Here is a 72,089-nt window from a genome sequence, read left to right as displayed (position 1 = left end):
TGATATGTACTGCTTGAAATTTGAGTAGAAAAACCATGTTTTCCAGATTCCTTCAAACTAATCAGCCTATGTCCAAATATACCTACCAAAAAGAAAAATATAAACAAAAGCAACACACACAACCACACCCCTCCCTCCACAGGCTTTCTGCAACTTACATTTTAGCTTCTTTTTCCATGAACCTCCTTAGAGAGCAGACAGAGCCTTGCATATAGCAGGTACGTAGAACAGGGTCTTTTAAAAATGAAGATACAGTTTTAAAACACTACTTTTAAGTGTGTAACAATCTGTTGGCCAGAACACACTTGGTGATTCAATTCAGATTTCACACTCTCCCAAACAGAGAGGTAAAGTAGTAGGAACTTCTGAAGAGATCAACCCAAAGGATCTTATCTTCAACATGGACCAGAGGCTCACCAAAGGGATCCTAATTGTGCTGACTTCACTTTCCACTGCAAAAACTTGACATTTGAAATATACTATTTGAAACTGTAATCAAGCACAAACCTATGAGGCCTTCCCAGGAAAAATGCCTCCATCTCCTCTGCCTACCTCTTGTTTCTAAGAAAAGTTTAGCCTCCTAGGCCTTCCCCGTTCCAAAGAGCACACTTAACCAGACAAGTGAGAAAATCTAGAAACAAAGGAAAACAGTCAAACATGGCAAAATAAAAATATTTTAACCACTAAACAAAGTCAAGGATCTTCGGTTCCTCCTCAAAGGCTAAAGATAATATTCTGAGTCACGTTGTTGTTCAGCCACTAAGTTGTGCCTGACTCTTTGAAACCCCACGGACTGCAGCAGGCCAGGCTTCCCTGTCCTTCACCACCTCCCAGAGTTTGCTCAAATTCATATTCATTGAGTCAGTGATGCTATCTAACTATCTCATCTCTGCTGCCCTCTTCACCTTTTGCCTTCAAACTTTCCCAGCATTGGGATCTTTTCCAATGAGTTGGCTCTTCCCATCAGGTGGCCAAAGTATTGGAGCTTCAGCATCAGTCCTTCCAATGAATATTCAGGATTGATTTCCTTTAGGATTAACTGGTTTGATCTCCTTGCTGTTCAAGGGACTCTCAACAGTCTTCTCCAGCACCATAATTCGAAAGCATCAGTACTTCATTGCTCAGCCTTCTTTATGGTCCCTCTCACATCCATACATGACTACTGGAAAAACCAGAGCTTTGACTATATGTATCTTTGTTGGTAAAGTAATGTCTCTGCTTTTTAATATGCTATCTAGATTTGTCATGGCTTTCCTTCCAGAGAGCAAGCATCTTTTATTTTCAAGGCTGCAGTCACCGTCCGTTTCTTGGGAACCCAAGAGAATAAAATCTATCACTGCTTCCATTTTTTCCCTAAATCTATCACTGCTTCCATTTTTTCCCTATCTATTTGCCATAAAGTGATGGGACTAGACGCCATGATCTTTGTTTTTTGAATGCTGAGTTTTAAGCCACCCTTTTCACTCTCCTCTTTCACCCTCATCAAGAGGCTCTTTTGTTCCTTTTCATTTTCTGCCATTAGGGTGATATTATCTGCCTATCTGAGGTTACTGATATTTCTCCCAGAAGTCTTGATTCTGCCTGTGATTCATCCAGCCTGGCATTTCACACAACAAGCAGGGTGATGATATACAGCCTTGACGTACTCCTTTCCCAATTTTGAATCAGTCATCTGGTTCCATGTAAGGTTCTAATTGTTGCTTCTTGACCTACATACAAAACTTGTTAGGAGAGAGGTAAGGTGGCCTGGTATTCTTCTCTCTTTAAGAATTTTCCAGTTTGTTGTGATCCACATAGTCAAAGACTTTAACATGGTCAATGAAACAGATGTTTCATCTGCTTCATGCTTTCAGAGAAAGCATGAAATTGCCTTGCTTTCTCTATGATCCAATGAATGTTGGCAATTTTATCCCTGGTTCCTCCTGCCTTTTCTAAATCCAGCTTGTCCATCTGGAAGTTCTCGGTTCACATACTGCTGAAGCCTAGCTTGAAGGAATTTTGAGCATAACCTTACTAGCATCCAAAATGAGCACAACTGTACAAGTAGTGTGAGCATTCTTCGGGATTGAAATGAAAACTGACCTTTTCCAGTCCTGTGGCTACTGCTGAGTTTTCCAAATTGGCTGACATATTGAATGCAGCACTTTCACATCATATTTTAGGATTTGAAATAGCTCAGCTGGAATTCTATCACCTCCACCAGCTTTATTTGTAGTAATGCTTCCTAAGGCTCACTTGGATTCACACTCCAGGATGTCTGGCTCTAAGTGAGTGACCACACCATCGTGGTTATCCAGGTGATTAAGACCTTTTTTTGTATAATTCTTCTGTGTATTCTTGCCACTTATTAATCTTTTCCGCTTCTGTTAGGTCCTTACCATTTCAGTCCTTTACTGTCATATCCCTTAGCTATTGTGCATATACTAAAACCCCCACCAGGTGTAACTGCATGCTGACCACAAACACACAGATCCCAGACCGGTTGGAACAGAAGGTTGATACTGTTGATTCCAGTTTGCCTCACCACCAACCAATCAGAAGTATGTTCACAAGTTGGTCAGACATCTTATAACCCTCTCCCTCACCTTGTCTTTGAAAACCTTTCCCTTAAAGCCATCAGGAATTTGAGGCTTTTGAGCACAAGCTGCCCACACTCCTTGCTTGGCCTAGCTTGCAATAAAATGTTGCACTTCCCTTCACCACAATCTAGTGTCATTAGACTGGCTTTACAGCCGGTGGGTGAGCAGATCCAAGTTTAATTCAGGGACAAAATGATTAACTGCTAACCTTTTAGAGTAAATGACAGATTCCTGGGGTTTTCAGGGTGCTCTGTGATACTCTCAACTGAATCCACCATCCTTTACTTTTCTGAAAGAACAGGTCACATGGAAGACCTAAGGCACAGGTTGGCACAGAGCTGCCTTACTGCCCATGTTCTAGTCTTTTTTTTTTTTTTTCTTCTTCTTTTTTTTTTATGATGTTCTAGTCTTAATTTCCATTCTGTCATCCTAGGGAGAGCCAATATTTCTTATGTTAAAATCTTAAAAGGGGAAAAAAAGCACAAAATGATCACAAGCTTCTTTTACAGAGGCTTCTGATGTCATTCTATCTCATTTTTTCTTTGTACTTGGCTCTTACAATCAAATTAAGAAATTGTAATTTGTGGTATTTTCTAATTTTCATGATATAAATACTCCCACCACGACCAATGACAACTATTAATTATGTCATGCCACTGAAGGGAGAGTTGGGATATGCTCAGTTGACTTTTCCAGAAGTTAGTGCAAGCTGGTTGCATGCAGCATACCAAAGGATATGATCATAGTTGAGTCACACCAACAACACGTCAGTCGAGTCATCCCCACTTTGGATCCAGTCATGGTAGAATAGAGATGATCTGTTCCTGTGTGCCCTGCCCAAATTCCTGATGCCCCAAATTGTGAGGATAATAAGCTAATTGTTTATTTTTAAGCCACTAAGTTAAAAAACAGCTTTATTTGAGATCTAATTCACATACCATATAATTCACCCATTTTAAGTGTACAATTGAGTGCTTTTGGTATATTCATAGAGCTGTGTGTCCAACATCATAATCAATTTCAGAAAATTTTCATTACCTCCTCCTCAATCCTACCCTCTTTAGCTGTCACCTCCCAATCCTTCCTTAAACCCTTTCCCTAGGCGGCCAATAATCTATTTTCTACCTCTACAGATTTGCCTATTCTGGACATTTCACATGTCCAGATCATACAGTGTGACTTTTTGTGACTGGACTAATTTACTTAGCATACTGTTTTTAAGGTTCATCAGTGTTGCAACAGATATGAATATATTATTCTTTTTATTATCAAATAATATTTCATTGTATGAATATACCACATTTTATTTATTATTAGTTGGTAGGCATTTGGATTGTTAATCCTTTATCTTAGTCCATCCAGGCTGTTATAACTCACAAATTAGGAATCTTGTTTTCATTTTGTGACCTTACTATATGGTGTCCTAGTTACAAACAGAATGAATGACAAAAGGACTTTCCACACTACTCCTTAAACACTTCCTGCTTTGTGGCTATATCTGAATAATGAATACATTTACATACACAAGGACAATGAGACAATTATCTAAATTAAATTGTGGTAAAAACAAAGTACTTTAGATATAACAGCAACACCTTTTCTCTGCCTTAAGGCACAGGTTTACTAGAGTTATTTTAGCATCAATTTTCTTACATAGTTTTGCTTATATTTGTTAGGGTATTGGTAGATTAGACCTGATCTTGCCAACTTTGATGCAAAGGAGGTTTTGCTATCTACTACAGCCTCCATAGTTATGGAAAAATATAAGCAGGAACACCTTTGATTTCTTGCTATACTTAGGAAAATAAATTTTAAATGAAAATTTTCTTGTGCCACCTATAACTGAAAAGGCATGACACCATGGGGATGATCTTGTGTGGTGCTGCAGCAGCACAGACAGACAGTTAAAAGTATACATAACAGGTATGAACAGAGATAGATTTTAGATCTTATAGAAAAATGACTGACATTAAGAACTGAAACTTAGTAGAAACTGATCAAAACATCTATACTTAATATGTATCATAAAAATATTAGATATATGTGCTGGGAGAATAAGACATTATTTGAAGAATCAAAAAACTCACACATATCAGGGATGATAGTAATACCTAATTAAATGCCATATTCAAACGTCAAATTTTGTTTAGACTGCCCCACCTCCACTCTTCTTCCCACCTCCTTTCTCTTACTATTTTAGGAGAGAATAGTGCGGTGGTTCAAAGTCTAGTTGTCTGCTTTGCCAGTTTTGGGCAAGTTGGTTAAATTCTCTGTACTTCTATTTCCTGAAAAGGACAATTATAGAAACTACCATGTGGTGGCTTGAGGACAAAATGAGTTAATACACATAAAGTGCTCAGATTACTGCTTGGCACACAGTATTCAGTAAGTGTTAGACACTATCATCATCTCCAGAAACTTTTTCTTCTGAGGGCCTTCAATTATAACAAAGACTTCCAGAAACAGTGAAATATTTGTGTCCTTTAGTATTATCACTTTTTGATCTGCAATAAGACATAGATAAGCACAGTATCAACAAGAAGTCAAATGATTAGAAAAATGCTTACTAAAGTAAAGCTGCGAGCACTAATAACTCTTGGGAGAGAAATGACAGGGGAAGAGAGTCACTTGATTCTCATAACCCTCTGACGTGGGCAAACTGTCTTGGGTAAATAGACATAAAATGTTGGAAGAGCTCATGAGTGGAAATCAAGAGTTGCAAGTAGGAGTCAAAAATGTGCTTATGGGACACAATTACAGCTTTGCTGTTGCTTCACAGAAACAATGTTTAAGTTCCCTAAAAGTGCTGAAGGGATCACAAACTCAATCAAGTGACTCAGCAAATCCTGTTAGAAGGCAATGTATTCAATGAGTACTCTTCCAACTAAAGTGTTGTAATATTTATAAATATAGAAATTTAAAACTTATAATCAACCAGCTGTTGTGTATTTATTAAGATCTTTAATATCTTAAATATACCAAAAAAAAAAAAAAGGGCACGAGGCGGGGGGAAGGTGGGGTGGGGGAGACCAGGCTACAGTAAAGGAGCTAAGCTTATTAAGGATTAAGGATTTAGTTCTACTTCTGGCACAGCCTTCAGAAACATAAAAAGGTCTCAGCTGATGTAAAACACTGTCTAAATCTGCCTTCACAAGCCAAATTTGACATCACTTTATCAAGATACTCTTTCTCTGTGGAGTCAAAGCAGAAGTTATCATCATGAACCAGAGTTAATTATTATTTTGGGTACTGAGCTAAAGTCAGACCCATTTCTCTGAATTCACATATGTAAAACCTACTTCGGTTGAGAATCTGAGTCTGTTTTTAAATGTTTAAACCTCAGGGTCCCCTAATCCTAACCCTGTGCTCCTTCCCTTCTGTCACTGCTTGGGACTCTGCACATGCTAAGAAACAGCTATCTGTTGAATCTTTAAAAGGAAAAACTCAAACTCCCTATAACATAAGAATGAAACGTTCAGCGGTCTCATTTGAAATAGTTCAGGGAATGTATTTATTTCAGGCAAACCACACCCATACAGAGGGAGTGCTTTTGGCATATGGCTTTATCTTGTACATTAGGAATGCAATCTGCAGTCACTGAATAACCACTGTACAATGCCAATTTCATGAGGCAATGGTACTTTAGCTAAAATAGTTGTATTAGTGAGGTGAGTGGTAGGTATACCTAAAGACTATGATTTTACCTGATTTATATATCATTTTTAATAAAAGACAATGGCATCACAGACCCAAAGAACTGCAGTCTTGCTTTCACATATATTCATAATTAAAATATAACCTTCCCCTGAAAAGTCAAAAGTACCCATTTAGAAAGAATGTTGCTGCAACAATTCGGGAAAGAACAAGTGACAAACAGATACTCAGAATTTAACAGGCAAGCCGTTACCCAGATGACATAGGACACAAGCCCTGAGGGCACGTGCAGCCTAGCAGATTTACAGTCTAAATTAATATGAACAAGGGTGCACATGACCTACAGAAAAACCAAAGTAACAGAAAGGAAGGTGAAGAGAATCTTTATTTTTAACAAAAATTTGAAGTATATCAGCTTCTTAAAGGATAACTTTCATCAGTATCGAAAGGTATGAATGGCTAAACGAGACAATTATTAACTATAGGCACTATGTTTAGAGTAGACTTCTAGAACTTATTAATCTTATGTAACTGAAACTTTATACTCATCGAACAATTATTCTCTATTTCCCTCTCCCCTCATCCCCTGGCAACCATCATTATTTTCTGCTTCTCTAAGTTTTTTTTTTTTAATGTCTCATATAAATGGCAACATGTAGTATTTGTCTGGAAATGAGTTATCTCACTTATCACGTCTTCATGTCCAACCGTGTTGTTGCAAAAGGTAAAATTTTATTCTTTTTTAAGGCTGAGGAATATTCCACTGTATGTATACAACAAATTCATTTGTCTGTCAGTACACATGTGAGTTGTTTCCATATCTTGGCTATTGTGAATAATGTTGTACTGTGCACTTAACATTTTGAAGAGGATATTTCTTGCCACACATTCACACACACAAAATTTCCTTTCACACAATGAAATTTTTGGAGGTGATGGATGTTTATTACTTTGTGACATAATAAACATCAAATTGTGTGTATTAAATGTGCCATTTTTGTACACCCCAATAAAGCTGTAAAAAAATTAAAATAAGCTTAAAGATGATCTGGAAACAATGTAATCAAGAGTTACAGGGAGGGGAATTCCTTGGTGGTCCAGTGGTTAGGACTCCATGCTTCCACTGCTTTTACAGTCTTTGCTTTAGAAGACAGACCGTTAAAAACGCTGCTGAGATTTATGTCAGAATGCTCTGCCTGTTTTCCTACAGAAATTTTATACAATCTGGTTTTACATCGCTGTGATTTATGTGAAAGGGTGTTCTGCCAATCTTTCTTCAAGGAGTTTTACAGTATCCATTTTGAGTTTATTTTTGTACATGGTGTTAGAGAATGTTCCAGTATCAGTTTTCTACCTGTACTTGTCCAGTTTTCTCAGCACCAATTATTAAGAGACTTTCTTTTTTCCATTGCATATTCTTGCCTCTTTTTTCATAGATTAGGTGGCCACAGGTATGTTGGTTTATCTCTGGACTTTCTGTCCTGTTCTACTGATCCATATTTCTGGTTTTGTGTCAGTACCACAGTGTTTTGATTACTGTAGCTATGTACTGCAGTCTAAGGACAGAGCCTGATACCTCCTCGCCTTTCTTCCTTCTCAAGATTGTTTTGGCTATTTGGGGTCTTTTGTGTTTCCATAAAAAATTTTAAATTATTTTTTCTAGTTCTGTAAAAAAAATGCCATTGGTATTTTGATAGAGATTGCACTGAATCTATAGGTTACCTTGGAAATTATGGTCATTTTAACAATTTAAGAACATGGTACATTTTTCCATTTATTTGCATTGCCTTCAATTTCTTTCACCAGTGTTTTCTAGTTTCCTGAGTACAGGTCTTTTGCCTCCTTGGTAGATTTATTCCTAGGTATTTTATCCTTTTCAAAGAGATTGTAAATAGGTTTCCTTAATTTCTCTGATATTTCATTGTTATTGTATAGAAATGAAACAGATTTCTATATATATCCTGCAAGTTTACTGAATTCACTGATGAGCTCTAATAGTTTTCTGGGTGGCATATTCAGGATTTTCTATGTATAGTATCAAGTCATCTGCAGTGACAGTTTTATTTCTTCTCTTCTAATTTGGATACCCTTTCTTTTTCTTCTGATTGCTGTGGCTAGGACTTCCAAAACTAAGCTGAATAAAAGTGATGAGAGTCGATATCCTTGGCTTGTTCCTATCTTAGAGGAAATGCCTGCAGTTTTTTAATGATTGAGTGTGATGTCAGCTGTGGCTTTGTCAGATTTGGCCTTTACCATGTTGAGTATGTTACCACCATGCCTACTTTCTGAGAGTTTTTATCATAAATGAACATTAAATTTTATCTAAAGCCTTTTCTGCATCTATTGAGATGACCATACGGTTTTTATTTTTGTTATTTTGTATGTGATACAATCAATGTATCACATTGATTGATTTATGGATACTGACAAGTCCTTGCATCCCTGGAATAAATTCTTCCACTTGATCATGATGTATGATCCTTTCAATGTACTGTTGTAGTCAGTTTGACAGTATTTTGTTGAGGATTTTTGCATCTATGTTCATCAGTGGTCTTGCTTGTAATTTTCTTTTTTGTGATATCTTCGTCAGTTGGTATTAAGAGTGAAGCTGGCCTCATAGAATGAGTTCAGAAGTATTTCTTCCTCTGCAATTTTTTGGGATAGTTTCAAAAGGATAGGTGCTAACTCTCCTGTCTAAATGATGGTAGAATTCACTTGTGACGCCATCTGATCCTGGAATTTTGTTTGACAGAAGTTTTAAAATTACTGATTCAGTTTCAGTTATTGTGATTATTTTCTGTTTCTTCTTGGTTCAGTATTGGGATATTGTGCCTTTCTAAAAATTTGTCCATTTCTTGGAGATGGCCTATTTTATTTGTATATAGTTGCTTATGGTAATTTCTTATGATCCTTTGTATTTCTGCGGTGTTGGGTTTTAACTTCTCCTTTCTCACTTAAGATTTTGTTCATTTGGGCCCTCTCCCTTTTGTTTCTTGATGAATCTGGCTAAAAGTTTACCAATTTTATCTTTTCAAAGAACTAGTTATTAGTTTCATTGATCTTTTCTATTTTTTTTCAGTTTCATTCATTTATTTCAGTTCTGATCTTTATGATTTCTCTGCTTCTACTAACTTTGTGTTTTGTTTGTTCTTTATCTAGCTGGTTTAGATGTTAAGGTTAGGTGGTTTATTTGAGATTCTTCATATTTCCTGAGGTAAGCTTGTGCTGCATAAACTTCCATCTTAGAAATGTTTTTGCTGCATCCCATAGCTTTCAAACTGTTATGTTTTCATTTTCACTTGTCTTTAAGTATTTTTTGACTTTCTATTTGATTTCTTCAGTGATTCATTTGGTTCTTTAGTAGCATATTTAGCTACTAAATATTTGTGTGTGTGTTTTTTGCAGTTTTTCCCTTGTAGTTGATTTCTGGTTTCATAGCGTTGTGGTCAGAAAAGATGCATATGATTTCATATCATATTTTCTTAAATTTACTGAGGCTTTTTTTGTGGTCTAGCATGTAATCTATCCTAGAGAATGTTCCATGTGAACTTGAAAAGATGTGTATCCTGCTGCACTTGGATAGAATGCTCTCTATATGTCAATTATAACACTAAAGATAGCCATCAAATCACAAGCTGCTGCTGCTGCTAAGTCGCTTCAGTCATGTCTGACTCTGTGTGACCCCATGGACAGCAGCCCACCAGGCTCCTCTGTCCACAGGATTCTCCAGGCAAGAATACTGGAGTGGGTTGACATTTCCTTCTCCATCAAATCATAAGAGAACAAAAGAAGGGAAAAAAAACCACCCATGAAAACAAATCCAAAACAATTAACAAAATGGCAATAAGAACATATATAATGATAACTGCCTTAAATGTAAATGGACTAAATACTCCAACTAAAAGACATACAGAGGCTGAATGTATACAGAAACAAGACTCATACATATGTTGTCTACAAGAGACTCATTTCAGATCTAAAGACACACAGAGTAAAAGTGAGGGTGAAAAAAGTGAAAAAAGGTATTCTATGCAAATAGAAATTAAAAGAAAGCCAGAGTAGCAATACTTAGACAAAACTGACTTTAAAATAACGACCGTTAGAACTTCCCTGGTGGTCTAGTGGTAAAGAATCTGCCTGCCAATGAAGGGGACATGGGTTCAATACCTGGTCTGGGAAGATTCCACAGGCCGTGGGGCAACTAAACCTATGAGCCACAACTACTGAGCCCACGTATCCTAGAGCCTCTGCTCTGCAACAACAGAAACTGCTGTGAGGAGAAGGCCACAAACTGCAACTAGAGAAAGCCCATGCGCAGCAACAAAGACCTGACACAACCAAAAATACATAAATAAAATAAAAACTTCTTAAGAGGAAAGTTACAAGAGACAAAGGGCACTACGTAATCATCAAGGGATCAATCCAAGAAGACGTAACAACTGCAAAGTCTTACGCAATAGCATGGTTTAAGACCATGGTACATTTATCATTTTAACCCAACTCTTTGAAGACAAGTACTATACCTAACCTTTCTGTCTAACATCAACACGCATATAACAAGTAACCTGTTGATCACGGACTGCCTAACTACCTCAACCAGCCAGTATCTTATTACTACCGGATATCTGACAGCTTAATGCCTCTGATTTAGCATCTGGAAACAATGACAGATAGTATACAGAGAATTTTAGACACAGCCTCAATCACAACTGTTAGCATTCATTAGGACATACATCCACCTTTTTAATTTTCCCATAAAGTTTCAGGAAAGTGGGGGCTCCCCTGGCAGTCCAGTGGTGGAGACTGTTTTCACTGCAGGGGGCACAGGTTTGACCCTCAGCTGGGAAACTAGGATACTGCATGTTGTGCAGTGTGGTCAAAAAAAAAAAAGTTTTAGGAAATTTACTTGAAATATGATATATAGGGAGCTGTATAATCAGAATGACTAACAGCAAAAAGGAAATTTCGATTAGTCTTACTTGAGGAGAAAAAAAGTTCCACAGATTGAAGTTTAATTTTGAAGCTCTGTTCTTTATAAAAATTTAAATACTTGTTAACTTTTCATTGCTGAATGTTTCAAATAGGTTTCTTTGGTATTTGTAAATGTTTGGCTTATAGTGGTTGTATATATATTTCTAAACTAGCAGTGTTACAATTTACTTACATCGGTACTAGTAAATATTACTAGTATGTATTTGAGGAAGCTTTTCTTTCCATATATTCAGCTGTTGCTTTTTACTTAAAATAAGAGATGGAAAAGATTGATCAAGAGATAAAAGTAGCAGACATGAAACTCATACCACATGTGATTTGACAAATGGGGGTGAGCCAGCTGCTATAAGCAGCTCATGGAAGCTGTGTATATTTTATAAATATCTTAATTAAAGTATTTGATTTCAAAGATACAATGCAGTTCCTCAAATATCATACTAGTCAACAGCTGAATTAACATTTTAAAAAGTACTAAGCTGTGTCATTTAAACGCAAATCTTATAACTGAGTCCTCCCATATCAACTTATATTTGCAAAGAATTACTAGGTCCCACTACCTAATAAAAACAGAAAAACAAAGTCACACTATCTTCATTTAGTTCAAATTACAAAAGTATATCATTTGTTCAAGAAAATCTTAGAATGGTTTAGTACTTCTCTAAAACATCAGCTACTCTCTTGATGACTACATCAAACATGTCAATTATTATAATAACCATAGTTTTCACTATTTAATTCCAAATTTACATCAATATTTAGGTAATGGAATTTACAGAAAATTACTTTAAATAATTTCACCAATATAATTTCTAGTTCTGAAAAAGTTTAAAGCAAACTTTTGCTATATCATATTTTGAAGATTTACAGAATGAAGTCATTACACGTATTAATCTAACTACATTCTGACTGAGCAGAAATTATTGAATTATTACACTAAGGCAACAATACCATGGCCCGGAATCAATACTATCAGACATTCTTAAAAACCTAACATGTTAAGATGTTTCCACTACTATCCAGTCACCTTTAAAAACTAATTTTATCTTTATTTTAAAATGCTCATAAATAACAAAATAAGTCATGTAGTACTTGAATGTTTAAAACTTAATTAGAAGGGTACTAAATAATTTTCTATTGATCTGTTTTGCTGTTAATTGGCTTTGAAAGTGAAAATCAAAGAAAGTAAAACTATACTAGGTTAAATCACCAAAAACTTTAAAACATGGGGAAAAAATTTTATTGCTTTTTCTTTAAAACACTTAAATGGTTGTGAAAGCAAGCCAATATAAATTATGATCTCAGAATTGATGAAGACTAAGGAATTTTACGTAGTTAGTAGTGTAAACACACTAATCCATTACAGGAGAATGTTCATTCAATGAAAGTCATTTGTGTGTCTCCCTGTAAGAAAATCCCACTCCCTTTATTATCCATAAAGATATAGTAATTTTATGACTGACTATAGCATAATAGGTTGATCTTAGGCACAGGATAATATACACATTATATATGTATTTGAGCATGTGTTCATCAGTATGTATAATTGCTAGCTTTATCTACCTGTTTCTATTCACCATTAAGTAATGTTTTTCTCCATTTCCAGCATTAAGTGACTTTCCTCCATGATAATGCAATGATTACTTTTTAATTAAGAATACAGAATCTGGGGTTTCCCTAGTGGCTCAGTGGTATAGAAACCGCCTGTCAATGCAGGAGACACAGGTTCGGTCCCTGATTCAGGAAAATCCCACATGCTGCAGAGCAACTAGGCCATGAGCCACAGTTACTGAGCCTGTGCTCCTGAGTCCAGAAGCTGCAGCTAACGAGAACCCCGGCTCTGCAACAAGACAGGCCTCTGCAGTGAGAAGCCTGTGCGCTGCAGCTAGAGAGAGGCCCCTGCCAGCCGCAACTAGGAAAGACCTAGGCAGCAACAAAGACCCAGCACAGCCAAAAGCTAAAATAAAGTAAGTCGTATATATTAAAAAATATAGACTCTGAAGAGCAATTATTTAGGTAGAAGAGAAAACTATTCAGTTAGAAGCAACTTATTAGATGGACTATGTAGAAAATATTTTAATTAAGAGTCAGGTTATTCGGAATTGATTTGGATGGGGCTGAATCTTAAAAATAAAATCTTGGTTCTATACAGACTTAATATTCATAATATTGCTCAATGTTATGTCAGTTTCATAAATAACGGCTGAATTATTATTTATTCTGAAAATTAAGAATTGATGGTTAGAGGAAATATGCTATAGCAGAAGTTGAAATTTTGTTTTGGAAAACAATCATTTAAATGAACCTATGTTTCTTTTCAAAATACAGAAGTTATACTCTTTTTCCTTATAAGTTTTCTTCCTAAAATAAAAATTTTTATAAAGTATGTAATGATTAGGAATGGTCAAAGAAAACAGAATCCTATATTAAGAATGCTTCAAAAGTAATTCTCAAACATTCCTTTTTTTTCCAATTTCCTCAAAGAAATTAATAGTAATTATTTTTAATGTATACCTTTAATACACAGGAAAGTTTTTCAGTTATCTTCAAGCTTTCCCAGTATATAGAAAGTAGGAAACAATATACTAAGATCAGTATGTACAGTATGAATCCATTTGCATTAAAAATATGCATACATATAGAAGAAAATCTGAGGACAGACGAAGTGTCCTCATTCTCCCTAGGTGGATGAGATTATGGGTGTTTAATTTTCTTACTTTTCTTACTCCATTTTCAAAAATAAGGATGAACTACTCTTAATTTAAAAAAAAGAATTCATTAAAAAAAACCCACTATCTCGCATGACTCTCAATTGTTTTAAGATAAAAGCAGAGGAGAAACACAAAACTTCAATATCAAGAAAATTTATGTATTATACACAATACATGAAAATACCTTAAGTTTGAACTTCATAGATGGTCCTCACTTGCACAGATCTTGTGTGGAATGTAGAAACCATACAATAGGGAAACATGCAATATCTTATAAGAATCAAACATTTTAGCTAAGGTTTTTGTTACAGCATGAACATTTACAAGCCAATTTCATAAAACAAAAGTGATAGAAGCAAACTGGATACTTTGATTCTAGATCTATTCATTTTTAGTTGCTTTACCATCTGAGCCACCAGGGAAGTCTCTTTTAGTTGCTATGCTATCTCAAAATAGCTCTGGATTACTAAATTACTTTCTCACCCAGCGTATGTCCAAATATGCTACACCCTTGCATTTTTATTCCTAAGAATTAAATGGCTACTACTGTAAAGGCTGGGTAAATGCTAAGTCCTGAGAATGGACAGAGAACACGGACCCTGGTCTCAAACAGCTATTAATCTATTTGGGATGACAGATAATAAGCAATTGCAAAGCACTACATGCTCTTAAAAACAGAGTTGAGATGAAAATGTGGGCAGAGCCTCTAACAGAAGAGGCTTCAGAGAATGCTTCCCAGATGTACTGTGTTTTACACTGAGGCCTGAAGGCTAAGAAAGTGATAAATGGGGGAACTTCAGGAGAAGAGTGTTCTGACAAACATTTGCAGAGGAAGAGTAATGCTTTCCAGAAACTGAAACAAGTTCTTTCTAGCTGGAGCATTGGGAGGGGCAGAGAGGAGGTGGTACTATTGAGAGAATCCAGTCTGGAGGTTGCTGGAATAATGTAGACTAACGTGAAAGTCGCTCAGCTGTGTCTGACTCTGTGACCCCATGGACTATACAATCCATGGAATCCTCCAGGCTAGAATACTGGAGTGGGTAGCCTTTCCCTTCTCCAGGGGATCTTCCCAACCCAGGGATCAAACCCAGGTCTCCTGCATTGCAGGCGGTAATGGCAGAAGTGAAGAGATGCAGCAAGATGAGAGAAATTTAGGGGGTTGCACCAACATGATTTGATGAATGATCTGGAGATGATTCAAAGATGACTCATAAGTTTGTGGCTTGGTAACTACTGATATCAGGAATATTCAATGAGAATGGAAATCCAAGACCCTAGGTGGTAGTGGTGGGGCGGGGACGGGTGACAGTTTGGTAGAAGGGGGTGGAGGTGGGAGAATGAGGTCAATTATGGGTAGTATTTTATGTAGGACGTCTAAACGACATCCCGATGAGTGTTTCCAGTAGGCAACTGGATATATATAATGGATGAGCTAAGATTTGGGTTTAGAGCAAGATACTGACTTGAGAATGATAAACATACAGTTCAATGTTTTCTCAACCTTTTAAAATATCCATGCCTATTTGATCAGTCAGAAAATAACCTCCCTCCTACCCCCAAATGAGAACAGTTAATGTTTACAGTAAGGATGCCACGGGAATAAACGATGCTTTTCAGGGAAATGGTAGAGTGAGAAGGGTTTAACACGGAACCTTGAAGGATACCAATGTCTAAGAGAGAGGCAGGGAGGTCTCCAAAAGAGGAAACTGAGAGGTGAACTGGTTTCTTCCTTCACTGGTTTCTTGTCCTCTAAGGGAAAAGGAATCTGGATGGCTAAGGGGAAAAAATAAGCATCTTTAAAAACCTCTTGTAAGCTTTAGAATCTGCCTGAAAGAGAGGTATTAACTTGCATTTCTCTTGCTGTTGTTGAGGCTAGACTACAGTTGTACAGAGAGGAAACGGTGAATGCTGCAGGGCAAGAGGGAGCTGAGGTGGGTCCTCTTTCACCTGTTCAAATGACTTACACAGAGGTCTCATCAAGTTTTTTGCAATTTTTCTTTCTTCTCTTCTCCCTTTACTTTCTTTCTCAAATGAAAGTAGAAAAGTAAATGGACGCAAACTCTGCTTCTGATTTTTGGAAAGTGAAGACTAATTCCCATCCAGGCCCCAAGTTGCAAGTTTGCTTGATAAGTGCAATACAATAATTCTAGAAGCAAGTTAACTCTAGAAATTTGGTATTTTTTATGACTCCCACAACAACTTTCTTACCCTAGAAAATATCTGGATCAACTCTTCTTAGCTTTTGTGTAAATCCAGAGTGTCACAATGGTCTTGACCAGGTCTAGGATATTGAAAAAAAGAAATCCTGGTTTAAATCTGAATGAAAATACAGAATACTGTAAAGCACAGAACTTGAACAGTAGTTCAAGCATGTTCAGAGGCTGACTGCTTATCTAGACTCAGCATCTCCCAAGAGAAAACGTCACAGTTCAGAGAATAGTAACTCTTCATATCAAAGAATATATAATAAGCATTGCTATAAAAAATACTGGCAGCTGTGGGGCTGCCCTTTCACAGAACTACTTACTGATACTTAGTAACAATGTCTTTTCCTGTTTTATGAGTACAGTCTATAAAAGTAAATACTGTGCTATATACTGTTTCATTTGTAACTGTACTTAATTTTTAGTAAAGTTTGATTTTAGCATTTACTGTCAATTCAATGATCTGACTCAGAGAAAATTACGATGACTACCATAATTTTAAATATTAAGTATATTTTTGGAAAATGCACTCGTATACTGGATATATGATATGCAGTATTTATTCTTATCGTTATCCTTGGTGCTGTTACTGAATCAATCAAGTCATATTACACATTAGAACCATACAGTGTTTCAGGATGAATTTTTATTCTATATGCCTGTTACAGAATAAAAAAGGAGGGGGAATAGTGTGCCACAAAGTTCTATGACAATTTCCACAGCTAGAAGAATTAAAAATTAAGGGCGAAAGAATAACATAGAAGTCAATACCTACCAAAATGTCCAGCAATACTATTTTCATCTGAAATAATTTAGAAAATAAAAGTCTGTGTTGAAAGATAAGTAGTGCATCCAAATAGATCATTCCAGTTGAGTCAACTGTTTGTGATTCTAGTTTTTTTTCTTTAAATCAAAAAAGGCAACTGACATTACCATTTTGTTCTTAAATAGGAAGAAAAAATAACTGGGAATGACTACCAAAATGTTAGCTTAAATTTTGTTTCATCAAACTCCTTAAGTAACTAAATAAACATTTAAATATAATTTCTATTATCAGCATTTAACAGCTAATAATCATTACTCAAATTAGATTCCATTGATATTAATTATATCAACAACTTGTCAAATATAGAAATAGTCTAAGTTTGAGGAAATTATTTCAAAGTCCAAATATATAGCTTTGAAGCCACACAACCATTTTTAAGGTTAGGACAAGACACATACCACATATATTTAGGGGCATTAGGATTTAATTCCTCAGTGGCCCTTCAAGTTCAGTGCTGATATTAATGATTCAAAGTGGGTAGAGATATTTATATCCAAATTCTCGCACCTCAGGATACATGTAAATAATGTATGTCAATTACCTTTGAAATCACCGCCAAAAGATGTTTTTAAAACCATTGGAAAATGCTTGCTTCCTAACTTTTAACTTTTCTCTGAACACTCATTATCAAATCATTTACTTTACCTCTAGGAGAAGCAAATTACTTGATTATAACCCTCTATCATCTCAAAAAAACTGAATAAGGTAGAAGAGAAAGGCATAGAGACGCTGGGTAGTCCTTCAGTTATATTGCTTAGCAGCACAGCAACGAGAGTGATGATAGACAGCGATTGTTCTAATCTAGGTCAATACAACAGCCAAAATACTTTGTAAACACTTTCTTTGGCTCTTTCTGGAGATCAACACTGTTCTGATTAAACAGCATGAGAAGGACTTGATAGCAATGTAAGGGTTCAACAATATGTACTTATCTTTTATCCGAGAGTCTTAAAATCACCTAATACTAATCATAACCCAATAACAGAGAGAGGTAGGTACTAAGGTAAACTGCAAAGGCCAAGAACAGAAATTGGGAGTGTGGGCCACTGAATAGTATTTATGAGCTAAAGACTACTGCCTCATATAGCTCTGAATATGTAAAAATGAAGTATTATCTACTATCCTTTAAGAAACTCAAATTCAACATAACAGGGAAATACTTTTTCTTACTATATTTCATTTGTATTTGTACCAACGCATTAACAAGATAATACCTTTTCTTACTGTTTTATTTGTTGTTTGTACCTAATTTTTACTGAAGTTTGATTAATTCAAGTTTGGTTTTCAGAAGACACTGTTTAGCCATTGATCTTAACCAGAGAAAACTATAGTGACATAAATTTTAGACATTACATTATTTTAAATATTAGATTAAAATTCTATAGTTTCCCATGTGCCAATTATTTGAATTATCTTTCCACTGAAGGGTCTGTGTTATTTTGTACACACCATCTTCCTTGTGAACAAGAGGTGAATTTGTTAGATGTATGCTTAAAGTGCAATCTGTAGCCATGAATAGTTCTGTGTATGTGTGTAAAGTTAACAAACACTTAAAAGGAGTGAAGTCCTGTCTTTAGCCTCATTAGCACCATGTACCAACTGTATTAACTGGTTGAAACTGTAAGATAAGAGAGTGAAAACTAAACGAACAGGAACAAAGAAAGGTTATATTTCATCATCTTAAGGTTTCACAGAGATGATGCAGGTTTACAATTCAAATTTCCACCCCCTGAAAAATGACTTCTTAAATAACTCAACTTTCAAAACCCAGAAATGCAGTAACCTGAAATTATTCTAATCTAAAATCTTTAGAGAATAATTAATTACTACAACTGATGTTCACTATGAGGAATACATAGCTATATAAAATATAGCTACACAAAAAAGAACTCGGTGAAAAAACATTTTTAAAGCAAGAAGATGTGTGTTTCAGATTCACATTAGTAGTGGCTAATTGGGTAAATGCTAAAGATTTACATTCAAGTGCTTAAAAGGATTACTGCACAGAAATTCAATTCCTAAAAGCTTTTGTTCAGATGCCTCTCAGGCTTATTAAAGATGAGACGATATGCGAACCACCAACAGTGGTATTTAAACCCCAATTACTTTCAAGGTAATGTATGCAGCTGTTTAGACATTCCAGAAGTGGGTTCTCCGATACTAAAACTGGTATTAAAATAAAAGAGAGACCTCATACAGTCTGCTGGCATTTCATACCAACCTTTGGAGGAGGTAGTAAAGTACTGGAATTTAAAATACAAGGTCAGCACTAAGTGTAAACATTTCTAAAGCATTGTATGTAATTCTTTAAACATATGTAGTGAAAAAAAAAGTAGAATTCATATAAAATCAGAACTTAAAAAAGCAAAAAATAGAAATATTTAGTGAATTTACTCAAATGAAGAAAACTTAAATGATACAGAACTGAAAATATCAGATATCTATATACAATAAAAAGTGAATATAAATTAGTCAATTCCATAGACATTTCCAGTTAAGCATTCATACAAATACAGATTCACCTTTTTCTTATATATAGGAGTAACACATACATACATATATGACATGATTCTGGCAAAAAAAAAAATCAGAGATACTAAAAATATTCTCAAGTTTTAAGAGTAGTGTGGAATAAGTTTTAACAACATTCTACATGAATGGAAACCCCTGATTTAATTCCATGATTTTATCATGCCAGAAGCATGGTTGCTTTTAATTTTCTTAAACAGATATTGGTATCATACACATTGGCTTATTAATAATTAAGGCATTTTGCATACACAGTATCTCAGTGTGAACAAAAAACTTTTAGTACTGATTATTTGCTATAATGGTTTAAACTTTCAAAGTCTTTTCAACATAAGAAAATAGTAGCTGCACACATTTAAGTGTTTTCTTATAAAACACAATCTTAAAAAAAAGTAACGATGATTGGTCTCTGCGATTCCTAGTAGTAAGTCCTGTCTTATTTTCCACATAGTATAAATTATATTCTTATGCAGGATTGCATGAAGACCCAGTAGCTCTTAAACATGTTACCAAATAACCACATAAACCTGAACACAGCAAAGGTGAACGACCTTCCTAGTGCACTTCCACCACACCAAAGCTGAAGCTGCTCCTCTTGGATCTTTTTTCCACTTCAATGTGAAGGAGATCGGTAGCATTTCATTAGTGGTTTCATCATACGTTTCTTTAAAGGAAAAAATGGTTTTGATTTCTTCCACAGTTCACAGTTCTCAGATGAGATATTTTTGGGGAAATCATGTAGTCCAAGGATGTTTTGAATAGCCAAATGCTATAGATGAAGTCTCTCAATGCAACTGTAATAAATAAGCATCGACATCCTTGGAGAATAAAACAGAAACATTTCATTAGCCAGTACTGTAAATACACATATACACACCCCATTTTCTTCTCCCTCTTTGTCACTTGTTTTGCCTTAGTGACCCTCTGAGTGCAAAAGATCTGCCCTACTCAACATTTTATCCGCACTTTGGTAGCACATAGCATGTGCTCAGGAAGTGTTTGCAAAGTGCTTCGGGAATGTTCTAGCTTCTGTTATCAAACAACTCTGCTTTTATAGCTAAGCAAGATCATTACATCATTCACAGCAGTTCCTTCAGGGCTACATAAATGCCAGGCCAGCTTGATGATGGCCGTTCTGATTTCTACCCTCAAAAAAATTACAGTGAGGGTATAATATTGTTAAGGAGGTTTTATCATGGCTTAAGGAACTTCACAGAACTTTTAATTACTCAATATTGTTTATAATAACAAACACAGTACCTTGCAAATTTCTAAAGAAATAATCTTTCAGTTCTACTACTAAGAATACAAGGTACTTTCAGAATAATGTGATATATCATGTATTCTATTTTCTATCAACTTTTACTTCATTTTCCCTCCTGTTAACAAAATAACAACAAATAAAATAATAATTTAAAAACATTAGGAAATTGGTTCTGTTCATAAAATTTTCATCATTAAGAATTCTACAGAGTAAAACTATACACATTGGTATAACATATTTGCTTGATACAAGATTATCCTTCCTTTCATGAAGGTATTTTAAGAAAAATTTTATATGTCAGTCTGAGACATAAATCCTTTTTTAAAGAATATGATATTTTTTAAACCAGAGGAAGTTGTTTTATTTCTGGCTTAATGCCCATTTATATGATAGCAGTATGCCCAATATAAGGGTGGAAATATTTTTTAATAATGATTTACTTTTGCAATTATATTTTAACTACCAATGTTTTCTGGAGTCTAAATATTAAAATCCAAAATAGTAATGTACTTTTTCCTTTAAGATCGAGCAAATCAATAAAGAATGATGTCAAATTCATATTGTGATTTGAACAATTTAACTTTCCCCTAAAAGTATGGCATTAGCAAAAGCCAAGTTAAAAATACTCCCAAACTATTTGACTATGTTCCTCACCCCTTGCTTCCTGAGTATCACTGCCGTTTCAGATGCCTTCCTAACCTGGGTTCTTAACTTTTTTCCAAATATTTTTCTGTAATTGGAGCAAGGTCATTAAATACCTACTAGCACATACTGCTGTATATGAAACACATTCAATGACTAATTCTTATGTTCCTTGCCAAAGTCATATTCATATCCAGAGCACCTTAAGTGTTTATAAATATGAAACTGACTTTAGACCTTATTAGAGTAGTACTTAACTGGACATTCAAATGAGTTCATTTATGACTGCATAATACTATTACATTATCCCAAAATTTTAGTTAAGCTTAAATATAGATTACCTTGGCTATATTACCAGTATATCCTGGAACCAAAGTAAGATGGTTTTCCTGTTCCCACAACCCACTTAATTGCTGTTTTAAAATCTGAATATTTCTAGGAGAAAAAAAGAAGAAAAAATACAAATATAGTGAGTTATGGAATTTGGTAGCTAATATACTTAATGAAAACAGCTTTAAAATTTTCAAGTCTTCTTCAGGATAAAATTATACTGTTTGAAGTCAAGCAACTCTTTAAACTAGTACATGTCAATCATGGAAATTAAAAGTTACTCAGTTGTTAAAGCAAGCAAGGAAACAATGAGGCATTTGGGACATTTGGACATCCAGTTTTTGGGTATGAAGTGGGGAAATTCTGAGAGCCTAGAAAGCAAATTATGGACTGAAAGGAAACTGTTGGGATATATATATATATATATATATATATATATGGTAGTTTCATGATAATCTGGCTCATTTGGGAGAACACCCACACACTTTCACATCAAGACAATACTCAAACTATGATTATAATTCAGTTTTTAGAACTGTAATCATCCACACTGGATTCTTATGTTAATGTCCTTTGGCTATCTGATCCAGGATGACTCCATTCCTGGGTCTCAATTTTACTCCATCAAAGGTCATCTCTTTTTCTCTCTCTCACTCCTTTATAACGGATATAAAGGTTTTGTCTCTCACTACTTTATAATGGATATGTCTGTGCTTTTGCCTCCCAAAATATATATAATGGATGTAAGTCTGTGCTTTTGCCTTCCAAAAGGGTATGGTTCTGCCAGAACAATAGACACAGGGGATTACTGGGCTCTGGAATTCAACTTTCACATGTAACATTCGAAATATGAATGGTATCCCAATTTATTATTTCTCTGAAAATGAAGAGAATAAGTACTATATACTGACAATCTGCTTCACTGACCATGCTAAAGCCTTTGACTGTGTGGATTACAACAAACTGTGGACAATTCTTTGAGATGAGAATACCAGACCACCTTACCTGCCTTCTTAGAAAGCTGTATGAAGGTCAAGAAGCAGCATTTTTAACCAGACATGGAAAACAGACTCATTCAAAACTGGAAAAGGAGTATGTCAAGGCTGTATACTGTCACCCTGCTTATTTAACTTCTATGCAGAGCACATCATGCAAAATGCCAGGCTGCATGAATCACAAACTGGAATCAAAATTGCCAGAAGAAACAACCTTAGGTACGCAGATGATACCATTCTAATGGCAGAAAGCAAAGAGGAACTAAAAAGCCTCTTGATGAAAGTGAAAGAGGAGAGTAAAAAAGCTGGCTTAAAACTCAACATTCAAAAAACTAAGATCATGGCATCTGGTCCCAACACTTCATGGCAAATAGATGGGGAAAAACTGGAAAGAGTGGTAGAGTTTATTTTCTTGGGCTCCAGAATCATTGAGGATGGCAACTGCAGCCCAAGAAATTAAGACACTCGCTCCTTGGAAGACAAGCTATGACAAACCTAGAAAGTATATTAAAAAACAGAGATATCACTTTGCTAACAAAGGTCCATACAGTCAAAACTATGGTTTTTCCAGTAGTTGTGTATGAGTGTCTACCATAAAAAAGGCTAAGTGCTGAAGAATTGATGCTTTCGAAATGTGGGGCTGGATAAGACTCTTGAGAGTCCCTTGGACAGCAAGGAGATCAAACCAGTCAATCCCATAGGAAATCAACCCTAAATATTCACTGGAAGGACTGATACTAAAGCTGAAGCTCCAATACATTGGCCACCTAATGTGAAAGACCAACTCACTGGAAAAGACCCTGATGCTGGGAAAGACTGAAGGCAGGAGAAGGGGGTGACAGAGGATGAGATGGTTGGATGGCATCACTGACATGAATTTGAGCAAATTCTGGGATATAGTGAAGACCAGGGAAGCCTGGAGTGCTGCAGTCCATGGGGTTGCAAAGAGTTGAACACAACTTAGCAAATGAACAACTGATAATCATAAAATAAAATTATCACCTAAGTTAACCAAGCTACTTTCCTGAAAAAAAAAGTCTTTAGTAACACGAGTTTATCTCTAAAGGTATACTCACCCATCATTCACAATTTCTGTTTTGGATGATAGTTCTGACCACCATCTTTTTATGACTGCTTGAAGCCAGTTTAAACCAACTATTATATACCTGAAATGACATTTTGTTACAAAATTCAAGTGTTTTCATCCAAGAAGCCTTTTAGAAAAGATGATACTCTACCTGCCTCAAAAAATGCATACACACATATACACACAAATATGCTTACACACTGATTAAAAAATACAGACACACCTTTATAAATTAATTTTTCACTACTTTCACCAAACTGCATTTTATGTAACATGTTTATAGATAATTTTCTAAGTGTTCTTTAGTCAGTCTATATTCTTAAAACAGAAACCACGTATGTCTCAGGGAGCTCAATCTACCATTATGTACTTGTAAGGCACAAAATCAAGGATGATGAAAGAGAAAAATGAATTGAGATTCAGATTAGCACTTACTCTTCAAATCTGCTTTTAAGTAGTGACTTTACTAGAGGCAACAAATCTACACAGCAGCCAAGTGAGATGTACTGTTTTTCTTCCTGTAAACTAAAATAAATAAATACTAATTTATAAAAATATGAACAGGTTGTAATCTGTTCTTCTTTAAACTTCCTTTTATTTCTGAAAACTAGTCTTCTTACCTATTGGTGAGCACGGGAAGGCAATCCACCACAACTCCAAGGTCCTCTATCCTGTGAGAACAAAACTGCTTAGAGAGCCGATTTCCTTATTTCCTTTTATATTATAACCATCACACTGCTTTTGAGAAATTTACTCACTGAACAAATGATCTGAGTGTCTATGATGAGTCAAGTGTTAGGGATACACCAGTGAACAGAGAGACAGGGCTTGTGTTTCAATGCGTGTGTGAGTATGGGAGGAGGGTGGAGAGGGCAGCAACAGACAATAAACAAATCAAGTACATAAAGCATGCTGATGGTGAGAAGTACTGTGGAAAAAATAAAACGGAAAAGAGGGATAGAGAGTGAAAAAATATATATATTTAAATAAGGTGGTCAAGGAAGGCCTCACCAAGGTAACATTTGTGGAGACAAATACAGTGAGAAGGTAATGGTTAAAATTTTTACTGAAAGGTTGGTTTTTGCATAATGGTATCTCTTAGTTTTATAGATAACAATCTTAGTCAGAGAAGGTAAAATGTTTGTTCAATATGATAAAAGAAACAGTTTTCTGTATTTTGGTTAATTAGACTGTAGATAAATATAATTTAAAACATATTGTCACTATGAAGCTAAATATAGGAAATGTAAAACTTTAACCAATATAGCATAAAAAAGAAGAGATAATACATTGGAAATTACTTTTACTGAACAAAATCATTAAGGGTCACACTTACCTTACCAAATATGCTACAAGTTCACTAATACTTCTCTTTCTCCAGAAAGTTAAAGCTACATTCAATCTCAAATTCCTGCTGAACAAAACCTGTGCCATTGTTTCATGGTCCTGAGAAACCTGAAAGGCAATAATCTAATTTGTTAAAAAGCACATAAAGGTATGATATTTGGAGCAGGGAGTTGGAATAGGAGCTTGCTCCGTCCACTCCACGCATCGACCTGGTATTGCAGTACTTCCAGGAACGGTGCACCAAAAAAAAAAAATGACAAAAAAAAAGAAAGAAAAAAAAAATTATTCTGGTAAACATATTTTAAAATTAAGCAAAGGTAATTCCTTTTACTGGTCCACAAAAAGAAATATTGCAGTGAACATAGTAAACAAATGATTTGAAACAATTTAGGACCTGTTAATTTTTTATCAATACTTCTTCTTATTTGTTACTATTTCCTTTTAAATCTCAATAATTCATAGAATAAATTATTTTTACTCACCTACAAACCTAGGATTTAATTTATAATGTGAATTAAAGGAAAAGGTAACCATACAGGCTAGTCATTATCAACTAATTAGGATGAATAGGGAATCACAAAAATTCAGTTTTATGACAAGATTTAAATTCATTCATTTTTTTCCTATATAACTAAGGTAACACATTCCTGTTGCAAAAAGCTTAAGTAGCACAAAACTTTATAAAATAAGTATTTTCTACTTATCCACAAAAATATTTATTTAACTCCTGAGAAGTAATCACTGTTAACATACCGGTAAGTATCTTTCAAACCACTTTCTAGACAAAAACAAATTAGGCAGGTAAAAAATTAAAATATTCTAATATTTATATTTTTGAGAACTGTTTTTTCACTTAAATAATATGAAAGATTTTTTTCAATATCAAAACAGATCACTAGAGAAGGAAATGGCAACCCACTTCACTATTCTTCCTAGAAAATTGCATGGACAGAGGAGCCTAGTGGGCTACAGTCCATGGGGTTGTGAAAGAATCAGACATGACTTAGTTACTAAACAATAACATCAAAATATATTACAAAACCATAGCAACTGAAACAGTGTGACACTGACAAGAAAACAGACAAATAATAGCACGTTAAAGAAACTTCAGATACAGACAAATGTATATACAACTAACAATTTATGACAAACATCACATAAATATAATTTTAAAAATTTCTTAATAGATAAGCTGAATATCCATATGGAAAACAATGAATGTTGACACTACTTCCTAACATAAAAAAACTTAAAACTCCAGATGTAGTATGTATCAAAATGTGAAATAAAAATGCTTTTTGAAGGAAAAGAACAACAACACATAAATCAGTCTCATTTTTAAGAAACAATTACATGTTGGCCAGTCTTTATGAACCACAATTTTAGACTGATTCTGGTATTTCCCTACTAAAACTGTGCATCAATGAACACCTTATGTATGTAAATATGGACACTTGTACAAAAACTTCTGTAGGATTAATTTTAGAGCTGGAATAGCTAGATCCAATTTTTTTCAATAACAGATTAAGCTACAATTCATATAACATAAATTGACCATTTAAAATGCACAATCCAGTAATTTTTAGTACATTCACAGAGTTGTGCAAGCACCACCACAATGAATTTTAGAACCTTCTCATCACTTCCAAAAGAAACCCTGGACTCCATTCTCCCCTCTCTCCAGCTATTCACAACTATTAGTCTATTTGCTGTCTCTATGAAAGTGAAAGTCACTCAGTCATGTCTGACTCCTTGCAACCCCATGGACTATACAGTCCATGGAATTCTCTAGGCCAGAATACCAGAATGGGTAGCCTTTCCCTTCTCCAGGGGATCTTCCTAACCCAGGGATCGAACCCAGGTCTCCCACATTCCAGGTGGATTCTCTACCAGCTGAGCCAGCAGGGAAGCCCAAGAATATTGGAGTGGGTAGCCTATCCCTTCTCCAGCAGATCTTCCCGACCCAGGAATCAAACCAGGGTCTCCTGCATTGCAGGCAGATTCTTTACCAACTGAGCTGTGCCTAATTTGGATGATTCACATAAACTGAATCATATAATATATGACCTTCTTTAATGTGTGGCTTCTTTCACAGAGATGTTTTCAAGATTTATATAGAGTATAGCATATATTGGGATTTTACTCATTTTTAATGATCAAATAATATTCTATTATATGGCCTATGAGATTTTATTTATCCAAGTCAGGTGATGAACAATTGGATGGTTTCCACTTGGGGTTATTAAAAAGTGTTATGAGTATCTGATGAGTATCTGTGCGGCCTTTTCAATTCTCTTGGGTATATACCTAGGAGTGCAACTGTTGGATGAAAAGGCTGTGTATATTTGAACTTAGACAAAATAATCTAGCATCACTTTTAAATTTAGGTTTTCAGAGAAGGCACTAGCCAATCAGGAAAAAAAAGTCTGAAACAACAAAAGAACAATTAATAAACCTATTAGTTAAGCACAGGGTTAATGAAGGTTTGTGGAAAGCAGATTGAGGGCAGAGGAGAAGGGGACAAGAGAGGATGAGATGGTTGGATGGCATCACCGACTCGATGGATATGAGTTTGGGTAAACTGTGGGAGTTGGTGATGGACAGGGAGGCCTGGCGTGCTGCAGTCCACGGGGTCACAAAGAGTCAGACACAACTGAGTGACTGAACTGAACTCATAAACAAATAAACTCACAGAAAAAGATCAGATTTCTGACTACCAGAGGCATGCATGAGTGGTTGACAGGGAACTGAATGAAGACAGTCAAAAGTACAAACTTCCAGCTCTAAGTACTAGCAATGTAATGTATAATTTGGTAAATACAATGAACACTGCTGTGTGTTATATATAAAAGCTGTTAAGAGAGCAAATCCTAAGAGATCTCATCACAAGGAAAAAATTCTTTTTCCATTTCTAAAATTTTGTATCTAGACATGATGAATGTTTGCTAAACTTAATGTGGTGATCATTTAATGACATATTTAACTCAAATAATTATGTGTATACCAAATGCTGTATGTCAATTATATCTCAGTAAAACTGGAAGGGAAAAACCATACAAATGCTATCTAATTACATGGAAAAATATTAAAATTTATTAAACATAAAAAACCAAGTTATCAAACAATATGTATATGAAGAGACATCAAAAATTTAACATTGCTATCTATAGATGTTAAGCTTATGGATAACTGTTTCCTTTAGGTTTATTTTCTACAACATATACAATAAATGTAATAATTTTAATTATTTTAAACTTATGTGTTTATAAATCTTTCATCATTCTTTCAAATGACCATTTTAAAAAAATTCGTCTTCCTGAGTTATAATTTATATACCATAAAACTCTTGTATTGAAAGTAATTCAAAGATTTTAAATAAATTTATGTATGGAGTTGTGCAACCATCACCACGGTCCAGTTTTAGAATATTTCTACTACGCAAAATAATTCCGATAAGCCTGTTCAAACAAATAACTGCTGCTCCTGAGCCAGAAGAGCAGCAAAATTAAGCAGGTTTGCCTAAACAAAGTTTCCAATGGCAATTTTGACAGCCCACCAAAATGTGCCTGGATAACTGGCTCCGTGGTCCACTTTTTATGCAAGATTTCTGATCTCTTCCCTTTCTTTAAATCTCTACTGGCTAACTTGCCATTCTGGAAATTTATAGCAGCTTGTCAATCATTTCATCCCTAACTTAGAAAAACGGAATAAACAACAGATTCAAATTTCGTTAATCTAGAAAACTGTTGCAGGGAGTTAAAATCTCTCAAATAGTCTGAATTCAATAAACAGTGAATTATTTTACTAGTAGACAGATTCAAATTTCGTTAATCTAGAAAACTGTTGCAGGGAGTTAAAATCTCTCAAATAGTCTGAATTCAATAAACAGTGAATTATTTTACTAGTAGACTATAGGAAGGAAAAAGCCAGTAATTAAGAAAAAAAAAAGTTAAGTTTATCTAATGACTTACCTCAGAAAAAAAGCCACTATATTTTGATGATGGGCTTTCTGTCTGTGAAGAACCAGAATCACTGGAGTTAATCAAATATGTTCGACTATCATGCCGTAATTTTTCAGGGAGGTGGCCTGCACAAGCCAGTTCATTTTCTTTATTTGCCATGACACAGCCCCCACTTTTAGGGGACTGCTTTTTTCTGTAACAAGGATTTTGAATAGGATGATGAACTTTCTTTCTTCTATAGATCACCTTACGTAGTTTATCTGGGCTTTTCACAGCTTGTCCAACTGTTCTGTAAAAAGAATTGATTTTCTTAAATGATAGAGAACCATATGAAAAGCTTTAAAAGTTTTTAAAGAGACAGACTTAGTAGGCCACATTCTGTGATCACTATCTACTAAAATTAGAAGCAAAATAATTTAAAAAAATCTTAAGTCTTAGATTGAAGAGAAAAATAAAAGGTAAATTACAAACTATCTGGAAAGCAATGAAAAGGATGATACTTTGGACCAAAAAGAAAAGAAAACATCATAATAACTAGATGTTTTTAAAATGAAATGTTACAATGCATTCATGAAATATGAAGATTAAAACAATTTCTATTCACCTAATCTTTTCCTAACAAGGTGACACAATAATTATGCAAGTTTGAATCATGCAAGTCTGAATATATACTTTAATATAAAAGAGAACATTTATTTTGATTAAACCGAAATATATTTAATTTGTTTGAATAAGATAAAACGACAGAGAGCACATCTCATGGTTTAGTAGAGCGGCTCTCAAACGTTTTGGCCTCAGGATGCTTTGCACTCAAATCACTGACGTCTCAAAAAATTTTTTTTGTGAGCAATATCTACTGGTATTTGATGAATCAGAAACTAAAACAGAAAATTTGTTAATTAATTAAAAAATGATAAACTCATTACTTATTATATAGAATATTTTTTAAAAAATCCTTTATTTTCTAAAACAAACAAAAAATATAGTGAGAAGAATGGCACTGTTTTGTATAACTGTGCAAAATCTCTAATATCTGATTTAAGAGAAAACAGCTGGATCCTCATATCCGTTTCTGCACTCAATATCTTATATCATGTAGCCTCTGGAAAACTCTACTATACACTTGGAACAGTGTGAAAATGAAGGTTAATAATGTCTTATTATTTTTCCCCACAGGAGAAAATGGCAACCCACTCCAGTACTCTTGCCTGGAAAATCCCACGGACAGAGGAGCCTGGCAAGCGGTAGTCCATATGGTCACAAAGAGTCACAGGCACATGACTGAAGCGACTTAACACATATGCATTGTTGTGAAGATAGTTTTGATGTCATAAACTCCTTGAAAGGGCTTTAGGGACCTCCAGGGTCCCAGATCATAGTTTGAGAACCAGTGGTTTAAAGGAAAGTGCCTTTGGAGTTCAGTAGACCTGAAAGTAAATGCCGTTTTTACCACCTTCTGGGTGTATAACCCTAAAGAAAGCCAAAACCCTTTTTTTTCCCAACTCATCACCTGTCTGGGGTAACGGTACCTGTCCATCTTACACTAACATGTTTAGCACAGTGTTCGGCACAAAGGAGCTGCTTGACAATAAATTATCATACTAAAACACAGTGTTTTCTTCTCCAACTTTCAATATTTGCTGTTTCCCACAAATTTCAAAGAAGTTCTTACCTAGTTATGTAAGCAGCCAACTGTTTTGGAGATTTCTTAACCTGAAAAACACAAGTAGACAGTTGCAGCCTATTTAAGTTATTTAACCAAGCTATGTAAACTTTGTGATTGATGTCAACAAGTCTGAAATTCAAGTTAAAAACTTTTCAGATAAAGCTATTACTGTACTGATGCTGGACTTTCAATTATAAGTTACAACAACACTGCATGTATTTTTGACAATGCGACGTATCTGTTTGACTAACTTCCATGCTACTAGTCATATATTAGATATGCAGGGTGCTAAATAAATGTGTTGAATTTTAATATGGTTTTAAGAAATTACACCAGTGCTAACGAGCCTTGCAATGGTGAACAAAAAGCACTTCTGTGATTCCTCTAAAATTAAACTAAAATATTTAAATTGTATCATATCAAAACAATATAGTAGCCAAAAAGTTTTTAGATTTTGGAATATAAACAGATTTCAATTTTGTATTAATTCTACCTAATTTGGGCAGGTTAAGCAAAACTATCACTCTCCCATTTACTCAGAACTACCCATAGACTTGACCAGACGGACCTTCATTGGCAAAGTAATGTCTCTGCTTTTTAATATGCTATCTGACGCTTTTGAACTATGGTGTTGGAGAAGACTCTTGAGATCCCCTTGGACTGCAAGGAGATCCAATCAGTCCATCCTAAAGGAGATTGGTCCCGGGTGTTCATTGGAAGGACTGATGCTGAAGCTGAAACTCCAATACTTTGGCCACCTCATGCAAAGAGTTAACTCACTGGAAAAGACCCTGATGCTGGGAGGGATTGGGGCAGGAGGAGAAGGGGACGACAGAGGATGAGATGGCTGGATGGCATCACCGACTCAATGGGCATGAGTTTGAGTAAACTCCGGGAGTTGGTGATGGACAGGGAGGCCTGGTGTGCTGCGATTCATGGGTTCGCAAAGAGTCGGACACGACTGAGCGACTGAACTGAACTGAAATATTATGAGTAATCTAGAGATGATTTAACAGAGAAGGCAATGGCAACCCACTCCAGTACTCTTGCCTGGAAAATCCCATGGACTCTTGCCTGATAATCCTCCCATGGAGGAGCCTGGTAGGCTGCAGTCCATCAGGTCGTGAAGAATTGGGCACGACTGAGCAACTTCACTTCACTTTCACCCATAGACTTAACTGTTTAAACTGTATCAAACTGAATGACTTTGTTTCCCTGAAATTCCTATGTTCAAATCCTAAACCACCCCCACCCCAGAGTGATGGTATTAAGAGGGAGGGCTTTCAGGAGGTGATTAGGTCATGAGGGTAAAACCCCATGAACAGGACTAGTGTCCTTATAAAAGAGAGTAGAGAATTCTCTCTCTCTCCTTCCACCATGTGAGGAGGTAGATGACAGCTATCTATGAGTCAGGAAGTAGACACTTATTGGATACCAACTCTGCTATGGCCATGACTCAGCCCCTAACTGTGAAAAATAAATTTCTGTTGTTTATAAGCCATCCAGTCTCTGGCATAATGCTGTGGCTATCTAAATAGACTGAGATACTGTCTTAATCCTAGAAACCATGGACTTACCTCCTTCATGTTCTTATTAGTGAAATTAGAGATCCTTTTTCTAGGAAGATCAATGGAATGATCCTCAGTATTATTACAAAAGTTGCGTTTTTTAACATTGTGGGTTTCAGATGCCATAATCTCTTAAATACCTAGACAAAAAATAAAAATAATAAACAGAAAATACAAAAAGCAAAAGAGCCTAATCTTTCCTTAGCACACACAAAAATACAACAGCTGCATAAAAGAGGCTTACAAGTACAGCAGAGGACATAAAGGCATACCTCAATTTATTGCACTTCACAGTTTTGTTTTTTTTTAACAAATTCAAAGCCTGTGGCAACCTTGCATCAAGGAAGTCCACTGGCACTGTTTTTCCAACAGCATTTTGTTAACTTCGTGTCTGTGTCACATTTTGGTAATTCTCACAATATTTCATACCTCTCCATTAGTATATTTGTTACAGTGTTTTGTGATTAGGGCTCTTTGATGCTAATACTATAATTGTTTTTGAGCACCAAGATGTGTCCACATAAGGTGATGAACTTAATTGATAAATGCGTGTGTTCTGACTGCTCCACTGACTGGCAAGTCCCATCTCTCTCCCTATTCCCTAAGGCACAACAATACTGAAATTAGGTTAATGAACAACCCTACCATGGCCTCTAAGTGTTCAAGTGAAAGGAAGAGTCACAAGTCTCTCCCCTTAAATCAAAAGCTAGAAATGATAAACCATAATAAGGAAGGCATGTCAAAAGGTAACAAGACTAAAAGCCAGGCCATGTGCACCAGTCAATTAAGTTGCGAATACAAAAGAAAAGTTCTTGAAGGAAATTAAAAGTGTCATTCCAGTGAACACATGAATGAATGGTAAAGTAAAACAGCCTTATTGCTGATAAGAAAAAGTTTTAGTGATCTGGATAGAAGTTCAAACTAGCCACAATATTCCCTTAAGCCAAAATTTATTCCAGAGCAGGACCCCAACTCTTTTTACTTCTTTAAATGTTGAGAGGTAAAAAAAAAAAATCCAGAAGAAAAGTCTGAAGCTAGCAGAGGTTAATTCATGAGGTTTAAGGGAAAAAGCCATCTCTCTGACACAGAAGTGCAAGGTGAAGCAGTAAGGGCTGATGTAGAATTGCAGCAAGTTATCCAGAAGGATCCGGAGAAGGCAATGGCAACCCACTCCAGTGTTCTTGCCTGGAGAATCCCAGGGACGGCAGGGCCTGGTGGGCTGCCGTCTATGGGGTCACACAGAGTCGGACACGACTGAAGCAACTTAGCAGCAGCAGCAGCATCCAGAAGGATCTAGCTAATTAATGAAGGTGGCTATACTAAATGACAGATTTTTCAGTGGAGATGAAATAGCTTTCTGTTGGAAGAAGATGCCATCTAGGACTTTCATTGCTAGGAGAGAAGTCAAAGCTTGTCTTCAAAATTTCAAAGCACAGTTTGGCTGTCTTGTTAGGGGCTAATGTGTCTGATGACTTTAAGCTGAAGACAACGCTCATTTACCATTCCCCAAATCCTAGGGCCCTTAACAACTATGCTAAATCAATTTTACCTGTGCTCTCTAAGTGCAACAAAAAAGCCTGAATGAAAGCACATCTGTTTACAACATGGTTTACTGAAGTTTATAAGCCCACTGTTGAGTCCGACTGCTCAGAAAAAAAAAAAAAAGACTCCTTTCAAAATATTACTGCTCATCTACAATGCAACTGGTCACCCAAGAGCTCTGATGGAGATGTACAATGAGATTCGTGTTGTCTTCATGCCTGCTAACACAACATCCATTCTGCAATCATCCATGGGTCATGAAGCACTTTTGACTTTCAAGTATATAATTACTTAAAAAACATATTTTGGAAGGCTACAAAGCAGAGTAAACTGAAAACCTTCTGGAACAGATTCATCATTCTAGATGCCACTACAAAACATTTTTGATTCATGGGAAGTCAAAATATCAACAACAACAGGATTTTGGAAGAGCTGATCCCAACCCTAATGGACAACTTTGAGGGGTTCAAGACTTCAGCAGAGGAAGTAACTACAGATGTGGTGGGAACAGCAGAAGGACTGGAATCAGAAGTGGGGCTGGAAGATGTGGCCGAACTGCCACAATTTCACGATAAAACTAACAGATGAGGAGCTGCTTTTTCTGGATGAGCAAAAAGAGTAGGTCCTTGAGATGGAATCAACTCTTGGTGAAGATGCTGTGGAAACTGTTGAAATGACACAAAATAATTTATAATATTTCACAGACTTAGTTGATAAAGCAAGTGGCAGGATTTGAGAGGACTGACACCAATTTTGAAAGAAGTTCAGCTGTGGGTAAAGTGCTATGAAACAGCACTGCATGCTAGAGAAGCTGTCAGGGAAGAGTTAATCAGTGTGGCAAATTTCACTGCTGTCTTATTTAGGAAATCGCCACAGCCACTCCAACCTTCAGCATCCACCTCCCTGATCAGCTAGTAGCCATCAATGCTGAGACAAGAACTTCCACCAGCTAAGAGATTATGACTTGTCGAAGGCTCCAATGATGGTTAGCATTTTTTAGCATTAAAGTATTTTTATTTTTTTTTGACCAAATTGCACAGCTTGCAAAATCTTATGTTCCCCATCTGGGTATGGAACCCACGCCCCATGCAGTGGAAGCACAAAGTCCTAATTACTGGACCACCAGGGAATTACCAGCAATAAAGAATTTTCAAGTTAAGGCATGTACATATTTTTTTTTTTTTTGCATTTGTCAAAGAAAGATTTTATTTTATTTTCATATTTTTTGACATAATGTTATTGTACACTTAACAGACTACATGTAGTACAGTGTAAACATAACTTTCATATGCATTAGAAAACCAAAAATTTGTGTGACTTGATATATTAAGGTGGTCTGAAACCAAATCTGCAGTATCTCTGAGGTATGAATGTAGTTCTAAGTTAAACGTTTTTTAAAGTCTTAAACACAGAGGGAAGCACAAGGCAGGGCATTCCAGAAAATTAAAATTCTGTTCTCGTTCTTAAATTGCAAACAGTTACAATAATATGGCATGTACTTCTGACAACACAACATGTCAATCTTTCCATTTTCCTTATCACAAGCCATGTATTAAATTTAAAGTTTGTGAAATCAGGTCTAATAGTAGTGGTATCTTGACATTCAAACGCATTCAAGCCTACAATTTTGGAATCAAATCACTGGGTCATAAACAACCATTAGCAGTCAGGGGACCCAAAATTGGATTATATATATCTGAGTTGTTTTATATCTAATCTTTAAATTTTTATTTCATTCATGTAACAAGCTCTCCAGAGTTTTCTTCCACTTTTGAAAAAAATAACCTGCACCTTGTTACTCCTCCAATTATATCCAAAGGGCGGAAAAAAGATGCTGTGACTTCATTTATGTAGGGGCTTTCCATCTGGTGCTAGTGACGAAGAATCCATCTGCCAACGCAGGAAATACAAGAGATGCAGGTTTGACCCCTGGATGGGAAGATCCCCTGAAGTATGAAATGGCAACCCATTCCAGAATTCATGGATGGAAAATTCCATGGATGGAGGAGCCTGGTGGGCTCGGCCATGGGGCCACAGAGTTGGACACAACTGAGTTGTTTTCATTTCCATTTATGTAACAGAGGAAATTAGTAATTTTCCCATTTGCACTCAAGTTTCACACAGGTCATGGCCTGAAACCCAAGTTTCTCCCTCATCCTTCCTTTATACATTTACTGAGTATTCACTGTATGCCAGGCCAGATGGAGATCTTGTTCTACAGAATCGTTTAGGAAGCTTTTTTTTTTTTTTTTTTTAATTTTTAAAAATTTTTTAATTTTTTTTTTATTAGTTGGAGGCTAATTACTTCACAACATTGGCTGCTATCCAAAAGTCTACAAGCAATAAATGCTGGAGAGGGTGTGGAGAAAAGGGAACCCTCTTACACTGTTGGTGGGAATGCAAACTAGTACAGCCACTATGGAAAACAGTGTGGAGATTTCTTAAAAAACTGGAAGCTTTTTGAAAATACATCTTTCTCGGCCTAATTTCATGAAAACTACTATTTATTTAATGGCCACACTGCATAGCTGGTGGGATCTTAGTTCCCCAACCAGAAATAGAACTTGGACCTTCAGCAGTGAAGTCATGGAGTCGTAACCACTGGGCCACCACGGAGTTCCCCTGGACCCTAATTTCAGACTATCACTCAGCAGGTATCAGGAAGAAAGCCCAAAGCAAGGAAACATTTAGGAAGCCCTGCAGGTATTTCTAATGCACATTCTTAGTTAAACAAAAATTGACTTAGTTGAACTGAATTTTCCAAAAATATGTACAAACACATGAAATTCTGCAATCAATTTCAAGGTATTCTAAAACTTCTTGCTGCTAATTCACGGACAGCCCATCCACTTGTGCTCTTGAGTTCAGGAACCTCTAGTATGAGACTTTTATAAAAGTAAATAAAAGACTGCAGTATTACAATAAGCACACTGACAGAGGGGCACCCATGCAAGCCAGCCAAGTTCCGCTGAGGACAGTCTTCCAGGGCAAACAGCACACTCAGAAAATAGCACGTGCAGAACTGAAAGGCATGAGCAACATGGTTTGTTCGGCAATCACTTAAGTAGACGCATGTGACTAGAGCTTAGGCTGGGGGTGAGCTGCAGTGGAGTGATAAGTGAGGCTGGAGAGACAGGCAGAAACTAGATGGTAAAGGGTCTTGGCCACAGGGTTTTGTTCTTTTTTTGTAAGGGGACTTTTAAAGATGATGGACTGAAAAAAAAAAAAAAAAGATGATGGACTGAACACATGCAATTACATTTACCTTTCCCTGAAATCCTATTACAATGACAGTAAGGAAGATTTTAAAGGTATAACCGCCAACAGGACAAAGAAGAGAAGATGAGGTGATGGCAACAACATTTTGGAAAAGCAAAGCTTTAGGGATAAGAAACTCAGCAGATCTGAGAAAGCCAAACCCTAAAGCATCAGTGAGGAAAGACGAAAAGCAGAATCCCCCAAAGGTTTAGAAACTGGCAATACTGAGGGCCTTAAGAAGTGGGACAAAGGTGCACTTGAAAACAAGTACAATGAATGAATATTCATTTAAGACACAGAGTCCTAGATGTCCTTCCCAATTCCAGTAAAAGTCTGGGGCTTTACCATATGGAGAATCTAAAACAGAGTCTTTGCGATAGGAAATATCAGGCACAAATGAGGGTGACAGGAACATATTCTAAACAGGGGGATCAAGTGAAAGTTTACATGTTAAATGTTAAGACCTCTAACTTTCTACTACTTGCCTCACAGAGGCTTGCAGCCAGGCTTAAGCACTCCAGAGAAGAGTACAGATGTTTCTTTGGGAACTCTAGTTAGTCCCAGAGGAAAACACACACAAACACACTCCTAAAAATACTGACATCGGTGATGGTCAAAGTCCCCAAAGAACTGTTTTATATCTTGATTATGGTGGTAATTAGGATAAATTTCTGCTGCATGTAAAATATCTCAATAAACCCAACTTTCAAAAAAAATCCTCACGAAATAAGAACAAACTGCATCCATGAAACATAAATGAGACAAAAACAAACTGACAAAGACTCTTGGAAATTAAAAATAGGATGTAGTAATTAAGTTGGCAGAAAAACTCAACTGAAGTTGGAAAAGAAGTTGAGGGTATCTCCTAGAACTTAGGGTAAAAAGATTTACATATATATACAAAAAAAACACCCCAGATTAGCTTATAGGCAGCAACATCCAAATAAACAGAATTTCAGAAAGAATACAGAAAAAAAAAAAAAAAGAGGAAATCAAAGAAATAACTGAAAACTGTTCATGGTTGAAGAACATGAATTCTCAAATTGAAAGGGCACACGAACGGTCAGCACTGCAGATGAAAACAGACCTACAAGGCACATCCCTGTCACATTTCAGAGCACCAGAAAAGCCAGAGAAGGTGAACACATACAGTGAACAAATTAACACCCCCTACCAAACCCAAAGCAAGTCACATACAAAGGGGAAAGACATAGAACAACACCTTCATAATTCTTAGGAAACTTAAATTTTTATATCCTGACTAAACATCACCTGAGTGCAAATGCAGGGAAAAAAAAATCTTCAGAAACTCAAGGTTCCAAAAACAAATTCCTCCTGTACCAATCTGAGAAGTCATAGGAAAAAATGAGAAATACAAGAAATGGAGAGCCAGCAGGGGAAAATGACAAGAACCACTCTCATGATGGTTATGAGAAAGATCCCATGATGAAGGCTGTGCACCAGAAGTGCCCAACAACTGGATCCAGTTAGCAGACTGAAGGGAGAAGTCTTCACATAAACGAAATTGACTTATAACACCTGGGGCTCATTAGAGAAGAGGTGGAGAGAACTGAGGGAGAGTCACAAGGCAGAGGCACATGTATCAAGTACTGAAAGAAAGAACTGTCAACCCGGAACTTCCTGTGTGGGAGAAATATCCTTCAGGAGTGAAGGAGAAACCAAGACATTATCAGATAAAAGGAAATTAAAGAAGGAATCTTAGAACAACAGGGAGGTAAAATGAAAAGGATACGTTAAATTATGTTTGATGGTTGAAACAAAAATTGTAACACTACTTGATGTGGTTCAAAATACATGTAGTGGAATGTTTTAAGACAATTATGTTGTTGTAGGGAAAGACAAAGAGACATAAAGGGAGGTAAAGTTTCCGCACTTCACTCAAGCAGACTATGATAAAATACAGATGTGTAACAAAATACCTAGAGCTATTTGCTAGAAGCTACTGCTACTGCTCGAGTCCCCTGGTGGCTCAGAGGTTAAAGTGTCTGCCCGCAGTGCGGGAGACCTGGGTGTGGTCCCTGGGTCGGGAAGATCCCCTGCAGAAGGAAATGGCAACCCACTCCAGTATTCTTGCCTGGAGAATCCCATGGACGGAGGAGCCTGGTGGGCTACAGTCCACGGGGTCACAAAGAGTCGGACATGACTGAGCGACTTCACTTTACTTTCACTGCTACTGCTATATCAAGAAATACACTAAAAAATAATACAGATAAATCAAGATATAATGTTTAAAATGTGTTCAAATAATTCATAGAAAAGCAAGAAAAAGAGAAACAGAAAATATTTGAAATGGGAAATATAATTAGTACTTTTCATTTCAAGATCTCAAAACTGTTTAGCAGTCTTCCTTAATCAGGTAGAATATTCTGGTCACCAACATAGGAGGTTCTAATGTTAGACAAATCTGTCTTCCCTCTGCACTCTGAAATAAGTTTATTTCAGCTAAACTACAGAGAAAAGCATGGAGGCAGAGGATGGGGTCAGGTTTAAAGTCAGTCAGGGTTAAACACAGACGTGATAAGCTGCAGTAATAAACATACGGATAACTGAGGGGAAATGGGGAGGAGAGGGATGAGCTGGGAGACTGGGACTGACATCCATCCACCACTGACACTCTGTATAAATCAGATTAACCAATGAGGACCTGCTGTGGCGCACAGGGAACTCAACTCAGTGTTCGGGGGCGACCGGAATGGGAATACACGCATGTGTGTACATATGTCTCCAGTTGATCCACTTTGTTGTACAGAGAAAACCAATACAACATTGTAAAGCAACAATACTCCACTAAAAATTAAAACACACACACACACAAAGCCACAATGAGATACTGCATCACAACCACTTGTATGGCTGTAACAAAAACGACAACCAATAGCAAATGTTGAGAGGGATATGGAGAAACCGGCATTCCCACACATCACTGAGGGAGTGTAAAATGGTGCAGTTTGGCAGTTTCCTAAAATGTTAAATACAGATCTACCGTGTTGTCACTGTAGTTTAGTCATTAAGTTGTGTCTGCCTCTGCGACCCCATGGACTGTAGCCCTCCAGGCTCCTCTATCCATGGCATTTCCTAGGCAAGATACTGGAGTGGGCTGCCATTTCCTCCTCCAAGGGAGCTCCCTGACCCAGGGGTCAAACCTGTGTCTCCTGCGTCTTCTGCACTACAGGTGGATTCTTTACCACTGAGCCACCAGGGAAGCCCTAGATTTACTGTATGACCCAGCAGTTTCACATCTACGTATTTCTTTGTGAGAAATCAAAGTTTTTCATTGTTTGTTCTTCAGTCGCCCAGTCGGGTCTGACTCTTTGCGACCTCATGGACCCCTTCAACATGCCAGGCCTCCCTGTCCCTCATCATCTCCTTAACTTTGCCCAAGTTCATGTCCACTGCATCGATGATGCCATCCAGCCCTCTCATCCTCTGATGCCCTCTTCTCCTTCTGCCCTCAATCTTTCCCAGCATCAGGGACTTTTCCATGAGTCAGCTGTTCGCATCAGATGACCAAAATACTGGAGTTTCAGCTTCAGCATCAGTCCTTCCAGCGAGTATTCAGGGTTGATTTCCCTTAGGATGGTCTGGTTTGACCCCCCTGCTGTCTAAGGGACTCTCAGGAGTCTTCTCTAGCACCACAATTCAAAAGCATCAATTCTTCAGCCCTCCACCTTCTTTATAGTGCCTCTCTCACAACCACACGTGACCACTGGGAAGACCATAGTCTTGACTATGCAAACCTTTGTCAGCCAAGTAATGTTTCTGCTTTTCAACACTCTAAGTATGTCTTAGCTTCCCTGCCAAGAAGCAACTGTCTTCCGATTTCACGGCAGCAGTCACTATCTGCAGTGATCTTAGAGCCCAAGAAGAGGAAAGCTGTCACTATTTCCACCTTTTCCCCTCTATTTGCCATGAAGTAATGGGGCCGAATGCCATGATCTTAGTTTTTTTTAATACTTAGTTTTAAGCCGGCCCTTTCACTCTCCTCCTTCACCCTCATCAAGAGGTTCTTTATTTAGTTCCTCTCTGCTTTCTGTCCTCTGGCCATGGGAATTCCTAGGCAAGACAACTGGAGTGGGCTGCCATTTCCTCCTCCAAGGGATTTTCCTGACCCAGAATCAAACCCGTATCTCTTGCATCTCCTGCATTGCAGGTGGATTCTTTACCACTGAGCCACCAGCGAAGACCAAGATTTACTGGATGACCCAGAAATTTCACTTCTACATACATACATACTCATGAGAAATCAAAGTTTACGTCCACACAAAAACACGTGTGCAAATGTTCATAACAACATTATTCAGAACAGCCAAAAAGTGGAAATGACCCAAATGTCTATCAACTGGTGGATAAACAAAAAGTAGTATGTCTGGAACATTACTCAGTAACAAAAAAGAAATGAAATACTTATACATGTCACAAATATGTATGAACCCTGGGCTAAGTGAAAGAAAGCAAACACAAAAGACCATATATTACATGATTCCATTTATATGAAATGTCCATAAAAGTAAAATCTGTAGAGACAGAAAGTAGATTAGTGGTTGCCAGAAGAAACCTGAGCGCCGAAAAATTAACACGTTTGAACTGTGGTGTTGGAGAAGACTCTTGAGAGTCCCTTGGACTGCAAGGAGATCCAACCAGTCCATCCTAAAGGAGATCAGTCCTGGGTGTTCATTGGAAGGACTGATGCTGAAGCTGAAACTCCAATACTTTGGCCACCTCATGTGAAGAGCTGACTCACTGGAAAAGACCCTGATGCTGGGAGGGATTGAGGGCAGGAGGAGAAGGGGACGACGGAGGATGAGATGGCTGGATGGCATCACCAACTCAATGGACATGAGTTTGAGTAAACTCCAGGAGTTGGTGATGGACAGGGAGGCCTGGCATGCTGCGATTCATGGGGTCGTAAAGAGTCAGACACGACTGAGCGACTGAACTGAACAGAACTGAGGACTGGATTGGGAGTGGGAATAACTACAAATGGACACAGGGCTCTTTGGTGGGCAATGGAGTTATTCTAAAATTAGATTTCGGTTGGTAACTACATAATTCTGTATGTACTTATAGTGAAATGTACATTTAAAATAGGCAAATTTTACAGTATATAAATTATACTTAAGTAAAGTTTTAAAAAAAGAAAACAAATTATCAACACTGTAATAAAATCTCATTACAAAGAATCTTTACACTATACATTCCATTTTGCTCTGTGTCATGTGCATTTATTTGGTAGTAAATGATCAAGACCATCTCCAAGAAAAAGAAATGAAAAAAGGCAAAATGGTTGTCTGAGGAGGCCTTACAAATAGCTGAGAAAAGGAGATAAGCAAAAGGCAAAGGAGAAAAGGAAAGATACACCCATTTGAATGCAGAGTTCCAAAGAACAGCAAGGAGAGATAAAGCCTTCCTCAGTGATCAGTGCAAAGAAATAGAGGAAAACAATAGAATGGGAACGCCTAGAGAACTCTTCAAGAAAATTAGAGATACCAAGGGAACATTTCATGCAAAGATAGGCACAATGAAGGACAGAAACGGTATGGACCTAACAGAAGCAGAAGATATTAAGAAGAGGTGGCAAGAATACAAAGAACTATACAAAAAAGATCTTCATGACCCAGATAACCACGATGGTGGAATCACTCACCTAGAGCCAGACATCCTGGAGTCTGAAGTCAAGTGGGCCTTAGGAAGCGTCACTATGAACAAAGCTAGTGGAGGTGATGGAATTCCAGGTGAGCTATTTCAAATCCTAAAAGACATGCTGTGAAAGTGCTGCACTCAATATGCCAGCCAATGTGGAAAACTCAGCAGTGGCCACAGGACCGGAAAATGTCAGTTTTCAATCCAATTCCAAAGAAAGGCAATGCCAAAGAATGTTCAAACTACCGCACAATTGCACTCATCTCACATATTAGCAAAGTAAACCTCAAAATTCTCCAAGCCAGGCTTCAACAGTATGTGAACTGTGAACTTCCAGATGTTCAAGCTGGTTTCAGAAAAGGCAGAGGAACCAGAAATCAAATTGTCAACATCTCTTGGATCATCGAAAAAGCAAGAGAGTTCCAAAAAAAAATCTACTTCTGCTTTATTGACTACGCCAAAACTTTTGACTGTGTGGATCACAACACACTGTGGAAAATTCTTAAAGAGATCAGAATACCAGAACACCTGACCTGCCTCCTGAGAAAACTGTATGCAGATCAAGAAGCAACAATTAGAACTGGACATGGAACAACAGACTGGTTTCAAATTGGAAAAGGAGTATGTCAAGGTTGTATATTGTCACCCTTTCTATTTAACTTCTATGCCGAGTACATTATGCGAAATGCCAGGATGGATGAAGTGCAAGTTGGAATCAAGATTGCCAGGAGAAATATCAACAACTTCATATATGCAAATGACACCACCCTTATGGCAGAAAGCGAAGAACTAAAGAGCTTCTTAATGAAAGTGAATAAGGAGAGTGAAAAAGTTGACTTAAAACTCAACATTCAGAAAGCTAAATCATGGCATCTGGTTCCATCACTTCATGGCAAATAGGTGGGGACATAATGGAAACAGTTGAGAGACTTTATTTTGGGGGGCTCCAAAATCACTGCAGATGGTGACTACAGCCATGAAATTAAAAGATGCTTAGCCCTTGAAAGAAAAGCTATGACCAACCTAGATAGCATATTAAAAAGCAGAGACATTACTTTGCCAAAAAAAGTCCATCTAGTCAAAGCTGTCGTTTTTCCAGTAGTCATGTATGGATGTGACAGTTGGACTATAAAGAAAGCTTAGTGCCAAAGAATTGATGTCTTTTGAACTGTGGTGTTGGAGAAGACTCTTGAGAGTCCCTTGAACTGCAAGGAGATCCAACCAGTCCATCCTAAAGGAAATCAGTCCTGAATATTCATTAGAAGGACTGATGCTGATGCTAAAACTCCAATACTTTGGCCACCTGATGCGAAGAACTGACTCATTAGAAAAGACCCTGATGCTGGGAAAGATTGAAGGCAAGAGGAGAAGGGGATGGCAGAGGATGAGATGGTTGGATGGCATCACCGACTTGACGGAAGTGAGTTTGAGCAAGCTTTAGGAGTTGGTGGTGGACAGGGAAGCCTGGCATGGAGCAGTCCATGGGGTCGCAAAGAGTTAAGACATGACTGAGCAACTGAACCGAACTTTGCTGGGCCGAACCGAACACAGGATTATCCTTTTCCCCAAGAGCATTTAACAGCATTATTCAAATAGCTAAAAGCGCTTATTGAGGTTTCTAGGTGTTTCCTAACTCCATTTGATAATACAGGCAAAGAATAATCTGAAGTAGGGCTAAGAGCAGCCGAAAGCAGTGGTTAGAAACTGGAAAGGACACGCTTTTAACGAAAAAAGAATAAAAGGAAACAGGCCTTAAGAGAATAAAAGCAAAGAAGGGTAAGAGATACTGAGAAGAGACCAAAATACTGACTGATAACTATTCTGAATTTGGATATAGGGGAGCATGTTTTCTTAAATCAAGACAATAAAGTGATTGCTTATGGGTATTTTCTTGAGAAGGTAGAAAAATGAGTGGTATTGTAGAAGAAGCTGAAGGGATGAATTTCTTTTATATTATATAATACTTATCTCCTACCATAAAGATGAAAAGGGATCTATTAGGATAATCTTACAATGGCTATCAAATCAAAAGACTAAATAATTTTAAATATTACTTAGATATGTCTCATCTACTCACAATGAGAAAAGCTCATCATACTTAAATGAAACATGTCTGGACTTTTGTCTCCAAGAAGTTACAGCTCAAGATCAAATGAACTTAAGCTTTCTTTTTACATCAGTATGCTACAGCATATCAATTATTTGCACTGTGTTTAACTCTGCAACTTAACTAGGCAATTTCATTCTTCATCTTGAAAACTTTGCATCAGTGTACATAGAATTATAATAATAATTATTCCTGGTATCAGTGATTCTCCTCCAATCACCACCATGGAATCACTCTCATCACAAAGAGCATGAATTGTATTCCCTCAGAGTCTTCAGGCTTAAAACTCACCACTATTGTATACTAGTTAGATATAAAGAGGCTTTCAAATTTAAAGCTTCAGCCTAATATTTTTTTTTCACCTAGAGAGATCAAGTAACTTGCTCAAAGGCACTTAGCTAGTTAGTGGCAGAATGTAGGGCACAGAATCTATGCTATTCTACCACATCTTTGATTTCATTAACTGAATCCAATTCATTCCCAACTACAATAGTCACCATTTTCAATCCTGAATAGTCAAATAAGGTGAGAGTGCCAATTTTTATGAGGAGATGACAAGAGAGGGACAAATGAACATAAACTACAATGGAGCCTTCCCTTCCCTTATCCTATAAGGGCAACCTTTTCTTCTCTCTTCCAGGGACCATTAGGGAGTTTAAAGGGTTTAGACAAATCAGAGATTTCCCCAAGAGACAGATGCCACACACAAAATGAAAAGGAAAATGAACATGGACTTTTTCCCTCAAGAATTTCAATGCAATCACCAGCCCAGGCTGGATGCATGAGACAAGTGCTCGGGCCTGGTGCACTGGGAAGACCCAGAGGGATCGGGTGGAGAGGGAGGTGGGAGGGGGGATCGGGATGGGGAATGCATGTGAATCCATGGCTGATTCATGTCAGTGTATGGCAGAAGCCACTACAATATTGTAAAGTAGTTAGAGAATCTCAGTGCAGGAGAGAGGAACAGAAGGTAAATTGAGATTTTATGGGGCAGTCTTTAGGGCCTGGAGATGCTGATTCTTTCCTCCTAAATTCAGTTATCAGACTCTAAACAAACGCTTTGGTATCTTAAGTCAAATAATGGAATTTGGATCAGGTTAAAAAACGAGGTGATAAAAAATGAATTGAGAATGCCAAAATTGACTGAAATGGGATCAGTTGCTTACTACTGAATATTAATAACACTAGTTTCAAATAATATCTTGTGAAGTGGAAGAAGGTTAAAAAATAAGTTTATAAAAGGCAGGATAGAAAAATAAAAGTACAGTATAATTCTGGTTTTTCAAAAGCTATATGTATATAATCAATACATTCAAAAGAGCTCTATCAAAATATTAACAGAAGTTATGCTGGTAGAATTACAGGTAAGTTTTTCCCCTTCATTTACACACTTCTCTATTTTCTACTATGAATATGAACTATTTTCAATTTGAACAATATTCTAACTTAATGAGGTTATAAAAAGAAGTCATAAAAAAGCAGCTAAATTATATAACCACCTTATAGTAAAAAGTGAGAAAGGTGTACATGTCAACACAAAGAGGTAACATTTCATAGGAATTTAACTTTTCCAAAATTAGGGCAACTCCATCCAACTTTCTCAGTTCTTGCCTTCTCACTTCACTTAGGACTTAGATCCCACACACACTTTTTTATCTTCAATGTCTCCCTTTGAGCTGATTCTTCTCTTCTGCTTTCAAACTTGCTCAGGTTTCCCCTATCAACTTCTATACTCTTTCTCTACCTCTCTTTCCTGCCAAATTTCTACAATGAGTGCTTTTTAGTTTCCATTTTCTCTTTAACCCTTTATAACCTTGCTTTTATTCTGCCCTCTTATCAGAAAAAACAAAAACAACTGTTATCTTCAAGGTTACTTGAAGCTATAAGGGAGCCGTTTGGACCACTGATGATGCCCACTGAGGTCACCCAAGCCAACTCCACAGACTGCTCGTTCTTCATCACCACCATCAGCTTTTTCACCACTTCATCCTCCCCACCCTCAGTCTTCTTGCTCACAGGACACAGAACTACCCTGATTCTCCTTGTTCCCTTACTCCTTTCTGACACCTTTTCCTTTATCAACTCTCTCCTCTCTACACTAAAACTGGAAAAATATGCTTTCAGAGCTTCAGTTGTTTCCCTAGGTCCAGACTCTCCTCTAACTTCTATGTATTTGACTTCCTGATCTACCATTGCTAGCTCCAAGACAACACACCCAGAACAAACCTCTCTGATCTCTTCCAACGGTGAGCCAAATGGCTCCCCTCCTACCTACCAAATATTAAATTACTAGCATCAAATTTCTCTCAGACTGGAAACCTAGGAGTTATTTTGACTCCTCACGCCTTCCTTTGAATCAATCCCTGTCTTTTTTTTTTTTTTTGGTCACTTCTTAGTACGCAGGATCTCAGTTTCCAGAGCAGGGACTGAAGCCAAGCCCCTTACAGTAGAAGCATGGAGTCCTAACTACTGGACTGCCAGGGAGGTCTCAATCACGATGTCTTCTTTAATCTTTCTTCAAAGTATTTCACGGATCCATTTGGACCTTTCATTTCCCAATGTCAGAACACTAGCCCAATCACTTTAAGCCTACTTACTGTATGGATTATTTTATTTTCTTGCCTTCAGTCTCTTCCAGTCCCTACAAATCAGTCTTTGCAAGCTATGATGTTGATGGCAAAATCCCTAAATCTCTAAAAATTTCCTACTGTTTACTACAGAATTTCCCAAATTATGTTTCGAGTATCCACATAGATTTTAGTGGATATTTTACTCTGTTCATATAAGTTTAGATATGTTAGATGTTAAATTACTGCTTGGAAATTAATTAAATACATTAAAAAGGTTCTGAGGGGCCCTGCATAATTTTATTTAATTGATTCCCAAACTCAGCCACTATCCTACTTTTTAAAAAAATTTTTAATTTTGACCAATACATATAAAATTTGAAAGATGCTGATGTTCCAAGAAAGAGTTTGTAGAATCGATTTACTACAAGACTAAACTATTTATCTAAATACTGAAGGCCTCCATAATCATAATAGTATTATATATAACCATCATAATGATACTATTAGAGATTAATGATTTTTTTAATTATAAGGAAAGCTGAGCAAAACATTTCTCACTGTATTTTTTACATGGGGGAAAGGGAGGTTTTCTGTTGAGGGAGGGAGGTTTCATTGCAATAGTGTTAATGAAATAATGGTAATATAATTAACAATAATAGCACCCTTTATCAAAAGCTTACCACACGCTAGCCATAGGCACTGTAGTTACATCATATTACACCCTTCCTATAGTCTAGAAAACTGAAGGACAGAAAGATTATACAATTTATCAAACAGCAAAAAAGCAGTAAGAGTTAGGACTAGAACCCAGGCATTCTGTCACCACGGACTCCACTCTTAACCAATACACTCAGCTATGTCTCAACTAATAAAGAGTTATTAAGGGTAAATGCATAGAGACACAATGCACATTTTAGTCACTTCTGATCTCGTGATCTGCAGATCAGAATTTATTATATTTTCAATCAGCTTTCTCAAACACAAAATAAGACTGTTGCAAAGTTCAAAATAAGATTACATGCAAGTCACTACTGCTATTATCCCTCATATTTATGTTAAGTGTAAGTATATATGACTCTGGTATTTTGGAAGACAAATCTGACAAAACTGTAGAGCAATGAACTATGACCATATCTTGTCACTCAGTTTACAACAACATACAATTTATCATCCAAACCAGGACACATTTAAGAATAAAAGAAAATACTACTAAAAATTCCCAGAATAATGGGTCAAGAGGCATAAACCACCCCAAGCAAATTAGGATGGATGGTCACCTCCACCTTGGCCCAGTTAAAATTTTTACTTAGTTACAATTTAGTTTACTTTTCTAGATTTATTTTCTGTATCAATTACTCAGTAATAAAAAAGGAACAAATTACTGAAAAACATGATGCATGAGTAAGTTTCAAATGCATTATGCTAAATGAGAGAGACATTCAAAAGGCTACATACTATGCTTCATTTTTGACATTCTAGAAAAAGCAAAATTACAGGGAAACAAAAATATCAATTTTTTGCCAAAGTCTGGAAGAAGGGAGATGTTGCTACAAAGGGATAAGAGGGTACTTTTCCTGGTGAGGGACATGCTCTATATCCTGTGGTAGTATTCATACATCTGTGCATATGTCGAAGACCACATAAATAATATCTCAATAACCTGACTTGAAAAAACTGGGGTGCATAGCACATGTCATTAATAGCTTTTCACTAGGCTCCTTGGATACTCAGAACTCGCTTGATGGAACTGAGAAATAAGGCTCACTGGGCCCACGTCCATTCTTTTTTCGACAAAAAACTGAGGTCCACACTTCAGGCCTAGAGGTTCCAGAAACATTCTTCAAAGCATCTGGAATATATATATGTTTTGACAGGTGATTACTGAGGCATGCCCTTCTGGCTTTCTCTATATTCTACTCATCCATGTGGGCTGTATCCAGCCTTGAGGACACAAGATGCCCTCGATGTCTTCCCTGTGCAATGATGTACTGCCCTCCCTTGGAGGCCAAAGGGAGTTAAAATCTTAACCTGCAAAGGCCTCCAGGCACCTCCTGTCGCAATCAGCTGTCTAGAAATCTTTCTGCTCACCATGCAGCAGGAATTACAACTCACCATCTGGGTGAAAATTTAAAGACTCATTCAACCTTAAAGGCAGGTGTAGCTAAAAGACTAGGTCAAACAGACCCATGTTCACATTCCCAGCTTTCCCACTTACCCAGCTACTTGGAACTATCTGAGCCTCATTTTACCCTTCTATTAAAGTGAAAATGTTTGTGTATTTACCTGCTTGACTCCAAAAAAAATGAGAAAACCTGTGGACACAGGAGGATCTAAATATATAAAGCAAATATTAATAGACATAAAAGGAGAAACTGACAATGTAGTAGGGGACTTCAACACCCTCATTTACATCAATGTACAAGATCATCCAAACTCAACGGAGCAACAGGGAGCATATTAGTATCATCATGATCAAAGTATATTAGTTTTTTAAGGTTAATTTTTAAAATAATTAAAGACAAGTAAGCTATGTATTCAATCCAACATGCATTTACTGCGAACCTACTATGTGTCAAGATTGATGTGTTTGCCTGAACTTCCCTGGCAGTCCAGTGTTAAGACTCCATGCTTCCATTGCAGGGGGTGAGGGTCTGATCCTGGGTTGGAGAACTAAGATCCCACATACTGTGTGGCCAAAAAAAAAAAAAAAGTATACACCTTATTTCTCAAGAAGTTCATAGCCTGGTGGGAAAGAAAGCCAATAAATGTAAAACAATTAAGAGCTATAAAGTAAAAATAGTACAGACTGCTTAAAAGAAAAAAAAAAGCAGTAACAGCACATCTAATGTGAGGGGCAACGAAATACACAGAAATATGTCTCAGGTTACACTAGATCTGAGTCCTAAAGAAAAACAAGAAATTGTGAAAATGAAATGAAGGAAAGCTCCTAATTAATGAACCATCGTAAAAACAAAATAAACTTATGAACTCAAAAATCAGTATCAAGAGCTTTCCTTATTTCTGTATTGTCAGTTCTCGTTCAGAAATGGTTATTCAATTTGAACATGAATAGAAAGCAAAAAAAGATACAGAGGCTGATGGGAAACTTCACAATGGATAAATCAGGTTGACAATATCCAAATCACTAATCAACTTTATCATTACAAAGAAGGAGGCAACCAAACATTATATGCCTCCTGATGTCCCAATGACGTGATACATACAATAAGAAATACTACAAGACGCTACTATTAAGTATTCTTGTCAAAAAACCTAACCATACTTAACCTGAGTGCAAGCCTCAATTATCTGTTACCAACTACCAGTTTAGAGGAAATACAGAGAGGAACCCGCTAAGCACTATAAGGATGGAATTATAAAAACATCCAGAATATAGAAATTTTTTAGGGCACAGTTTCCTCAACAAATACTTTGCAAGGGAAAAAAGAGGAGGAATCTGCATATTAAGAGAGGCTGTATCAACCAAATACATCTGTCCTATTTTTTTTTTCATTTATTTTTATTAGTTAGAGGCTAATTACAATATTGTAGTGGGTTTTGTCATACATTGACATGAATCAGCCATGGATCCTATTTTTAAAAAAACTGTTAAGATGTGTAAGAATCAGGGAAATTTGAGTATCAACTGGATATGTGATGTTAAGGATAATTGTTTATAACTCTAAAGTATAACTAACATGGCTCAGATGGTAAACAATCTGCCTGCAATGCAGGAGACCCAGGTTTGATATCTGGGTCAGGAAGATCCCTCAGAGAAGGGCATGGCAACCCACTCCAGTATTCTTGCCTGGAGAATTCCACGGACAGAGCAGCCTAGCAGGCTACAGTCCATGGGGTCAGAAAGAGTCAGACACGACTGAGCAACTACACTTTCACTTTCAAATCTCACACATTTAAAGTGTATGTATGGGATTTCCCTGGTGGTTCAGTGGTAAAGACATTGTCTGCCAATGTCTGTCCCATGCTCTGCAACAAGAGAAGCCACGGCAACAAGATGCCTAAGCACCACAACCAGAGAGAATCCACACAGCTAAGAAGACCCAGTGCAGTCAAAAAATTTTTAAATAAAAAGTTATAAAAAAATAAAATGGAAAAAATTAAAGTGTACATACATATACACCCATTAAACCATTAACAATCCAATAGTGACCCTATCTTTCACCTTCAAAAATTTCCTCTGTTCCTTTTTAATCCCTCCCCAACCACTTGATCTGCTTTCTGTCACTACAGGCTATTTTACATTTTCTAGAATCTATATAAATAGACTCATACAGTATATACTCTCTTTTTTGGAAGGGGATTGTTTCTTTCACTCAACATAATTATTTTGAGAATAATCCATGCTATATATACATAGTCTATTCTTTTTTATTGCAGAGCAGTATTCTATTATATGGATATCCACAATTTGTTTATCCACTTACCTGCTAATAGTTATTTGGATTGTCTCCAGTTTTGGCTATTACTAATAAAATTACTATGAACAGTCATGTACAAGTCTTAGGATGGACAGATACTTTCACTTCTCTTGGGAAAAGACCTAAGGAATGGAACAGCTATTATGGAAGGTGTTGTTTAACTTTATAACAAAATCACTGGTCTTTTTAACACGATTTTACATTCCCAACAGTATATGAAAATAAGACATTATTAACTATTTCCAGTTGAATGATACTGTGGTTACATCTTTTTTTTAATGAGTCTTTCAGAGATATATATATCATACCATGAAAAGAGATGATGTATAGGATTTGCAGAGAGAAAGGGAAAATCAGTGAAACAAGAAATGTTAGTAACTGCTGAACCTGGGTAACAGATGTTCATACCAACATCCTCTCTATTTTTCTATGTGATTAAACTTTTACATGTTATAAGAACTAGTGATTCAATAAGCAAAGCTTATATGTGGGCTATATATATTGTAATGTTCTTAAAGATACAGTTAAAATAGTATGTTCTTGTTCTTTGGGCTAGAGGTGGTATTCCTTTAGTGACTATAGATGCAATCAGCTTTGTCTCAACAATAATACCATCCTTAATTATTTTTAATTTAATAAATAAATCCATGGCTGATTCACGTCAATGTACAGCAAAAACCACTACAATATTGTAAAGTAATTAGCCTCTAACTAATAAAAATAAATGGGAAAATAAATAAATAAATAAATAAATGAAAATAACACTGTGAAAGTCGGGTGGGGTGGGAGGAGACGGAAACAAAAACGACTGTGTAAAGGACTATGTCCTGTCCCTCCCTCTCTCACTCCACAATCCTGGATTTGGGAACAAATGAAGTCTGCTGCATAAAAGGAAAAAAAAAATTAGAAATAAACACTAATAAAAAATTATCTCTCACTTTACAATATTCCAAAAAACACTGAATGCTTCTACAGAGGTGAACTGCACAGGTGGGGGCCAGCTGAGAAAGTTTTTACCTTATATGTACTTTATACTAAATTTTGCATTTCACGCAAATGTTACTTAGTTTAAAATAAATTAAAATAAAAAATTTTATTTTAATGCCAATAATTCAACCACCAAATAATATTCTGGTGTTTTTCTTCTTATACAGTTAGTTTTATATGTTGTATTTTGTCATTAACATATATTTTCCTATATATTAAAAAGTCTTCCTGAAAATGATTTAAATTAATATATATTTTATCACATGGATGCTGCTTGTTTTTATTTTTGCTATTACAGAAAACACTTGATGAATGTCTATGCATAAGTATTTGTACACATTTGATTATTTCCTTTGAATAAGCATATTACTGGGCTGAAAAATATGGTTTTAGAGCTCTTGAAATATATAGTAAGAACACTTTCATATAATGTGACTGGGAGTGGTGGCTGACCATTCAAAATCATTTAAAAAATCATTTTGAGAATTCACGAAAAAAAAGAGTGACAGATGTATACACATACGTTAGATATTTAAATTTAAAATCTAAAAATAATGCATACTCATCATCTATGACTTCTTGGATTTCTTTAAAGTGGCTCAAGAACTCATTGATACAAAGCATCACCAGTGCAAAATTCTAAACTGTTACAGTTTTACTTTACTTATCTTTAGTTTTCTAATCTACGCTGAATTTGACAGAAAGTTTTTGAATCACTTGCCTTCATCCAGTCTATCCAAAGTACCCTCATTAGTTTTCACAGAAACAGTGTTTTTAAACTCGCATTTTAAATTTTCACATTTTCTAAGTCGGGTGACTAGGTTAGCGTAGCAAATGTGGCAGAGATGGACAGCTGTCCCCCAGATCCAGACTTTGGTCAAATGAGGTAGAGAAAGAACCCTCTCAGCACTCCCAGTAAGAGAAGACTCTGTATTATCAATTTTTCCCTTTCAAAATCTGACAGATAATAAACAATGCTTTAGTTTGCGTTTGAAATATTTAATAGGTCATATTTTTCTTATGTGATAAAACTAAAAGGACTTGGCAGTAGGTGGTAATGGGGAAGCGAGTCCTAGAGTCAGGCTTCCTGGGCTGGAGTCCTGCTTTAACTATTCACTAGTTATGTGGTATCAGGCACCTTACTTAGCCTCCTATTTTCAGAGTAGAGTTACGAGGATTAAATAAAGTAATCCACTTAACCACAATGCCTAGCACATGGTTAATCACTCAGTAGATGTTAGCTCTCATTGAGTTACACATAAATATCACTAAGAAAGCTGCCTCTGTTGTGAGAAACAAGCCTCATGGAGTCAGCAGATATTAATACCGGTTCCTAAACTTGTTAAATGTTTCTGTCCATGTGGACGTGAGCACAGGAAAACAGAACATTGAAGGGATAACAAGTTCTTCCTGAAGACTGCTATTACAACTGAATCCTTTTTTTCTTGTTTATGTCTCTACAATATTAAGACGGAATCATCTTCTTTGGCTTATTCTTCTGAATCAGTTTTCCACAGTAAAAAAATAAAAAATAATTTTCTTTTAAAAAATGAGGACAATACATTAAATAGGAAATATTAATTTCTTAAGCTTTGAAAACACACAAATTCTAAAGTTAAACAACACAAAATAACTCTAAAATTTATGACTTGAATCACTTTAGGTAGAAGAAAAATCTCAGTATTACCTACAATTACATTATAGTAACTAGTAGTTTCCTGCTTCATTCCTGCTTATAACCTTAAACTTCCCAAACTTTCCTACTGTAAAATTCTCACCATCATCATCATATTTACAGAGGGAGAAACACAAGTAAGCAATTATAATAGATTATGTTAAGCATAGTGATATCATGTATCTAAGAGGGGGGTGGGGTGGGGTGGCTCTTTGAGTTAAAAACATGAAATAGAATAGAATGGCTTACAGCAAAGGTACTTTTTTATTTTTTTTTAGTTGGAGGCTAATTACTTTACAATATTGTAGTGGTTTTTGTCATACATTGACATGAATCAGCCAGGGATTTACATGTATTCCCCATCCCAATCCCCCCTCCCACCTCCCTCTCCACCCGATTCCTCTGGGTCTTCCCAGTGCACCAGGCCGGAGCACATGTCTCATGCATCCAGCCTGGGCTGGTGATCTGTTTCACCATAGATAATATACATGTTTCAATGCTGTTCTCTTGAAACATCCCACCCTCGCCTTCTCCCACAGAGTCCAAGAGTCTGTTCTGTACATCTGTGTCTCTTTTTCTGTTTAGAGCAAAGGTACTTAAAGAGTCATTCTACAGAGAGTAACAACAGAGTCAAGGCCAGCAGGACTCATCCAGTTCAACATTCCACTCAATGAGTTACTAAATTTTAATCAACACGTAAGACACATTTTCATAACTACTTCAACAAGGGTGTTCAAGATGAAGGGTGTGCTAAACAGACCGTGTGACCCAGTGGAGAGCAGGTACAACTTACCACAAGCAGGAACTAGAAACACATGTCTTTTAATGTCAAGCCAGATTAAAAAAAAGATTACGTGATTCCCTAAATGTGACCTTCATTTCTCAGTATATTTGGGTGGGGGTGGCAGTGGTTTACAAAAGGCAGCAAACATTTGTAAGACTCAAAGTGATAAAGTGTGTTTTATAAACTATATGAGAAACTATTACGCTGGCAGAGTAATGATACATTCTGTTGGCTTGTTTCATTTCTTTTGGAGCCTTGTAATCCCTTCTAGGGCACTTCCTTGTGGCTCAGCTGGTAAAGAATCTGCTAGTCTAATCTGACTGAAGGTGAACATTTCGAAATATGTGTCAATTAGATGGGGTATAAACTGGAGCGGGGGAGAGAGGCGGTGAACAGTGATGGGAGAAGAAAGGAGAAGCACAGAAACAAGCAGAGCCGGGCCTTACTCATGCACTGTCCAGGGGAAGGTGCCCCATCAAGTTGCCAGATTTTCCTGTATATTTTTAGGTTTATTCCTACTGAGGAAATGGATTTACCAAGTTACCAGAGCCTGATATTATTAAATGTTCAAATCGTAAAACTTAAGTACTCTCATTCTGATGCCATGTTCTTAACAACTCAGAACCCCTAGTATCTGGAGTAAACCCCAAGGGCTTTTTTATTTGCTGGGTGATTCATCACATCATCTTCTCAATTCAGTTTCCCATGGAAAGCTGGTGTGAGAGATGTCAAATTCAGGAAAGAGGGGCAAGCATGAAAATACAGATTTCTGGCAATTCAGTGGGTACAACATGATGATACATGGTGTCAATCAATTAGACCAAACAGAATTCCAACTCTCTTTTGACTAACTCACCCTGAAATAAAAATTACAAAATTGATACTCAGTGGGAATTACCATTCCTATCACCAACTCCTCAGTTTTAGTAATTAAGTCCCCTCAGTATACATTAAGGATCCAAGATTAATAATGGGAAAAAACAAAGTTAGCTAAATTCTGACAACTAGGTGTTTTGTTTATCATCACCTTTATTAACAGTTTTGGACTTACAGCTTTTTCAGTGACTTTATGCCTTTCACTGGGAAGTTGGCAGGGGCCAGTGGAGGTGGGAGAATTAAGGTGCAGAACAGTATTTTATTACCTAGATAAAAGATGAAGTGTACATGAGTGATTGCTTACATATTCACTGAGTGTCTTTGGAAGGATACACAAGAAACTGGGGACCAAAGTCATTTCAAGAGAGAGGATATGTGTGGCTGACGGGGTGAGGTGAAGTGGAGACTTCCTCAGACTTTTAAAATTTTGTATCAAAAGCAAGTATGGTGTTTTATTTTCAATCATTAAAAAATTGAAGCATAGTTAATTTACAATGTTGTGTCACTTTCATGTGTATAGCAAAGTGATTAAGTTTTATATATATAGGATTTATGTATGTAATATATATATTCTTTTTCAGATTCTTTTCCATTATATTAATAAGTTATTACAAGATATTGAATACAGCTTCCCCTGCTAGACAGTAGGTCTTTGTTTATTTGTTTTATATACAGTAGTGTGTATATGTTAATCCCAAGCTCCCAATTATGTTCTAACTAAATTAAAATTTATTATATATTACTCTTCTTATGGCTATATAAACATCCAAATCTTTGGGAAGACTTACGAGTTTCTTAAACCACGTAGATAATTATCTTAGCATGTTTTGATGAATATCCCTTACTCTGTTAGAATATTCCATTATTTTTCTGGAAAAATTCACAGAGAGGAAAAACACTCTAATCCTTTCCAGTTGTCTTCTTAAACTCAGAAATGTAAATATATATATACACGTACAAAATGTCATCCTTAAGGTTAAGGGTCCTTTTAGACCCCTTGTTTAGCTACTAAAGATACTTCTGATGCTTTCAAGATAGACTCTATGTATGTGAAAGAATATGCCAATAAGACACACAACTCTCAAAAAAAGACAAGTTAATACAAATTAATTTTAACACCCTATCTTCGTGATTTGGACTAGGATTACCAGTCTGTAACACATTTCTAATTTTGAAATCAACAGAGTGAAGTATATGCTAACATCCTACATATTAGGGTAGGCTGCCCTTTGAAAATCAAATGAAGAAATCAACAGAAGAGGAGGCTAGCATCCTTTTATAGCAACGGTTTTTAATGCTCATACACTGGAATGCTTGTGAGGACTACAGTATCCAACTGTCAGTTACAAAGGTTTGTTACCACCATTGTCTCCTGGGCTGGAAGCAGAAGAACATCCACTGAAGGCTGCAAACACTCCCTGAGGCCACACCCCCTTCTCTTAGGGTACTCCCTTCTCCGGCAGAGGAATCACATACTGCTTTAAGGAGATACAATGACTTCCAGGCCTCAGACTTGGGAGTAACTAAATTTAACACATAAGACTCATTAAAAAAATAAGTAAAAATCACTTCTCAATGTTTCCCGTAACTCTGGACTCATATCTTTAACGCTTTAAAAGTCAGTTCCACGTGGATGTCTAACAGTCATCATTCTTGAGCTTAACATACTGAAAACAGAACCCTTAATATCCACCCTCTCAAATCTGCTGCTCCTCACTTCCTAACTCAGAAATGTAACAATCATCTTCTCAGTTGCTCAAGCCCAAAACAAAGGATCCATCCTTGATTGCTCTTTTCCTAAATGCCCTACTTCCAATCTACTGACTCTGCCTTTAAACTACACTCCCAAACTGTCCATCTCTCTCCTTTTTCATTATCATCCTACATCTAACTACCATCATCTCTCTCTTGGACTATGGTATCAGCATCCTCCTAAATGCTCTAGTCACACTGGTCTGTCCTTAAACTTGAAACGCTCCTTTTCATTTTGTGGCACTCCTTCTGGTTACACTATCCACCGCTGCCACTAACACACTCTCAGGGCTGCTGCTTCCCAGCTCAAACATCACCCACTCCAGAAGATTCCCCTGACCGCCCCACCAAGGAAAACCCCACCCTCACCTCCAACCAGTCTCTACAGCAGTACCACATTTCCCCGCTCCATAGCACTTATTACTATCTGAAATTAACCTGGCTATTAGGTTATTGTCCATGTCCTCCCACTAGACTGTGAGCTCCACGAGACCAGAAGCCATGCTCACTGGGCCAGGAATAGTGCCTGATATACAGTGGGCAACTAATAAACAGCTGATAAATGTAGGAACATATCTAAAGAAAGTGCCCCAACTGAGGTAAACACTAAAACTGTGTTATGACATTCCAGTTCTTCTTTCAGATACATGATAGGTTTATACCTGCCTGTCACCCTGAAGTTAGGCATGGAAAGATGACTTGCTCAGTATTCCTGAGCAAGGATTACAGAGTCGAGACCCCAGACAACTGTTCACGTGTAACATGAATTGAGAAGAAGTAAGTCTTTGTTATTTTAAACCACTGAGATTTGGTGGTTATTTGTTACCGCAAAATAGCAAAGCCCACGCTTCCCGGTGGCTGAATGGTAAAGAATCTGCCTGCCGATGCAGGAGACTTGAGTTCAATCCCTGATCTGGGAGGATCCCACATGCCATGGGGTAACTAAGCCCATGCGCCACAACTACTGAGCCTGTGTTCTAGAGTCTAGGCGCCACAACTACTGAGCCCATGTCCCCTCCAGCCCGTGCTCTGCAACAAGAAAAAGCACCACAGTGAGAAGTCCGTGGATAACAACTAGAGCAGTCCTGCTTGCAGCAACTACGGAAAACCCTGCTCAGCAACAAAGACCCAGCACAGCCCATAAATAAACAACATTATATATCTATAAAAAAGCTAGCCCATCCATACTGATAAACCATCCAAGCAATGTTGTGGGCACAGAAGAAGACTTTTGAGAGTCCCTTGGACTGCAAGGAGATCCAACCAGTCCATCCTAAAGGAGATCAGTCCTGGGTGTTCACTGTAAGGACTGATGCTAAAGCTGAAACTCCAATACTTTGGCCGCCTCATGAGAAGAGCTGAGTTATTTGAAAAGACCCTGATGCTGGGAAAGATTGGGGGCAGGAGGAGAAGGGGATGACAGAGGATGAGATGGTTGGATGTCATCACCGACTCGATGGACATGGGTTTGGGTAGACTCCGAGAGTTCGTGATGGACAGGGAGGCCTGGCGTGCTGCGGTTCACGGGGCCGCAAAGAGTCAGACACAACTGAGCGACTGAACTGAACTCACTAAGTACTCAACTAATACTACTAACTCAACACACTACACAGGTACTTAAGATTAGGCCTTAGTTTCCAAATATGTCTGCCAACAAAGAGAGAAAAAACTGTTTATGCAGACTTTTTTTTTCTTGTTTATGTAGACTTTAAAGGATTCTTGTTCCTTGATGTTATTTTTCAGTAAATTAACAAGTCAGCCAAACAATGAATGCCACCCAATACAAGGCTTCTTGAGAAACAGTCTGTCAGCCTCTCCTTATCTGAAAAGATACTTTCTAGGTAAGAATAATTTTTTTTCATTATTATCTACACCAACTAGTCAATGATGAAATAATTAGAGTCTAGGAAATTCTCTGGCAGTCCAGTGGTTAGGACTCTGGGCTTCCACTGCTGACGGCCTGTGTTCCATCCATGGGTAGGGGACAAAGATCTAACAAGCGGTGGGGTGGGGTGGAGGTGGGGGAGCAGTTAGAGTCCAGGTCACTACAGAAAAAAACCTTGGACAGATTAGAGAGGTATGCTGGCTAAAATGCAGTATCACGGAATGCTGGGTCCAGGATTTTGGAGTCTGTAGACAAAAAAGACTTACTGCAAAGTTTTATATAGGAACCATATGATTAAGATATTCCTGAAGATTATTTTATATGGTAGTTGTAGAACTAGAATGACCAGAATAGAAAAGCCAAGAGTGCTGGTCTCATCCATGCTATGCCATGAATCCTCCATAGATGAAAGGCCAAATTTTAATCAACATAAATGATTTAGTTTTGCAATAACACTAACCATACTGTTAACAATGATATTAAGTGGTACAGGGAACAGGCAAAGCACAGATTTTTGCGAAAAGGAACACTGACAGGTCAAGCTGGCACCAGAGTAGGGCCTGGTGATAGACAAAACTGCACTCTGTGAGCATGAGGAGCAGTCAGGACGGTGATTACTTAATAGTTCTGAGAGGCAGTCAAGTGAACAATGGATGCTTTACAACAACTAGGAGGTATGTTTATACTGCAGGAATGACTGGGTTGTAATCAGGTAGATTTGCATTCTGAGTTCTTTCAAAGCTTGTCTTTCCTCAAAAACAACTCATTCCTTCACTCTTTCAACAAATACTAGGTACATGAAAAAGTGAAGTGACGGTCTTGGTGGTTCAGTCATGTCCCACTCTTTGTGACCCCACGGACTAGAGCTCACCCAGGCTCCTCTGTCCATGGAATTCCCCAGGCAAGAATACTGGAGTGGGTTGCCATTTCCTTCTCCAGGGGATCTTCCCGACCCAGGGATCAAACCCGGGTCTCCTGCATTGCAGGCAGATTCTTATACCGGCTGAGTCATCTACTAATTACCATTCGAGGCACTGGGAAACAAAAGTGAACAAAACGAAGATCCCTGCCTTCCTGGAGCTTGTATTCAAGCAGCACTTAAAATTCCATTCTAAAATTCCATCCCCAATCTTATTATAGGGGAGTAGCTTTTACAAATGCCTTTGGAAGAAATCACTTATGATCTATGAGTAAATCATGCTAAGATGTGAAAGACTAATAGTCTTCCAGTGGTAACTGCAAAAGCAAATACTTCACAGATTCACACTCTTAAGAGCTAGAAAGGACCTTGGAGATAATTTCAATTTACAGATAAGATTAAGGGATTTGCCCAAGAACGCTCAGCCACTAATAGGAGAGCCAGGCTTAGAACTGTGACTTTGTGTTACAGCATTTCCTACGTAACACCAAGCTGCCTGTTTTAAGATTATACTAAAGCGAAGAAATGCCAGAACGGGCATTCATGATTCATACATAGGCAGGAGGTTCCTGAGTGACTTGTCCAAAGGCAAAAAGAGTTTCAGGCAGTGTGTACTGAAGGGGAGAGAGGTGATGACAGCGAAGACAAACTGGGGGGAGCTTTCACAAGTTTCTTTCCATCTCTACCCTCATCATGTCCCAAGAACAAAGAAAATACAAAACTTCTCCATAGTTAATGGATTTGAACTCCTAGTGAGGAGATGCCAGGGGTGGGGGGGACACAAAGTACTAAAGAGTCAATAGTAAAAAAGCCAGAACATCCTATCCAATTTGAAAAGCACATATTCCCAGGAAAAGTACCATTTGTATTAGCTTTAAGGGTTTTTTTTTTTAATTTACTTTCCTTTGTTTTCCACAAAGTACCAGATTAACTGGTATAGATCAACAAATACAATGATTGATAAAATAGGAATGTAATATTGACTGATGTGATGTACTGAGGCATCTCATCAGCGGACAAGACTTTCTAAAGATAATTCCTCCTCCTCTGGGAGAATTACATTCACCTCTTGCTTACAAATTCTGGCAATCTATGCATTTAAAAAAACCCAAACTAGTTATTTAATTTTTCAAAGTAAAGATTCATGATCAACAAACTTAAGCCTTACTTAGTATTCTAAAAGAAAACTATTTTTAAAATGGAGAAGAAAATGGCAACCCACTCCAGTATTCTTGCCTGGAGAATCCCAGGGACAGAGGAGCCTGGCGGGCTTCTGTCTATGGGGTCACACAGAGTCAGACACGACTGAAGCAACTTAGCAGCAGCAGCAGCAGAAGGGGGAAAACTTGTTAAGAAAGAACCGAAAAATAAGCTTAGTACAAAAAGAGAAAAGTTAAAAATAAAAGAGGAAGATTACTAATTATAGGAGTTATAGGAAAAATGAAAGCTGATAGGCACCAAGGATCCTCATTAAAATCTCATTATGTGTCTCTGTAAATGGCAGTTTATATACCTAAGATGCAAAGTATTATGAGAATCCCAGTTTTTTAGATTTTTTTTTTTTAAGTCTTTATTGAATTTCTTACAACACTGCCTCTGTTTCAAGGGGTTTTTTGTTTTTGTTGTTGTTGTTGTTTAGCTGCAAGGCATGTGGGATCTTAACTTCCCGACCAAGGATCAAACCTGCACCCCTTGCATTAAAAGGTGAAGTCTTAACCACTGGACTGCCAGGTAAGTCCCGAGAATCTCGGTTTATTTCAGTAGCTGCACCATTATTTTAGCTTCCCACACTTAAAATCTTGCATAAACTTTTACCTCTATTGTTTCCTATAGTTCATCAGTTATCATAATCTAATCTGTCTTCCTTCAAAATGTCCACAAGGGCTTCTCTTGTGGCTAAGCTGGTAAAGAATCCCCCTGCAATGCAGGAGACCTAAGTTCGATCCCCAGGTTGAGAAGATCCCTTGGAGAAGGGAAGGGCTATCCACTCCAGTATTCTGGCCTGGAGAATTCCATGGACTGTATACTCCACGGGGTTGCAAAGAGTTGGACGTGACTGAGCGACTTTCACTCAAAATGCTCTTTTGAATACAAAGCAAATATTTCCAACTTCAAAACAACACACACACATACACAAAAGAAGCCTGACCATTAAAAAAGAACATTTTTCAAAGAATGAGAAATATTCATGATATGCTGAGTCAAAAAAAAAAAAAAAATCCCCACAAGGAGAAAAGTGCATAATCCTAGATTTATAAAGGAAAAGAGCAATCATCATTAAAAAAAATAATTTGAAAAGAACCACTACAAGAAAATGTTAACAGTTGGTCTTTCTGCTTGGGGGATTTTATAAGTGGCTTTCCCTCATTTCACACTTTCTTTGCATTTCCTAAGTTTCCGACCATGAACATACATTATATTCAAACTCAGGAAAAATATTATTTCAGTCATAGCCTCATTTCACCACCTGTGCTTTCTTAGAGCACGCTGAGTCGTTATCTGACTCTGCAATACCATGAATGCAGCCAACCAGGCTCCTCCATCCATGGGATTTCCCAGGCAAGAATACTGGAGGGGGCTGCTATTTCTCCCTTCTCACTGCTCCTATCCTAACTCCTTACAGCCTCTCCCTCCCCCAAGACTCCAACAATAGTTGTCTTCTTGAGGTATCTGAAGCAGCTTCTCCCTAACTTTAACACTGCTTATACTCTTGCTCTGAAAATTCATCATTCATACTTATCTAAAGCCGTTGGAAGCAGAGGCTAGCCATGTAAACAAAGCTTGAAAGAGGGTTTCTCAACCTCCTCAGCACTGACATTCGGGGTAATGAGTTTTCGTGTCCTGCTGCAGGATGTTCAGCAGCATTCCTGGCCTCTATCCACGAGATGCCAGGAGCACCCCACCCCCCAAGTTGCGACACTGCCAAATGTCCATGTCCCTGATGGGCAAATCTGCCAGTAGTTGAGAATCACCGTTGAAAAGTTTGTAAACTTCTAGTATCATCTCTCTCTCTGCTTTATATTTATGTCAGACCTAAACTTCTGTGACCTATGAGTCTTATATAACACTCCTGGCGCTCTTCTGCCATACATAATCTTCTTTTCCTCAGTAGGAACTTTCCAAAGAGACCAGACTTACTGTACCCTAGAAAAATCATTTTCACTCCCAATTCTGAATCTTTGAACACACTGCTTCCCCCTAAAATTCCCCATTCATATTATTCAAGGTCCTACATCCAATCTTTAGCTTGGGTTCTCTGCAGAAGCCTTACTGATCTCAGTCCAGTTCACCACACACCCACTGTACTCATGAAGAAAATCGCATATATCTTTTTTTTTGGTGGTGGTTGTTAATTTTATATTCCAAACTAGACTAACTTCCCTCAGGGTTTGCTGCCCTGGCACATTTTTTTTGTGTAACTAATTGGGCCTAACAGTGCTTGGTAACTGATGAATGAAATTTAAATGCTCAGCTGTAAATAAGTGTAAACGGTTACTTCTTCTGAAATGATTTTGCTTTTGAATCATATTTCTTGTCATGGAGTTATTATTTAAACTAATTCAGTAAGTTTTCAGAAACAAACACTAATAAACAGTGGTATATTTTAAGCAATACATAGGTTTCAAACTCTACACTTTTAGGAAATGATACAAACGAATTAAAACTATAAGCTACAACACAAACTTTATACATTCTATTTATCTTAAAATAGCCAATTGATTTTTTTGCTTAATGCACAAAACTTAACCATGTCCACGGGAGAACTCGATTTAATAGCATGTGCCTGTACACCAACGCACCTCACAGGTATATTATCTCGCCAGTTGAGAGAAGTAAATGAAATGAAACTGCTTTGTAAACTAGAAAGAACCACATGTAAAGGAGGCAGTAGAGAAATATAGCTAAAAGAGTGGAGCCGGTTTGCCTGGGTCCCAATTATATTAGCTGTGTAATCTTGTACAAGTCACTTTTAACTTCTCTGTGCCTCAGTTTCCTCCTTGTCAAAATGGGGATAATAACTCTGCCCAAAGCAAAGTTCTCAAAACAGTGCTTGGCACACAGAAAGCACAAAATAAATATTAACCAATGTCATTGTTATAACGCTGATTATTGGCCAAGTTAAAGCCTCAATGTATAAACTTCTGATTCAAGTCTGAAGTTGTTTTAAAAAAAAATACACAACGAAATAAACTATAGAAATTGAAGCTATTAGGTAGACTAGTTTCTCAAAATTTTTGCCAAGTGCTAAACTGGTGATTGTTACAGACCTAATTTGTTACAATCCTTTTTTTTTTAAGATCTCAAAGAAACTGACATAGACACCTCTGTTTTCAAGGAATTTTACAAGCCACAAGAAAACAAATCAACTCTTTGTTTTCTCCATACTTAAGCCAATTTAAAAGCGTGGTAAAAGCCTAGGTACAGTTACAGAACAACTTTTCAGAAAATACAATGAGGTTTTTAAAGTTGTAATCAGCAATTCTTATGCAGTTATGTCAAGTTTTTGTCCTGCTGAACAAAAGGTTATGTGTCAGGGAAGCAAGGACCCGGCAGAAAATAAGGAAATGCCACTGCCGGGCCTAGGCGGCTCTCGGGAAAACCTGTCCTCAAACACACTGCCTCAGACGCCGGCGTCCTTCCCCCTCCGCGGGATGCACACGTCGGCTCCACCCGAAGATAAATAAGTGACAGCAGGTTCCGTCCACGCCTCTCTCGGCCCAGACCTCTCGCGCCCACCCGGGCGGCCTCCAGCACCTGCCGCCCCGACCCTCCTCGCCACGGAAGCGTAGGGGGCTCCACCGGACACCGCAGCCTCGCCGCCCCGACCCCCGACCCCGGCAGCGTCACGCGGGCCAGGCCGAGCAGAGGCCGCCGCAGGGCCTGCAGGTGGGCCCAGGGCGCGGTCAGGCCCGGCCCCGGCAGGGCAGCCGCTGGCGCAGGCCCGCTCGTCACTTACCGGCGCCTCATGGTACCGCGGCGCCTCCGCCCAAACCAGGCGCTGACCGACTGCGCCCGGCAGCCCAGACTATCCCTCGGCTCCCCGGCCGAGATCCAGGAACGGCCATTCAAACGCCGCCGCGCGCGCGGCCCGCCGGGATAGCTCCCCCTAGGGCTTCTCGGAGGCTCCGCCCAATGCTGGCTCCGCCTCTTTCAGGTGGCTCGGGGTTGGAGGGCGGGGGAAGACAACGTGTGGCCACAGTGCCCCCTGGTGGCCACAGGCACGCAGTATGTAGTCGTGCTATGTCTGATGTGGCAAGTAATGCTGCTCCAGGAACGGAGTGTAAGAGTCAGAGAATGACCCCGCGCTAGGGACATTCTAGTGGATGAAATCGTACTTTAAGTGTTGGACCAGGAGGAGCAAACAATCTGCTATAAAAATGTGGTGCAGGGAGAGATTTATTCACTCACTCTCATTTAAGTGCTCCAAGGCAAAATTTTTTTTTTTTTTTTTTTTTTCAAGGCAAAATTTTTGAAAGGGCAGACTGGAGCTCTGCGACCTTTGGGAAATCATATAAACTCCCTTAAGCTTTAGTTTCCCCACCTATCAAATGGGGTTATTAATGGTTATTAATGCCTCATAGTTCTGAGGATTACATGAGTTAACACATAGAAAATTCTTAGAGAACTGTATCTGGCCCATGGTAGTATCAGTCAACACGATCGGTTGTGTTTGACTCTTTGTGACCCCATGGTCTGTAGCCTGCCAGGCTCCTCCGCCTGTGGAGTTCTCCAGGCAAGAATGGTGGAGTGGGTAGCCATTCACTTCTCCAGGAGATCTTCCTGACCCAGGGATAGAAGCCAGGTCTCCTGCGTTGGAGGTGGATTCTTTCCAGGGAAGTCCAGCACATAGTAAGCACTATATAATTGTTAGCTCTTATTTTTCACTTCCTAATACTTGCTAGACTCTTTTCTGGACTCTTTAAGAACACAACAAATATGCATGATGTAGACCCTGTCCCCAGGAAGCAGGCCCAGTTTCTTTAGGATAGGGAACTCTGAGATGAGGTCAGGGTTGGTTCTGTCCCTGAGGTGCTTTTTAATTATCGAGAGCAATTCTCTTCATCATAGTGGAGACAGAGTCTATCTATCTTCAAAAGTAAGCTACTGATCAAATTGTGATGGGAGCAAGTTTATCTTTGGTGGGCCTTTCATCCCTTGCAGAAGCCACCCAAGTAGTGCATTTGACGAAACAGTTCACTGTAAGATTCCACATCCCCGCAAAAGACTTCACACCCCTTAGCTCACTGCTTTTCGCACTCCATTAAGAGCTCCCCAAGGCTGCCTAAGGAACAGGTTGCCTAAGTTGGGTTCAGCAATATTTTTGAAGGCCCACCATTGTGCCAGGACGCACTCTACAGGGAGACAGCTTGGAGGAGCTCACAGTGGCCTGGATAAATAGGGAAGGCGATCATTCCAGTACACTGTAGTGAATGCAATGATAAAAGGCTTACCCTAGATGCTCTGGAAGTTCAGAGCAATGTGAGGCCTGGCAGAAAAATTAATCAGAGCTAAAATATCACGTTGTGATAATAACAATATATTTTTCCTATCTAGTAACAAGGCCCTTACTAAATACACACACACACAAAATTAAGTAATGGTAAAAATTTCAGGCACTACTTGAGGTTGATGGGAGAAATACTGTTGGGGTATGTTTTGCACAAGCAGTCTTGGAGAGCTGCTCAGATCGTACCATGCATGCACAAGCAGGCACATGCCTCTGCATGGCGCCCGGCTTGTTAACACACGGCAGGGTTGAGAGTCCTGCGGGCTGAGGGAGGGAGCAGAAGCTCGGGTTCTGGGGCTGCGTAGCGTAGAACATTCCCTGGGTAGGACTTACACTAAGTGGGTGTGCCATTTTAAAGAAAATAAAACTCGTAAGTGGGTGAAGTCACTTTCTCTCAAGCTATTTCTTCATCGCCATTATCACAAACAGGAATTTCTTGACCCACTACACAAAGGCAATGTGCTAGGCCCTCCCCAGAAGAGGGTGAAAAGAGTGTTAGGCACAGTTCTTACCCTCAAGGAAGGCTGGGTGATGAGGTAAGACAACTAACGGAGTCCCAGGACTCAGGGAATCTGCGGTGTTGACACAGAAGGATTTCAGCTCAAACAAGGCCTCGGGTTGTCTGAAGGCCAGAAGCGAACCTTGATATTCTCATTTCTAAAACTTCTCAGGGCAAGAGTCTCAGGTAGGTTTGTCTCTAGACTCGGGTTCCGAGGTTTAAAGACATCTGGCCCACATGGCTGCCAAACGTCAACATAGCTTAAGGTGAAAAGAAATAAATTTGCCAAAAAAAAAAAAGAAAGAAATTTGCCTTCGTATTGCTATTTTGGAAATATATACCATTCTAGTGATGAAAATGCAGGTCGGTTTTCTTCACTGATACTTTTCAGTCAATAAAGTTGCATTCCCCCCCTCCTTGGAACTCAATCAAGATTTTTTAATGGATTAAAAAAAAGTGCATTCCACACATTTTTATTATCCCTGCACCACCATACCTTATGCATAGAAATGTAGTTCTCGGAGAGCCCTCCGCAGTCTCAGAGAGTTCGCCTCTCTAGCCATTCCCTCAGGCCTTCCTTCTGACTGCCTTAAATATTCCTTCCATTTGAGTGATCAGGCGGCTGAGTTAGCCTCTCTGCCCTACATCTCCCTCTTGCAGGGATATGGACTTCTTTCAGGAACGGTGTGTAGAATAACTCTGGCTATGAACACCCACGTAAGAACAGAACTCTCATGCCATGCCGTATGAGTGCTTCTGAGTGGAGATTAAGGGGCGAGATCATGTAGGAAGGTTGGAGTTGAGAGGATTTTGACGGTGGGAGAAATACAAAACAAATTCCAGGACTGCTCTCTATTCCGATTTGAGCCTGGTGGAAAGAGCTCTAGCTAGTAGCAGGAGTAGACTGTCACCTGACAGGTTGTGGAGATCTGGAATGATCAAGCTAAGGTGTTTGGGAAGGAAAAAAATTATTAGAAACCAGTAAAAGTCTATTACTTATGGACAAGCACTGTTTCTATTTGAACATGTGTTTTTTTTTCAGATGTTTTACTATGCAATTAAAACTATATTTAAGGACAGAAATGAGATCATATCCTACTTACCACTTTGTAAGCTGCTTTTTTATGATAAATATCATATTTTGTAGATCAATCCATACAAAATTAATTGAAATGCCAGTCTGTATAAATGCACATAATAATAAAAATGGCAGTTGAAACTTAAAAAGGGATAGCCATTGAGCGGAGAAGTGACAGAGTTACATCAGTACTTTGGAAGTACTGCAAGGTACTCCAAGACAGCTAGTAAGAGGAGGGAGGGAGGGCTGGACTTTAGGTATGACGTGCGGTTGCTCAGCTCAGAGGCTCAGGGAGCCTGAGCGTTTACTATGGTGATGCCATTCTCACCCCTCCAGAATGACGCTGGGCCTGGTAGAAGACCAAGAGTGAAGAGATGTAAAACACAACAATAGCTCATCCTTTCCATGGCTAACTACATCCACTGCTCAGCCTCAGAGCCCCTGGAAAATTCCAGGCAGCTGACTTTGGCACAGTGAGAAGTCCGTCCCTTTTATTCTGCTCCTCCCTTCCCCACCTTCCTGTGCAGACTTTGAAAGGAAAGAATGGCAGTCGGGAAAGTTTCAGATAAGACAGTACCACTGGAAACGAGCAAAGTGCACTCCTAGTTTGCAAGATTCACAGACATTTCAAATACCACCACAGCACACATGCCCTTCTCGGAGGCAGAAGCAGCAGTTTCCTGGATTTTGTTTGAGGGGTGGAGGGTGGGGACAGCTGAGTGGGAGCGGATTCTCCTGTTAAAGCAGTTTGTTTTGGATGCAGCTGTTACTCTTTGACAGCTGGAAAGCAGATGATGATAGTTGTTATAGATTTTGCAAATTTGAAGCCCAAGAGACCATTTTCCTCCTCCCCCATAGATTTTCTGCAATTAGGTACACTGTCGCCAAGTGAAAGAAGGTAGGAGGCAGCATCTTAGAGTGGAAAGAATGCTAGCTTTGGAGCAAGGTTCATCTCTAGCAGAAGGCTAGATCACTGCCTTTGGGCCCTTCCACGCCACTTTTACCTCAATTGCACAATGGGGAGAACAGTAACTCTTCTCTCAGGGGCTGCTGGGGAATAGGGTGACCTATGTAAAATACTCCAATAGTATATCCCACTGTGACTCTCTCTGAAATATTTCCAACCCCTAACTTTACCTTTTCAGTGATTTTTCCTTTTCTTTTTTTTCAGTGATTTTTCTAAGAGAAGAATACAATTTGGTTGACTGCTCCCTTGGAAAGCCAGACTTGGGATTAGACCAGCTCCAGGAGGGGAACTAGTGCTGGGGAGACAGACTCGCTGTGGTGCTGATGGCCTGGTAATCAGTACAGAGTATCTCAAAGCTATGACCGTTCGCAAAACAAGTCCAGTCATGCGGTTGCTTAGGGGGTTCCATACTATGGAGGCCTCATCACAAACGCATAGTGGAGAGGAGTTCAAAGGCAAGGTACGGGCAGAAAGGAAAGGAAATGGCAGGACAAGGAGCATCAGAAGCAGGATAATGTCTTTGGGAAGGGTACTTGACAGAGCAAACAGGTCTACAGCCTCAAGAGACTGGAGCTGCAGGAAGACCACGAAAACTGAAGTCTGCTTCTTAGAGCCGGACACAAAGCCAAACCACTTTGGCAGTAACAAAATTGAGTCTGAACAGAAACTGGCTATGCAATATTAAATATGTTTTTTGGAACACCTGTTTTGCAAGATGTTGCTAGACTGAAAATAAAAAGAGGGAAGAAGAAAAAAAGGCTTCCTTGGCCACAGAAGTTTGGTTAACTATTGGATAAAACAAATATTTCTTTACTGTAGTATACCAAAGTCTTTAAAAATACTAACATTAATTATGACTCTAAAAGAAAGACAGGGAATTCTCTGGTGGGCCAATGGTTAGGACTCCACACTTTCACTGCCAATGGCCCAGGTTCAACTCCTGGTAGGGGAACTAACATCCTGCAAGCCTTGAGGAGCAATAAATAGATAGATAGATAGACAGACACACAGATAGATACAGGTGTACGAGCATGCTCAGTCACTTCAGTCCTGTCTGACTCTCTGTGACCCTATGGACTGTAGCCCACCAGGCTCCTCTGTCCACGGGATTGTCCAGGCAAGAATACTGGGGTGGGTTGCCATGCCCTTCTCCAGGGGATCTTCCTGTCGCAGGGATCAAACCCATGTCTCCTGTGTCTCCTGCATTGCAGGCAGATTCTTTACCTACTGAGCTACCTGTGCAACCAAAGTTACCTGAACTCTGAATCTTTTAAAGGGGAGGACACAAATATTCCACAGCGTTACTCTCATCTACAAAGGGTAGCAGGACTAGTCCCAGTCCCGGGAAATGGCGTGTGGCTCCAGCTGCAGGCTGGGTGGAGAGGACTGTGGGAATGGGGCAGGGAGGAGGTGCAGTGTGGCAGTGCCTCACGATCTCAGCCAAGGCTGGATGAAAGCGACAGAACCTGAACACCTGTCAGAGGCATCAGAGAATTAAGACAGAAACAAAACCCTCAAAGATTTAGCCATATTTTTTCCTTTGCCTGTCCTTTACTTTTTACAAAAATAAAAATATGGCCCTTCATGGAATAGCATGTTATAAAATATATGTTAAATAAGTAAAATTATAAATCAAAAAAGTCTGAGAGAGTCTAAATCAAACTGTCTATGAAAATTGTTATTACTTTTTGCATGGTAGGATTTATTACCTTTTTTACTTATTTGTATTTTCCATTTTATACAATAAGTGTCTTTTTTTTTTTTATATAATTAATGTTTAAAAGTAACTTTACTGGGACTTCCCTGATGGTCCAGTGGTTAAAAAATCTGTCTTGCAAAGTAGGGAATGTAGGTTCAATCCCTGGTCAGGGAACTATGATCCCACATGCCACAAAGCACCTAAGTCTACATGCTACACCTACTGAGCCTGCAAGCCACAACTAGAGTCCATGTGATGCAATGAAAGATCCTGCCCAATGCAACGAAGATCCTCTGTGCTGCAACTAAGACCCAACACAGCCAGATAAACAACAAATACATTTTTTAAAATACATAAATTAAAAAAAAAATTTATAGCAATTATAGCAATTTATAATTGATTTATAGCAATTAGGAAATTAAAACTGCAAAATTTTTAAAGTTTAGGATTTGATTTGACAGCTTTGGGGAATATTCTTTTAGTATTTGCGATTATTTCTCACTTGAGCTAGCCCTGGTTAGCTTAATTCA

The 72,089-nt window shown here is 37.8% G+C and overlaps 1 protein-coding gene and 1 pseudogene across 1 annotated transcript; one reads left to right on the top strand and one right to left on the bottom strand.

Moving 5' to 3' along the window:
• Positions 1 to 16,763: 16,763 nt before the first annotated feature.
• On the bottom strand, positions 16,764 to 65,916 carry KATNBL1 (katanin regulatory subunit B1 like 1). Its single transcript, XM_043471375.1, has 10 exons — positions 65,766 to 65,916; positions 32,363 to 32,493; positions 30,792 to 30,832; positions 29,129 to 29,408; positions 25,147 to 25,265; positions 24,431 to 24,481; positions 24,246 to 24,335; positions 23,800 to 23,889; positions 21,740 to 21,833; positions 16,764 to 20,310 (listed from the first exon to the last, which is right to left on the bottom strand). The coding sequence occupies exons 2-10, from the start codon at positions 32,477 to 32,479 to the stop codon at positions 20,278 to 20,280; spliced, it is 915 nt and encodes a 304-aa protein (XP_043327310.1). The 5' UTR covers positions 32,480 to 32,493; positions 65,766 to 65,916; the 3' UTR covers positions 16,764 to 20,277.
• Positions 25,243 to 25,403, top strand: LOC122444488 (annotated as a pseudogene).
• Positions 65,917 to 72,089: the final 6,173 nt, after the last annotated feature.

The sequence above is a fragment of the Cervus canadensis genome, chromosome 6 (assembly GCF_019320065.1).
Source record: "Cervus canadensis isolate Bull #8, Minnesota chromosome 6, ASM1932006v1, whole genome shotgun sequence".
Taxonomy (NCBI): domain Eukaryota; kingdom Metazoa; phylum Chordata; class Mammalia; order Artiodactyla; family Cervidae; genus Cervus; species Cervus canadensis.
This window is presented reverse-complemented; position numbering and strand designations above follow the sequence as displayed.

Coding starts and splice junctions, on each gene's coding strand:
- KATNBL1 (XM_043471375.1), bottom strand. CDS start 32,479: ATGGCATCTGAAACCCACAATGTTAAAAAACGCAACTTTTGTAATAAT. Junction 29,409..30,791: donor TTGGCTGCTTACATAACTAG/GTAAGAACTTCT, acceptor TTCTTTTTACAG/AACAGTTGGACAAGCTGTGA. Junction 25,266..29,128: donor ATAGTGGCTTTTTTTCTGAG/GTAAGTCATTAG, acceptor ATTGCCTTTCAG/GTTTCTCAGGACCATGAAAC.